This window comes from Hesperophylax consimilis, chromosome 6 (genome assembly GCF_061612785.1).
Source record: "Hesperophylax consimilis isolate HC1 chromosome 6, BYU_Hcon_1.0, whole genome shotgun sequence".
Taxonomy (NCBI): Eukaryota; Metazoa; Arthropoda; class Insecta; order Trichoptera; family Limnephilidae; genus Hesperophylax; species Hesperophylax consimilis.
The window spans coordinates 40,030,133-40,091,080 of NC_142841.1; the positions used below are offsets into that span (position 1 = coordinate 40,030,133).

Genomic DNA, 60,948 nt, shown 5'->3' on the forward strand with positions numbered 1-60,948 from the left:
ATTAGAGCAATCGTTAAATCCTTGACTATAAACACAAAGGTAGTGGTCACTGAAGCTGGGATCCCACCCTGATCTTTTCAATGATCTATTATATTTTATCAAAACTTTATCCATTCTGCTGTTGATTCTATATAGAATAGAACGAAAGTTGAACATGATTCAACACAGGGTTTAGATTTCTATCGCGAGGTCTATGGCATAGAAAGCCTGTTCTCAATGATCTGTTTCATAGATTCTGTGAAAAAGATCATAATATATAGAAGAGGTGTGAACGCCCCATAACTTATGGGACGTTTCCACAAAAGTGCAAACTGCTCCCAATCATCATCTACGCATGTCCTGAGGCTGAAGTTAGTGCGGAGTGGAATGAGATGGGAATGAGGAAGGCGGGGCAAGTCTATTCCTAAATTATAATTTTTCTTCTCAACATTGTATGTTTACTTTCTTATCTTTCTTCCGACTTATATTCTTCCATGAAAAACAATTTTTATATATTTTGTTATGGAAAAGACTTAAGGTAATTAAACAATCAATTTCAAAATCTCATGTCTCATAGGTGCAAGTTTCCATGGTGGTTGACAAAGGTTAGGTCAGGTTAGCTTAAAGCGGGCCGCCCCTGGCGGAGTTTGGGCAAACACAAGGGCGGGGGTGATTCACGGTCCCACGACTGGTAATATAGCGACTAAATCTATTTGTGTGGGATGGGCGGCATCGGGGAGGGGGGAAGGCGGCTGAGCAGGCGGGGGCGGCGATCACGGGGGTGGGCGGCATAATCAAAAGCGGTCGGAAGGCGGAAATTCACTTAATCGTATAAGTGTTGCGTATTTTGTAGGCCCTGTGCGCTAATTTTGTGTAACCAATATGTGATTCGTAAAATAACGTAGTGTTTTATTGTGATCTAATGGTAACAATTTGGGAGGTGTGGTGAGAATCATTTATTGGATAACCAACACCTCTGCCATAGGTCACCCCAAGAGGTTTGTGTAGCTGCGTGGCGGGCCGAATCGGGTGAAACTGGTTGAGAAACCTTTTGACCTCTCCAGCCGGACTCACCGTCGACCCATCGCCTTGCGCCGCAGTGGGAGAGATGGATTCATACGTCCGTCACTCCTGGATACATTTACCCCCTAGATTCCTATCCACGCCTCATACCCTGTCCCTTCTCAGAACTTCCTCTCCTTTCTTTCCATAAAAAGACCTCCCTCCACACAGCATCCCCAAAGATGACAAGGGCCCTGAGGTATTTTTTTTTCTCAGGGTCTCCTGTGTGGAACTAATGTAATTTAAATTTTTATATTGTTTTCTAGGTCCACTGTTCCCCATTTTACCAAATAGTCGTTTGGTTTCGGTAACACAGTTGGTAGATGCATTACCCCCAATTCCTTGCCCGAGTATTGGTGGAAAAATAATATTTTTTCGTTGTCTTTTACCGTTCAATATTCTTTGAATTAAACAAAATTAAAAATGTAGAATGGATGTCTTAAAAAAAAACAATTCACGCATTTTATGTCCCCTTCAAAGACAGCACAATAATTTCAGATAATTATAATAATTTTGTGAGTTTAGTTATGTTATGTTAAATAATATTTTATTTGAAGTTGGGTTAGTATATAATGATACGTAAGATATTCTCACGCATTTTAGTATCGTACGCAATCATTTATTTTGAGACAATCGAAGTGATTGTTTGACAAACGATTTATTTGAAATATTGACATATTTGACTATTACAAATAAAAAATATCATATTCTCAATAATGCTTCTATTATCTTTGATTTATCAGGGGATGTAATTAAGAAATCCGGCATATGTCATATTTATGAAATATATTTGCTGTGACCACTTCACAAACTCTAGTTAACTTTATAAGGACACACACTCGCTGACCTGATCCTCGTAACCTAAAATTAGCAATGGCCATTTATTAAAACTTGCGCTCACATATTCACAATCTCATTCTTGTATCACCTGTCTCGCTCTTCCAAACTCACATGCACTACATTATCTTTAAAAACTAAATTTCTTTTGTTCTTCAAATATCCAACCTAAGGCCACCGGCCTAGAAACAAAGATCATAACTCCGATGCCACGAGGTAGACTTTAATTTATTTATCAAAATTCAAGCTTAATTAATTGAAAGTGAAAAGCATTTTATTTATTACAAGATATTTTTTGTTGTTTTTTGAGCTGTTTGTTATTTGTTAAAATTAATTAGGTGCTTAGATATGCCCGCGTTATTTCTAATAATTGGGTTTTTTAACAACGTTAATGGAAAAAAGCAATTCGTTTGAAGGTCACAAGTAAACAAGATTTTATTTTTTAGTAGACACCAACAAGGAGATGGGTAAAGCTTTAAATCAAAACGCAAAAAAAATTCTGAGAAATTTTTATTTTTTATTTATTTGATAAACAAACAATAATTCTATCTGCCCGGAGTCAGGGGGACTATGATTGTTGTAAAAGAAAACAAATATGGGAGAAGATGTGGTACATTGAAATATAAACATTTTTTACATACGGTTTATAAAAAATGGTTGCAAAATAATATGTCTTACATTACAGTGGTTTATAATTGGATAAAAAATAATAACAATAAACAGAAATTATCAATAATAGTTAGTTAAATTGTTAATAGTAAACATCATATTTGGTACATTAAAAATGTTGATATATATAATATATTCATTTGCTGAACTATGTAGGCAAAGGTATTATTTGAGATTTTCACGGTCAAAAGTATTATAGTTATTTGTTTTTGGGGTATTATGCCATGTTGCGTATCAGATTACACATCTGCCTGGATGACGGACACTGCAATGCTACCCGAAACGTTGGCTAAAGAAGGAGATAGCGCAACACGGCATAATACCCCAAAAATAAATCACTATATGTAGGCAAAGAATTTGGTACATAATTTTACTGTGAATGGTGACAATTTTGTGGTGGAAATTTGCAACTAAGAAAACATGTTAATAAATAGATAAAATTGAGGTTTCTCATAACCTGCCTTACTAGGCTAGCCTGTCTTGTTATGTTGTGAGGCTGAAAGTAGTGGGAACGAGACGGATTGTCTAGGTCTCTAGGCCGGATTCGGAGGGACTGGTTTAGGAAAATCTTTTACATCTCCAGCAGGACTATCGCGACCTATGTTCTTGTAAGGCAGTGGGAGGGATGCATTCAAACGTCCTTCACTCCTGGACATATTGACACCCAGATTCCTAATACTTTCTTTCCATCCCAGGTATTCTCCTTCCTCTATTTCATTTCCTTTTTAAAAAACCTCCACACAGCATCCCCAAAGATGATATGGACTCTGAGGGAAATTTTCATCAGAGCCTCCTGTGTGGAGCTAACGAAAAACAATATCAGATCTGGTCACTAAACATAGCTAAAGAAATATTTAGTAACGATTCAATTCTCAATTTTGGTCTTTCACCAGGGCGATACTGAGAGAAACTATTACCTATCATAGATATGTGTAACAAAGAAAATAACTTTAATTACTTTGATAAATTTGTTCGTCCTTTTGGTTTGGCAGTGAGTGGACTTTAGCGGTGTTAGGGGGAGGGTGGTTCAGGCGGGTGGGTGTTTGCGGAAGTGGTAGGGGGAGGGAGAGAAGTAAAGTTTTGGCGGGAAACTGAATTCGGGATAGAACCTCGGTGAGGTAATCCGAACGGCTTCAAATCCAAATAGGTACAAAGTTAATATTCAGAAAGTGAAGTAGCAAAGATCCGCGTTTCATTCTCAGTATCAACCAAATAATTAACTTCCAAGGAACATTGTAATGGAGAGGTTAGATTTATGATTTTTAGAAATTTTATTTACATATATCTCTTTATACTGGCCATATTTTGGCCAGCGTGCGCTCGCGAGTATTTACAAATTGGCCAAAATGTAACCAAAAACGCTCCAGTGGATATGTAGACCATCTTTTTTTTTTAATTGCCGGCAATCCGGGCGTTTATTGTAATAACATGATCAAAATTACAAACATGAAAGTAACCCGCCTCACTAGAAGATTTCTGTTCTGAGGCGGCTACATATATTTGCTTACACATTCATATACATTTTTACAAATATATATATCAATATATACATGGAGCATTCCATATATAGTTACATAAAAACAGGAATTTCGTAGGAACTTTAAATTTACAAAATTGTAGCGTCTAAATATCATAATAATAACAATAAAAAAAATCGTTTAAACAACAGTATTAGGTATTGATAAACTAGGCATGCGTAAAACATCAGCAGTTTTAATAAGAAAGAGTAAATCACTATAAATGTAAATAACACATCTATGTAAATAAGGAATGAGAATTAGACTAAGAAGGGATGATTATATTGTTAGCTAAATCTATCTATTCGAAGGACTGAATATCACCAAAAGAGGCGTGATTTATAGAGGCGTATATCATTATAGGCGTGATCTATACCTATTTGAAAGAAAACGAATGTCGCCAAATTTCTGTCTAGATATGTCAATTAAATTGATAATCTGTGAATGAATTTTTTTCCACATTTGACATTTTCAAGACTTGTGATTGACATTACTTCGGACACACGGATACGCCAACAACACAATTCTATCCGTTTAAACGGTAACGGTAACTGTAAACGGGATGTTCAGGTTTCTTTTCAAATCAGTTACACTGAAAATGGCATTTAAAATATTTTTTTATTGAAATACCATATTCTATGATAGATTGCCTGAATTCTTCACAAAGTCAGGTCCAATTTTGAAAATGATAAATTGAAAGCAAATCCGGACTACAGAGTTACACCAAACACACTCAAAACCAAAGTAGTTGTGATGACAAGTAACAAGACGTGTACATTGTAAAATAAAACTCTTTAAAAATAAAAATCATTGTGCCTCTCTAAAACAAATTTTACCGAAAGAATGACGATTTTTTTTGGTTTTGGTGCAAGCTGATTGTTAATATTGCCGCTTGACGAACTAAAGCAATCGATCAAATTAAGTACACAAACACAATCTAAAATTATATTGTTCTGCCTAACAGTTTCAGTAGCGGACTTTCCCAAAACAATAAAAAACGCAGCCTTGAAAAACATCTTAAATGTTCCAGAAAAAAGAACACCCGAAACCAATTACATTTTTTCACTACTTCCCCAGTTTCCAGATTCGGAGCATTTTCCATCAGTTGTCTTTAGGACTTTCCATCCCCCCCCCCCCTCCTTCCCCGCCTTCCTAACACCTTAACCCCCCTCCCCCGGCCACCCAACCCCCCCCCACCCCGGGGCCATACCACCACCATATTCCGCACCCCCTGCCCCCAAACCACCCGTCAACCAAGTGCCACCGGATTGCGCGGAATGAGAAAAGGGCAATACTAACAAGGAACGTAGGTGCAAAGAAAAGATTTATTTATTTTTTAAACTTGAGTTACCTCACATCGTCGTGTGTGCTAATAATTTTAAAATTTGAAACTTATATCAGACGTCGACATTCGGCAAACATGTTTAAATTTCAATTGTAAACGTAAACATTATGTGATAACACAATAGTATCTATCGAAATCTTAAGACATAAAAATCACGTGTCACTATTTTCGTACACGCTAATCTCCGAAACCGCCCAACCGATCAAAAAAAAAATGTGAATGTGTATGGTTGGTTCCAGCTTGAAACATACCTATAATAGTTTTGGGCCTGATAGGTGGCGCTGTTATCGATATCTAAAAGAAACATTAAAATTTGTTTTTCAGCTTTTATCATCGAAAAATACATTCAACCACAAAATTTAACTTCTCTACACCCCCCTAATATTTTTTAATGTGATTTTATGGATTTTTTATAGGAAAAAAGGTTAGTAATTAACTTTTAAATTCTGTAAGCTTATCTATGCGTATTGGCAAAAGACGGATTGACAAAAAATATTGTTCACTAAATCGCACTACATTAATTTAAAACAGCAATATTGTTTAGTCTTAAGAATCAATATTTATTTACCTCATTTATAACATTTAATTATTATCCAGTATCAATTAAGAATTTTTATTTTATTTATTATACTTAAATACTGAATGTGAACTTACACATATTTTAAGGCAATTTAGTACCTATATACCGGTAATGGTCGCATTTTTACTTATTTTCTATCGTACTTAACAATAATCTGCTGAAATGATCGATATCAAATGAAACGTCAAAACAATATCTATTTATAATAACGCACTGTTAAAAAAAAATACCTACATTGTACACATGGTTCCATGATAACTCAACACAGTTACTATTCAACACACTTTTAAAAAGTGATATAAAGTCATTAAAAACGATGAAAAAAAAATCTAACCTAACCTACCTAAACCAGTTAATCAAGTTTTTGTTTCATCACTTTCCATGACTTTATATAACTTTTTAAAGATGTGATGAATTATCATTTTGATGATTTATCCGGTCACCGGTACACATATCAATAATTACATTCATGTAGCTTAATTTTTTTAACTACCATAATTATTTTATTTTCATTACTGTGTTTTTTATTAATTTTATTTTATTTATTTCATTTTACTTTACTTTTCCTATTTTTCTTTAATTTCATTGAAATTCTTTTAATTTAATATGATTTTAATACAGTTCATTTTATTTATATATAATTTAAGACGTAAAATTGTAAAATGGCGGCTTTAGCATGGGTAACCACATTTCCAAATAATGAAAAAATAATAATGTATCAATAAAAAAATAATAATAATTTACATTTTCTTACCCGTTTCTTTATTTATTTATTTTCTGATTCCGTCAAGAAATTATGTTTTTGTGGGTTGTTCCATTTTTGGGGTATTTAGTCGTTTAGCGCTTCCATCTCGAGTTGCCTTGGAGTGTCAATCATTGGGGCTTTTGTATAGTAACTGATGATGAGATGAGAAACTTTAGCTTAAGTCACACATCTGACACTCTTGACCGTGAAAATCATTGTGAATAGTGAACCATGTTACCTGGAGAATACCATAAATATTTACAAACCAAACAACGTCCACGTTCATCAATTAATTTCTTTTTTTGGATCACAAAACAAAATAAAACGACGCTAAAGTCCTTACATTCTCAGAAACCTTAATATAGAAAAAATCAGGACACATGAGAAAATACTCCGAAAAATAAATTGACGTAGGCCCCACCTAGTATTTATATATCAATGACTATAGACGAGATGATTCGACGTAATAAACATGATAAATTCTAACCTTCTCTCTCCCGCAGTAGCTTTCTTCTTCCCTTCCGGTTCCCACCCGCCTCACCTCCACTCCCCACCCACTCACCCCCTCCCAAACGCCCGACCCCCAAGTTTTGGGGTCCTCCTCGGAAAACACAAGCTCTCAACGTTTCGGCGTCATTACGACGAATGTATCTTCGACGAACAAGTAAATCGACTATTTTTACACGAATTCAGTGCTATTAATATGCTAACTCTTAAAACATTTTCGATTCTTGGTAATTTACGTTGGTACTCTTTTCGGCTAAAAGATTCTTAAACCATGTTCCTACCTTGCCTAACCTACACTTACTTACACCTTGCTTATTCAAACATACATGAACCTTACTTAAAACTTACTAATACCTTACGTACATTCTGCCATCCTCGAGGTTAAAACCTTACTTGCACATTTCTAAAATTAACTTATAAAAAACTCTCTTAATCCATACATAAATATTACTAAAACCTTACTTATATATAAAATAAACCTTTAAACTATCCTAAAACCTTACTTAAAAATTACTCAAACCTTACTGAAACTTTGTTTGATCCTTACATAAACCTTACTTAAACTTTTATTAAGACTTACTTACACCTTACTTAAACCTTACTGAAACCTTACTTAAACCTAACTAAAACTTGACCTGACTTTGCATAATTCTTGATTCAACCTTACTGATTACTTTAACAATTCGTGAGTTTATATTGATTTAAAAAAAAATTTAAAAGTCTTCCACTCTCCACACGAGTTCTTCCTATTTATTATTCTTTGTTATCACTACTCACACCTACAAAATTAACAAGACATTTTAAGGGCATGCGTAATAGGCATATTAACTATGTATAATTTAATTTAAAATCATGTAGTAAAATGTACCAGAAATGTACAAATAAATAAACATAAGATTAACCTTATGAACATATGTTTTATTGTTTTATCTTTCCATAAGGAAATTACAATATTTTCACAGAAGTCTACAACGTGCATAACATGCTTTCTTTCCAAAAATCAAAATGTGAAGATTACATAATTAATATCATTAATACAAAATGATCCATAAATTTTTGAAGAGTGTAGATTTCTACAGTAGGAAAATCGCATTTTACACCAAGTGCCTCAAAATAAAGCCGAAACTTTTATACAATACAAAATTAGTTCAAGTAAATGAAAATTCGTCTCAATACTTAAACTTCTCAATAAAGTAAGATTGCTAACAAATTAGAACCATTTGGTGAAAAATCACACAAACTTGATAAAATATTCTATTCAACAACATATCCTTTTTATAAAGTGCACCTGGATAAAGGCCATTACTCTAACACTTTTAGTATTTCCTGAAAGGATGGTAAAATGAACTACATCTAAAAAAGGGTAAAGTGTTACTTTTGGGTGTTGGTTTTAACAGCATTGAGTTTGTTAAACTTTTTTACATAGCGTGAGCTGTTTTACTAATATTTTCCGGGTTCCTTTAGTCTCATAGTAATGACAGTTGGCCTTGAATGGAAAAGGGGGGAAAAGCTTCAACACTTTGGCTTGGTGAAAGATTCACAAAAGGCCATTTTTTTTAATGATTGTTAATTTATTTATTCTTTCTTATGATTTATAATTAAGGTCCTTTAATGTACTTCTTAGTATGGAATACACACAAGACTTGTGGGAGTATACAATAAATGCTTTAGTTCGTCAAAGATTACGAGTACTTCATTATCATAAGTTAATTACAATCACGCGGAGTGTGGCAGGGGGGACTGGGGGGGAGCTGGGGGGCAGCTTCCTCTCCCCTAGACAAATTGGTGAGAAAAAAAGAATGTTTGTTAATGGCGCCAAAACAACAAATCTGTTATTTTTAAATAAGTGTAAGAAGTTTGGTGCCAGATACAGATGTAACGCGTCGACTCGGTCAGGACCAAACTTCAGCTCAGGCCAGAGAAGTCCCGGCCTAGAGCCACAACCTCGGCGTGGGGGGCCCCGGCTAGGATCCGACTTTATATATTTTTATTTAGAGTATCTACTAAGTATTTACCTAGTGCGTCATTAATAACTCGTATTTATAATTATATTATGTGGGAGATTTTCAGACTCCCCTCTACCTAAGCCAATCAACCGTTTAGTTATTAATGGACCGATGTAGAACATTTTGCAAGTTTTAATATTCTCAAAATGGTGCTATACAAGTTATCCAATTATTATTATTACTATACATCTTTTGACTCTTTTCCGTATTGCTCCTCGGAATCATGAGGTTCTTTCTGGTGTGACTTGTAATATATTTAGTGTCAACTTTATTATGATTTTTTTAGGAATTTGTGTTGTTCTGTTTTGTTGTATTTTTTTAAACTGAATCTTAGTTATTTAGTATTTGATATATTTAGTGTTATTAGATTTTTATAAAGCCACCATTTTATAACCATAAGCATTTTATAAGCCACCACCTTATAAGTTTCAGTCCAATCCTCTTCTTCAAACAAAGCTACCGTATCGTCTGCGAAAATTATAAATAGAAGAGGTCCCAGTGTGCTTCCTTGTGGTGTACCATAGTTAGTGTCTAGTGAGTTACTCATCGTTTTGCCATTTTTGAGTTGCTGACTTCAACCTGTTAAATAACTATTTAACTATTCGTAGGGCAAACCCGTAATCCCTACATTTTGTAATCTTTTTAAGAGTAATTTGCTAGAAATTGTATCAAAAGCTTTGGTTAAGTCTAAAAATAGGTCGATATTTTTTTCCACGATCATGATTTCCATAAATGTGTTATATAAGTTGCGCTATAGCATCGTTCGTTCCCCTCCCCGGTCGAAGGCCATATTGATTTTTGCTTAAATATTACAAATTATATTTAAAAATAACAGAAATCTCAGACAAACGTCAATACTTTCTACTCCTAAATGTAAAAAAACAATAGGACAATAACCATGAATATGTTGGAGTTAAATGTTTTAATTCATTACCAGAAAAAATTAGAAACATGAATGTAAATATAAACGAATTCAACAGCCACCTTAAAAAGTATTCCGAACACTTGAACAGAATCATATTAAATTTAAACCAAAGTAACAACATCCCCCATACACACAAGCCTTGCTTATTTATGGGGTACATCAAATACTTATATTACATCATATTATATTATGTAATTAAAAACTATATTATATTATGTAATGTGATTCGTGTATCTTTTTTATTAATAAATATTTTTAAAAAAATTTCAATATTGGAAACACTAAATGAATTAAATGAAAATATTAAATATATAATTTAAAAAAAATATTCCACTCCCTTCACCCACACCAAATACCTACTCCAATTGGGAATACGGTAGAGAAAAATTCACCTGCGCCGCTTTTCCGTGGGTTGGTGAATATAAACATTTACGTTCCACTCTCTTCACCTAAACCACATACCTATACTACCCCAAGGGGATATCATGAAAAAATTTCACCTGAGGCGTTTGTCCGTGTCTTTGTGAGAGTTTTAAATAATGTTTCCTTCGCTCACGTCACTCCAGTTGGGCGTGGCATAGTTCTACAGTACTCCGAAATCATTTCTGAACTGGGATTAATGTGCGGAACTCGCAATTCTTTAGGAAGTATTTTTTTTATATTTAGGTAATCTACACATATAAAATACATTTAATTTTAATTTGACGTTTCCTAACGTAAAAAAAATCGGCTACTTAAAACATCCCTTTTCATAATCCCCAGCAACGCTGGGTACGCGTCGGCTTGTACGTAAATATTTCTAGTTTATTCTGACTACTTCTTTGTACCGTCCTTTTAAGCACTATAAAAATTAAGCTGCCTCACCTAGCTTAGCGAGGCGACGCCCCTACAATGAATCTCTTGTAGAACATGCGTCCGTTATATCGAAGGCTTTGAATTATTCTAACGAGGGAAGCAACTGGAAATGAGCTAGCATCGGCTTTACTCGTAACCATTCGGGTACAACCGACATGCTGTACCTTAAAACTACATTAACTGGATATATAAGATCTACACACTCTACCAACATCTGGTGGGAAGTATGGAAACTATTCGAAACTACAACCAAATAACATCCGTACAGTTTATTGGCTGTGAGGCAGGCCCGGAATGCGTAAAAAATAAAATAATTTTTTTTTTTTTTTTGAAATTTTTTTTGATAAGTACATATATATACAGGTACATACATAATAACAAAAAATAAAAGAGAGTAACAAAAAAAATCCCACAAAGGCGAGGCCTGTGCGTGGGCATTATTATTTGTATGTGGATATTTAAAACAGAGGTTTAAATAAAAATAAAATATTGTACATGGTGATTGATTTTACCGTAATTTCAGTTACTTTTTACTAAAATTCCAAAAATATTTAAGTGCTCAATGAATATTAATTGGTACAACAAGTATTAATTGATACAACAAACACATAGCAGACTTTATTATATATCTACTCTTAAAGCTAATTAGTTGTAAGTATAATTAATGGCTTTGTTAATAACTTATAAGAAAAAAATATCTATTTTGGCTGTTTTGAGCCAAGTTTTGATATATTTTTTATATGAATGAAGATTTTGACGAGTGGTCTCTTTAAGGGTTGAACATACTGGATTATAGATTTTTGGAGCAATAAAACTAATGTGTCGCTGGGCCTGTCTAGTTTTACAGTGGGGTACAACATACTCACAGGCGCCACATCTTCGACTGGAACGATTAGAATTTTTAATAAAATTGTTTGGGTGCTTGTAGATAAATTTAAGACATTGAAAACTATAGGTTTGTCTAAGGTCCAAAATATCGGTTTCCCTAAGCAATTGTTTGGAGGGATAAGATTTACTTTTCTGGTACATAATCTTAATTATTGATTTTTGGGCAATTTCTAATGGTTTGAGATGGTTATTGCAACTTCCTCCCCAACCAATTATTCCATAGGAAATAGATGAATGAACTAGAGCATCATAAACTAATTTTATGGTTTTTATATTAACTATATTACACATTCTTTTAAAAATATAATTTTAATATCTCAGTTTGTTAACAGTTTTTTCTATATGGCTGGTCCATTTTAGTTGAGAATCTATGGTTACACCTAAGTACTTAATATTTTTTCCTGATTTCATCTCTTTACAGTTTGAGCATGCGGTAGGGTTACAATTTACATTATGAAATCTTAAATTAAGATTAGTTTTGGGAGCTGACTTCAGTGTGTTATAGAAAGGAATACAGAGAGTTTTTTTCATAATTTAAAGTAAGAAGGTTTCTATCTAGCCACTCTTTGACAATAGTAATACATTTGTTAGCCTTATTAGATGTGTCTTTCCATGTATTTCCTTGGACTGTTATTGCAGTATCGTCAGCAAATGAGAAAATATTACCAGGTATAACAATGTTACATAAATCATTTATATAGATTAAAAAGAGTAGCGGCCCTAATACAGTCCCTTGTGGAACACCGTGTTTTACTGTATCAAAATTGCTCAAACACATTCCAATTTTTGTACATTGTTGTCGATTCGAAATGTAATTTTGTAAAAGCATGAGACATTTATTTTTAATTCCAATGTTGGATATTTTATTTAAGAGAGTACTATGGTTGACTGTGTCAAAGGCTTTCTTCAAATCTAAAAAAATTGTTAGGGTTTTAATATTTGAGTCTAGGTTAGAATAAATTCTATTGGTTAAATTAAATATAGCATCGTCAGTGCCGAGTTTGGTTCTAAAGCCATATTGGTTAGCTGATAGGAGTGCATGAGATTCCAGAAAATCGATGATTCGTTTTTTTATACATTTTTCTAATATCTTGGACAATTGAGAAGTTAAGGTGATTGGTCTGTAGTTGTCTGTTTTACATCGAGGTCCTGATTTGTGTATTGGAATGATATTCGCAAGTTTAAATAAATCCGGGAAAATACTCTTACTGATACATGCGTTAAATATATGATGTAGTGGTTTGATTATATGTTGTTTTATGGATTTAATTGTAGCATTACTTAAGTTATCAGGACCATTTGCAGACCTAACGCTTATGTTATCAATATGGTTTGAGATTTCAACTTCTGTAATTTCCATGAATTCAGATAGTTCAGAGGTAGAATTTTTAGTCTCTAAATAGTCTGAGAATACATTCTGAGAGTGTAAGCTAAGAGAAGGGTTATTGTCTATTAGGGTAGATGCAATGTTTGTGAAAAAGTGATTGAAATTGTTTGCAATATCTTCAGGATTCTCTAAGATTATATTATGTTCGGTTACAATTTTTTGGGGAATTTTGTGATCCTTTTGTTTCCTGTTTGAGATCTCATTTATGATGTTCCATGTTTTTCGTGAGTCGTTTTGTGCTTTTTGGAGTTGTTCAGAATAGTACTGTTGTTTGCATTTTTTTATAAGAGTATTAAGGTAATTTCTATATATAATATAATGGTTCCTTTTGCTGTAATTTTGTGTTTCATTGTTGGTTATGCAATGGTTTTCGTAAGTTTTGTAAGATTTGAACAGTTTATTTCTATGATGTATTGATATTATTAGACCACGTGTGATCCATGGTTTTATGTGTCTATGTTTACTTTTAGGTGGTTTTCTTTGTTCATAACATTTTTCAATGTGGTTTTGAATAATTTCATAAAAGTTATTTAGAGACAGATTAGGGTCGTTATTAGAAATCACCGAATCCCATGTTTCGGTTGTTAGTGATATGTCTAGTGATAGGTAATTAATTTTTGTTTTTATTTCCTGCTGGTTATTGGGATCGATGTTTCTGGGAGAATTTATAACGCAATGACCGTAGAAGGTGGGATAGTGGTCTGTAATGTCAATTTTTAAGGTAGCAGATCTATTTGGGTATTTTTTTTTTTGCTTTCAGAAATATGTGATCAAGACATGAATCATTAGGATGATTGGGCCTAGTAGTACTGTTCAGGTAAGATAGGTAACCTTTGGTGTACAGTAAGTTTAAGTATTCGTTTGCAGATGGATTTAGTATTGCGTTTTGTATATTTATATTAATTTCTCCCATTAAAAATGAAAAATCAAATTGATTTGAGCTATGTTCGTCAATAAAAGTTTTAATTTCGTGTATGAACAAATTTGTGGATAATGAGGGAGAGCGGTATGCTGACAAAATAGAATACTTTTTTCCTTGAGAGGTAAAGGTTGCATGGACAGCATTTGAATATTTGAAATTTGGGCTGACAATGTTAATATTAGATATAGAGTGTACATTATAAAATATGGTAATGCCATCATGAGAGGTGTGTCTAGCTGGAATTGAAAAAGAAATATAGTTTGGTAGGCTGAAAGGGATACATTCGCGCATTTGCGTTTCGGTAAGAGATATAAAATCAATTTGGAAAGATAACGAGTTTAAAAGGATACAGAACTCATCAAAATGTTTCCTAATACTTCTGATGTTCATATTTAGTACATTGAAAGATGTGTCTTCGAAGATTGAGTTTAGGTCTTGATAATTTTCGCATTGATGGTTTTCCGGGATGCTATATACTTCTAAGGAGGCCATTTTTATTGAGTCCGGGAGGTATCCAAAGAAGTTGTAGAAGTGAGGCACGGTTACTGGAGTGGAATGTCGCTCGCATCTTTGACATATATTATTGGTGAATCCTTATTTTTACGGAGAAGGACGTTCCCGTTTTTCGTCCACGCATATTGGTATGCCATTGATTTTGTTGCTCTCGCTAGCCAGAGTAATTGCTTGTTTTGTGGCGTCAGCTTTTCATTTATGTAGATAGGGTTTATCGAGGTGGAGTGATTTATATCTTTGGCGGAGAAATATCCCGCTTTCTTTTTTTGGGAAAGGATCCTGTCTTTCAATTCTTTTGTAGCCATCTTTATTGTTATACATTTCTTTAGTGAGTTGGTGTAAATGTTTATTATGGAATTATTATTTAGTAAATCTTCACACCCTATTTTTTTAAAGATGCATTCTATAGGTGTTTTAGGATTTTCTTCTTTTTTAGTTTCGATTCCGTTGATTTCGAGTGATGTTTCAAGGCAATTTTGTAGAGATTGATTTACAACAGATTTTAAATTTTTGTTTTCTTTTTCCACTTCCTTAATTTTTTTGTGGAGTTTATTTCTCTCTACTTCATAGTCATCGATTTTTAGTGAAAGAAAGTCAATGGTCTTGGTGAGTTCGCACAGCTGGTTCTTGAGGTTTTTTACATCTTTTAATTCAGCAGAGAATTTTTTTTCTATAATTTCCGACATATCTTTTTTTAAGCTATCGATGTTTTTTTGGTTTTCAATGTTTTGATATGCTATTTGAGACATTATGTCTTTTTTCATTACGTCCATTTTTTTTTCTAGGAACTGTATAATTTTATCTTCGCTATCCAGAATGGTTGTCTTGCCTCTGGTGCTGCTCATTGTGGATTTTTAAAAATAAGTTTATTGTTTAATTAGATGCTCTATTTTTTTTTTTAATAGGGTTTCAAAAATATCACACGTTACAATGCAGATTAAAATTAAATTTAAAAGAACAAAAAAAATGCGGTTGAAAAAAAAAGCAGCAAAGTTTTTTTTTTTGGAAACTGTGGGGTTTGAACTGACTTCCCGTATTCCACGGAGAGTATTGGTGAAACGTTTATACCACCAGGCTACTGACCGCCTGTGACGTATTGATAAATAATTATAATATTAATTGTGAGGGCACAGGTCCGTTTGTATTTGTTGTAATAAAAGGTTTTGATTGAGTTTGCAAGCCGGTCACTGTCACTTCAAATTGTCACTTTAATCACTTAAAATTGTAATGACTAGGCCGTTTAGACTAAACTAAATTGGATGAATCACTTCACTGGTTTTACAGGTAAACACCAACCGTCGGTTGCTTGATTTTGGTGAGATTTTAACTATGAATTTGAGCGATTTTTGTGGAGCGATTATTTGACGTGCGCACTGTTTTAAATGTTGTTGATAGATGATGAAATTAATTAAGCATATTCGCGTCTTGTTCTTCGGTGAAAGATAAACGCGGTGACTCCATGGTGAAAAGACTTTGAAATGTATTAGTTACCAGATCTGAACAGAAAAGTACTTTTCACGACTTCACCGTATTTTCATGTGAATACCACATAAGAGTCCCAACTAGTTTCAATCGTCTGGAGTCATTGAGACTACAGCATCTCCAATTGGGATATGTTGTGAAGCTGAAGGTAGTGGAGGGGGGTGATATGTGGAAGAGGAATGTTATTTTTTTTTATTTTTTTTTTATTATCAATATAAAGTTTCTTTTACAGGTTTTTTTTTCGATGTCTGTCTCACTAGGATAAACCTGTGTCGAGACAGACGTATTTGATACATTAAAAATGTTTACATATTTTTTGATACATTAAATACATCATTTTTGATACAATCACTACATTAAATGACATTGTGAAAAAGATAGAAAATAAAATAATAAATAATAATAATAAATGATACATTTGTTAATCAGCATCTAGTTGGAGTACATACTTATGTAGGGATTTTTATAAAAAAATTTATCATGGATCTGTCTTGGCTGATGATCCAAGATTTGATGTCTGTTTTATATTTCAGAAAAAAATCGTTCAGTCTAATGGCTAGTGGGAGAGCATTATATAGCCTTGTTGCAAAATATCTAAAGTTTCTCTGGCCAAAAGTTGTTTTAGCGAAAGGGATTTGTAAGAAATTATGTCCTTTTGTTCTAGTATCACGAGCAGTTTGGATATTGTCAAAAGTAGTTTTGTGTTTGAAGAGGTATGTTAGTATGTTTTTGGCATAAAGTTGCCTAATGTCCATAACACAGATTTTCCTAAAGATTTCATCCGAACTGCTTGTGATTGGTAGTTTGAGGATAATCTTTATTATAAGTTTCTGAGCTTTAGATATTGGATCAATGGCGGCAGCGTTTGCTCCTCCCCATGCTATGATACCATACTCTATTAAAGATTGACAAAGTGCATAGTAGATTGTTTTGAGCTGGCTTAGGTTGAGAAAGTTGCGAGTTTGTCTAAAAAAATAAATGAATTTTCTAAGTTTGTTTGCTGTAGAGGTTATATGTTCTTTCCACTTTAAATTGCTATCAAAAATAATACCTAAGTATTTAATTTTAGTTACCTGTTCTAAATAAGGGCAATCACATATTATCGGATTTGTCAGGTTGCAAGCACAAATTTTAATTTGATTTTCTGGGTTTCTTAAGGAAGGATTAATACTAAATTCAATGTATTTAGTTTTGGTCACATTCATTGTTAGTGTATTATTGTTTAACCATCTTTTAACCACAGTTATGCCCCTGTTAGCTTTTATGTATACATCATTCCAATTGCTTGATTTGAAGAGGAGAATCGTATCATCAGCGAAACTTACAATTTTGGCATCTATTTGAAGATTACATAATTCATTTATGTATATTAAGAACGGGGTAGGACCTAAAACACTTCCTTGAGGCACGCCGTAGCTAATTGGTAATTGATTGCTATTGCAGTTGTTGATTTTCACACTTTGCTTTCGGTTTGACAGGTAATCGCTAATAATAGTAAGTTCATCACCATTTATACCAATATTAGATAGTTTTTGTAAAAGTTTAGAGTGAGAGATAGTATCGAATGCTTTGCACAGGTCTAAGAATATTGATATGCATTTTGATCCCTTGTCTAAGTTTTCATTTAGAAAATCTGTAACTGTTGCCAGGGCTTCGGAGGTGCCTTTATTTTTCCTGAATCCAAACTGGTTGAGTGATAGTATGTTATTTTGTTCAAGGTATTCAATTAGTTGATTATTAATAGTTTTTTCAAAGACTTTAGATAGTGAATTTAGTAATGTAATTGGACGATAGTTCAATTTATGTTAGTTGTGGGGTAGTACCTGGCTATTCATATCTAGTTATGAAACACAGCTAAAGGCTTCGCATTAATTGGAACGCCCTATTTTATGCCGGTTTTATTACAGTCAGTCATAGACATTCAAATTGATTAGACCAGCCGATCAGGCAAAGGGGAACAAACCAAGATCGCGGAGCACGGGAGACGGCGTGACTGTCTCCTTTTCCGTGACTTTTAACAGTATACAGGCAGGTCGCATCGTAATAAATACTATTTAGTCAAAATAAAATCCGCTTACGAATAAGTAGTCATTACATTACAGAGTCGTGGATGTCGTGCAAATTGCTGGCTGCCTAAAAATCTTAACCTCGAATCTTTAATCTGGTAAACAAAAGGTCGGGCTGGTTTTCAAAATCAAATATTTTGTTACACTATATAGTTAGAAACTTTTGCAAGTGTGTTATAATTTACCCACCTCGCTCAATTTTAGCTTCACTACGCCAGGCGGTTCGGTTAAAAATGATCACTCAGTCTCTGATCCTGCGCAGAAAACTTTCACAATTGACTGCGCTGCAAACCGTTGCCTTACTTTAGCGAACTTTTCTGATATTTCAATGGGCGCTCTTCGGCGGTCAACTTACGACTGATGTTGTATTTCTTTCAAAGCATTCTCGTAGCCTCTTGGTGCCAAAAATATGTTGTATTTTGTACACCTATTTGGTGTTGCCTACCATTTAAGGATTTTTTTTCTTTATCTTATCTCCGCCTTTCCATTGCTCGCAAAATTCATCAACCTTTATACCTAATCAGTTTTTTTTTTATTTACACACCACTTGAAAAACCGTCCCCAGCAAGACGAATAAGTGTACAGTAAGATTGTTTGACGGGAATGAAAGCGTAAAATATTAAGTGATCTTACAACTCCCCTTCGCCTCTATTCCCTCTCACTGTACTCGCTTCGTCCCTCTCCGCGCATTCACCCACCATAAATCTTTCTCCCTCTGGCGGAGAGGAGATTTTTCTTCCTTTTCTGCGGGATTAGAAGAGATTTTAATAAAAGTTAGACGTTTTGGGAAAATTGCGTAGCAGACAAGAGAAATAAACTGCGTCAATTCCTTGTTATATTTGTTCAGGTTTTAAAGAAAATAAATGTGAATTTACTTATTGTAATATTTCAACAACTGATTACGTATTAGTGAAACTTTATATGATTAACACTTTTTTTGTTATTTCATATTTTTTGAAAATCAGAACCATTTGTTATTAAACCGTAAGTTTTGCTTAGTTAAATCCTCTAAAGAGATAAACCGTTATAAGTGTTTTATTTTAAAATTTCAAAATAAGAAGCTTCAGGGAAAAAATATATCATGGCTTGTATTATATATTGTCTTCAAGTATTTATTTATGTTTGAAACAATAAAAATGTTGTTTTCTTTTGAGACCCGATAAATTAAAACATTGAAAATTATTTTAACTAACTAAAACAGTAAAAAAAAAAGTGTTTTTGTTAGAAGGTCATCAATGTTTTAAAAAAATAATAATGGACTGTAGTTCCTCTTTCGTGGACAGTCAATCAATTTTATCGTTTTGTCTGGGGCCTAGGAGTCAAAGTACACCTAATAAATCATACAATACAATAAATAATCATACAGTACAATAAATAATACACGAATCGAAAGAACACGGGTTCAAGTCCCGTTGGCGTCATGTATCTTTTATCAGGAGATTTTTCAATGTGGATGAGTGTTTCAGGCTAATAATTATTGCTTGTAAAATAATTGTTACACCTAATAACGCACTTATCTATAACGTCTAATATTGAACAATAATTCATCAATTGTATAGCAAAACTTGACTAAAATCATGTTGAAGGGAATTTCGACGCTGAAAATGACTTATTTTTGTTTACATTATATAAAAAAATACCAGTTCAATACAAATAGGTATAATATGTATGACTAATCGGAACAAACAAATAAACAGATATTTATTATGTGAAGAATATTGTTAAAAGTAGCTTAGTAACTACCTATAACAAACAACATAACATAATAACAACACACATTTCCCAAGCGATTGGCTCCGTTCCAACCAAAACCATTCTGCAATAATTTTCACCAATATAATAGGTATATTATATCTCGCATGTTATTTACTTGAAATTGTGGAAAGAGTTCCCTGTGATATTAATGTAGTTTATTTGGTTAAACTCTTACGCTAATAATTATTGGATTATTTATGGACTTGATTGATTCCGAAACAATTATTATATATTATATTTTTTAAATAAATCTCTTCAGCGTAGAATTAAGAAAGTGTAAGGAAAAAATAATGTTGCACAGAAAATTAACAGAAAGCTTAAAATCTAGGAAGATCGGTTGGAAATCGGTACGTATACTTAAATACAACATTAACGACTATTTTGTCAACTGCCCGGCTAGCTCAGTCGGTAGAGCATGAGACTCTTAATCTCAGGGTCGTGGGTTCGAGCCCCACGTTGGGCGAATTAATTTTGCAGTTTTTTTTTATTTTCTTTTATTATTATAATAATTTGTTGTACTTTTTAGTGAATTTATCAACAAAAACCTTTTTAACAATTTTTTCGAAGAAATTGAGAGACATTTTTAAGCACTCGTTTTTTTAGATCTGATTTCCTTTACGCATTATTATTAGGCATTTAATCAAGCATTCATGAATTATTTGATTTTATCATGTCGTCAGAATTTTTAAACTTTTTGTACGGTTTGATTCCGTGGTGGGGATGATTAATGTATATTATAATGTTCATCAAATTGTCAGTTATGTGTCAGCGGTACTGTAGTGGTAGTTAAGAGGAGATTTTCAAATTATTATCAGAATATTCGTAATGTTTGTCTTTCTTTAAAAAATAAAAATAAAATAAAAAAGGTCTTTCAAATAAAATATGTGAATAATTGGAAAAGGTACCATCTGTGTATTGAGGCGAAAGCAACGAAGTATTCCAGGCGTTTTTCTAAGTGGGTCAATAAGAAACACCAGCCAAATGTTATATAGCTACTACCTGCATAATGACGTCATGTAACATACTTATAAACATGGTGTCCGGAAACTAGTGGCACAAGCGGAAAACGTGGATATTCTTTTAAATTAAAAAAAATATATCAGTTTTCTTCAAATAGTAAGTATAATACATTACATATTATTTATTTGTTGTTTATAAAATTAGTTCTTGAAATACCTATACTGAAGGCTATCTATGTACATAATAAACGCAAAAAAATCACCAAATAATAAATTTTATTAATTATGAAAATGATAAATAATATATGTAAGCGAAGTACAACTCGCGGCCAACGGTCCGGATGCGGCCCACTTGGTAACATTTTTTTTTTTTTATTTAAGTAAGTTATCCGATATCTCAACATTAGTAAGAAAAGTGAGTTCAGATATTTCTCAGTTGATTTGGTCCTGTGATCACAAAATCAAACAAATGCTCTTTTGCCAAATTTAAAAGGAAGACATTTTTTGTGTTTTTATAATAGAATGAAATAGATTTCCAGCATTACGTATTGTGGCGTCACAAGTGTACAATGTGTTGGTCTCACAAGTGTCCAATGTTTTGGTCTCACAAGTGTACAATGTTTTGGTCTCACAAGTGTATAATGTTTTGGTCTCACAAGTGTACAATGTTTTGGTCTCACAAGTGTATAATGTTTTGGTCTCACAAGTGTACAATGTTTTGGTCTCAAGAGTATAATGTTTTGGTCTCACAAGTGCATAATGTTTTGGTCTCACAAGTGTACAATGTTTTGGTCTCACAAGAGTATAATGTTTTGGTCTCACAAGTGCATAATGTTTTGGTCTCACAAGTGTACAATGTTTTGGTCTCACAAGAGTATAATGTTTTGGTCTCACAAGTGCATAATGTTTTGGTCTCACAAGTGTACAATGTTTTGGTCTAACAAGTGCATAATGTTTTGGTCTCACAAGTGTACAATGTTTTGGTCTCACAAGAGTATAATGTTTTGGTCTCACAAGTGTACAATGTTTTGATCTGAATAGAATTTTCCAATCACGTTTAAAAATAGCTTCCAATATTCTAGAAGAAAATAAAGATAATGTTGGTAGATCTTAGTCGAAGTACGTTACAGTTAAATATAATTAAGTTGATAAGGTCGAATTTGCTCAGTGGTCAGGCAGCAAAGACAGAGGTACTGGGTTCAATTCCCAGATGCTTTCGACCGAATCTTTTCTAATTTTTCTGTTTCACATATTGTTTTGAGAGTTGTAAATGTTATTTTTATGTTATAATATGAGTAATGCGCATTAAAAAATATAATATAATATAGTACCTACTCATGCGAATGATTAAATAAAGACCTAATATAATGTTGTGTAATTTAATCTCCGCGCTTTATTGCGACCTTGGTATTATTATCCATATTGTATTATGATCGTGAATAACGCATAAGTAGCTCGGATTCCCGAAAGAGTTACACCGTTTCAATTTACCAAGGCGAGTGGAAAATAGCATTATTAGGATTGAGCTCAAACACAGCATAACGGGGGAAATATTCGTTATACGGAAACAGCCGAACAAATGCGAACTTTCCCGAACCTCGCTCGTATTGATTAGGTGCGGTAAGCCGGCCTCCCGAAACCAACGCTCCTGTGCGGTAAACCTACAAGCTAAAATCGCCCCGAAATGCGAATGATTTTAATATCGTAAGGATCATTATCGGTTGTGCCTGATCTTTGAGTTATAACTTCATTCCGCTTTTAATGGCAACACATCCACTACCCGGCTCCTGTATTCAAGAAGAATTTTAATCGGGGATGTTTTACACAAAGTTAAAATATATTCAGACGCAGAATTGAGACAGAAAATGACGGTTTAATGGTTTGGGTTTACCATTTTCTCGGGTTTTCGTGAATACGGAAAACCCGCGAAAGCGTCTGAACTCATCTGGCAGGGGAATTTGTGATTCTAATCAGCGTATTTGTTTTTTTAAAGACTATTTTGGCGTGGCGTGATTTGTGAGGTTGGCGTTTGATTCCCTTCCCATTACCCGCCATTTTTGCGCGCAAATGTTTATCGGGCGGGAAAATGAGGAAAATTGTAGCAGTCACCATTCCGCAGATTAGGTGTTGCCATTATAATGAATAATATGTCCATTTACATGGAAATTTGCGAAACAGATAATATGTACTTAACTGTTATCATGATTCACTTGTAGATCTTTTATGGGAGTCACTTGATTGGTTAAAACACAATTTCTTTCTAATAGTTTTCAGACATTTTTTTTAAACAGAAAATAAAATACAAATGAATGTGACCAAGACTCGAACTCGGAACCTCTTATTCTCTGAACTTCTCTATCCATGTCGATCGCATCTAATGTAATGACATTAAATCTATAATTTATATATTTATACATTAAATCTAATTTTAATCTGTTAAAAGTAATGACTTTTAACAGATTCACGACTGTGATCACAATTCCAAATATAGAAGGTGTTTTGGAAAAAATATCGTAATTAATTTTATTATAAAAACATAATTTTCGCTCCATTTTACTAAATGGTTTTGGGATCCACTAGGGCCCTGGGTGTCTCCAGGCGTCCCCAACTATCAGGAACCCCGGTCCAATGCAGGCCAAGTCTCTCCTCGTACAGAATCTGCTTCTGTTTTCACTATATTTGTGTTGACCAACGAACGACTAACCCCTGGAATGGTCGATAAAATTCTGTAATATATTCGTTTTGCTGGAATCTTAAACTGTCCCATCTACTTTTCCATAAAGATTAGCAATACAAAAATTTTGGTAGAAATAAAAAAAAATGTATACACATATTTTTAAATCGTGAATTTCAGATTTGTTATAGATTTACAGGGTTTGGTTTAATGTTAACTCGGGCTGTAAGTAAGTCGTTGTATAAACTACTGGAAATATGATTTCACTTCACATTGAATGTCAAAAAAGAGGTTAATTCTAAATCAGGTATTTATGGAAATGGTTTAAAATAAAGTAACTTAAATTCATTATTAGTTCAAATCTTTTTGAAGTGAAACTTCTTTACGCGCGTCATGCAATTTCGAGGACCGGAGTAAAACCGACTCATGACCGAAACGAAAATGCGGGTACCCCCACCACCGATTAAAGTTCATTTGATCTAGTCAAAGTTTTGAAGTAACATATAAATGCTTCTTAGCTCATCCCGACAACTGGCGTTGGTGGTGTAATGGTCAGCATAGTTGCCTTCCAAGCAGTTGATCCGAGTTCGATTCTCGGCCATCGCACATTATTTTTTTGTTTTTAACGCCTTTTTCATTCAATATCTTATTTTTTAGTAGGTCAGAACATTTTTTAAAAGAAAATAATATTGCAAAATAATAAAAACACTTATCTCACTGTGATAAAACATTACTCCGCTAGAGCGCGCTTTGCGTTATTGTGTTGGATTAAAATTATTATCTAATCCGTATATTATGATAATTGTATTACATTTATTTAATTAATTTATTTATTTTGATAATATGTAATAATTTACAGAAAAAAAAATTAAAACTATCTCCCTCTGATAAAATATCCGTTCGCTAGAGCGCACTACGCGATCTTGTGTGGGATTCTATTTCTGTACATTGTACATTATTTTTAAAAATATATTATATTTTGGGTGTGATGTAGGTAACATTATAAAACATAACAAGCTCTCATATTTTCAGAACCTACATAATATAATCAATTTATGCGGCTTTGCTTACAGTTGGTGCTCAGCGTGGTTGGCTTTCAATCAGTTAAGCGAGGTTCGATTCTCGGCTGTGGCATTTTTGAAGTGAAACCTTGTTGAGGTGGGGGAGCCGCTCACGAACGTTCTCTCTCTTCTCTTCTTTCCTCTCTCTCAGACACCAGCGAACTGCGCCACGCCAAGCATCAGCTGAAACTAGAAGTTTCACTTCTGTCTTGCGTAGGCTTGACACACCCACTTTTTTTTTTCTAAATAAGTCGTTGTATAAACGGTTGGAAAGAAAATAACATTCCATATCAAAACAAAATAATGTGTGACTTAATTACATTGGTAGCAAATTAGTATCAAGAAAATTGCTAGAAAGACAAGCCATTTTAAATCATTGTCATGTAGAGGTAGAGGGTTTTCCAATAAGAGATGTTATTTTGAATAGCCCGCTATTTCGGTAGATGTTACTTTTGAAGCTGTCATTTTTTGACATTTGACAAGTAGAAACTACGCCATTAATAAAAATGGAACGATGTGAATAAAATGCAAATCATCTTAAGTGATGAGGCCCATTTCCACCACGGTGGCTTCGTCAACAAGCAAAATTGTCGCATCTGGGGCTCGGAAAACCCAAGATTTATTGTTGAAAAGCCTCTCTACCCTCAACGTGTGGCTGTTTGGTGCGGTTTATGGTCCGGCGGAGTCATTGGACCTTACTTTTTCGAAAATGAGGCTGGAGCAACAGTTACGGTGAATGGATCGCTATCGAGAGATGATTAATGATTTTTTTATGGCCGGAATTGGATGGTATTGATCTGGACAGCGTTTACTTTCAATAAGACGGCACTACGTGCCACACAAGCAACGAAACCATTGATCTTTTACGATTGAATATCAAAATAACACCTCTTATTGGAAAATCCTGTATATTTACAGAGTTTGGTTTGATTGTGTCAACTCTGGTTACAAGTAAGTGGTTGTATAAACTGTTGGAAATATAATAATGTATTATATAAACTAAACTAAAAAATAATTCGTTATGTAAACGGTTGGAAAGACCAAACCCAACAAAAAAAAATATTTTGTGTATATATAAATATTTAAAAATAGAAAGATTAATGCATTACTACTTTTGTATATACGTTCACATTCATTAGGGCTGGTGTGCACTGAATATAGAAAAAAACTTATAAATTACTTATTCCATCAAAACAATATTCAGAAATCATAATATTACTGATGCAAATATGCGAAATTTGTCATTCATTGCTTTATTCAGATGTAACAATTTGTAGCTAGGTCCCTAAAAATTTCTTCATCTATTTCTACTTTTTTTCAGTTCAATATATTATATGCTTTTCATTGTAATATTATTTTATTAATGTCAAATTTAATTTAAAAATGTAATAAAAAAATAAAAAGTATACTAATCTGCCATTAAAAATGTTATGTACATTGTTGGAAAAATTACTTCATTCTTTCAGGGCAAAGATAATGTCATTCTTGTGATTTTACAACAAGTAATCTTGTTAATTTTAATGAAGAAAATCGGTAAAAATACGAGCTATGTACGTATTCATGTACCTATTAGTTAAATTTATGTGGTTTTGTTTTTGTTAATTCTGGCCATAAATAAGTCGTTGTAACGTTGAATCGGAAATATAATTAGATTCCATATAACGGGCGGGGATATTCTATTTCCGTTCTAATAGATCATCAGTAAATGCTCCACACAATACCAGCGGCAGGTCGATCCGCCACTTTGCTTAGTGTGGCTGATGGCTCGACTCTGTTTGCGTGAACATCATCCGTGAAATACATTGCATCAACTGGGAGGGTGACCATCTGACAATGCTTTCACGAAAATGATAATCATTTGTAAATATTTAGTACTTCTTGGGGTAGGTACTTTCTTGGTAGGTTTTTTCAACGTTTTGAAGTGTTCTAAATTTTTTTTTAAATGTTACATCTAGAATGCCGTTATGGTTTTCAGACAGTTTGGTAAACCTTTGCTACAAGACTTTTTTTAATGAAGTAGTTCATGAAGCCACATTATTAATAATGTGATGTATGGTAAAAAGGTTGAGTGCTTAATCGATTGATGGCTGTAGACATAAAGCTTACGCCAGGACCCAACCAGATGTCGCTAGTATAGCAGGTACTTGCGAGAAATATTTTCGGACAGTGCGAGCGTCTGGAGGCTCAGAGATCTACCTACCCTCGGGTAAAGAACAGTGTAGTTTAGCCATACAGGTTATTGTAACGTAAATAAACGCAATTATACTAAGAACCTTTTACTGTTTTAAAGAGTTCCCAAAACCCGAAGTCTGCATAAGTAAAGGCAGACATAACAACTGATACAACAATTAATAATCTTCAGTGAAGATCAATCGGACGATGGCGAAATATCAGAATAGTGCATAATATGATTGCCCGAATATTTTACAAACGTAACAATAATGTTAAACATTGTTCAATCCATTTTTTACTAGTCAGTAAGCGTGTCAGACATGGTGTTATTACCGAACTTGCTCGATGAAACGACTCCAATTCCGACACAATAGCGCCTGTAGAATTATATTTGCACGCAGAAGATACTGCAACGCATCGGCAATGTTTACAGAGCTAGGACTGAAAGGATTCTCCGACCTGATGATACATAGGGTCTCTGGAGCCAGGATGCGGCTGATGGCCTCCGACAATATGGTGGTGACCGGAGCCTACCAGCCCCAAGCGCCACTCCTGAGTGAGCGCTGGGCCCGAACTCACTCAATACCACGTCCGACATAATAATACTCACAGTTATTCATTTACTTTTATTTCTACTTGACTTTTACTTGATTTACTTTTATTTATTCAAAATTAATTATATTTTTTCTATCAATATGAATAACTATATGTTAGGAATGAGGGGATTACGAAGGGCGCCAGAGTTAGGGATGGAGCTCCCCACGCTATAGCTCCATGTGGCGGCATTGTTAGGAAGGCAGCTCAGCGTAGAGTTATGAGAATCCAATTATTCAGGAAGGGTCGGCAAAAGCCTTTACACGGGGAACTTATCAAAAATCCAGACTACACTTCTCTCGTCAAATGAAACTCCTATTGGGCTGATAAATGGTTGTATTCACAGGCAACAGGTACATTGTATGACACAAATGAGGACACAGTTAACATCCTAAATTATTTCCTGGCTTTTAGAATAGAACAATCTCTCTCGTATTTTGTTCTGGCTGGCAAGCTTGTTTAACAGACATTACAAGAAGGCACATAATGGGGAAATGGTTAAGTAACATGCTTACATGAGCCTTTCCGGGTGATGCAAGAGTTGAGAGACCCTGGTGGCGTTACTCACAGATAGGGTGGAGTAATATCCATGGTGGTGCTCTTCCATACGCACCATCGAGCGCGTATCGGTCTTCAATGATGTAGCCGGTACTTCTCGTTCGAGACTGGATTAATAGCAAAACAACCTCACATGATGTCCAGACCAAAGCTAGCGTCCGTGAGCGTCTTCGTAGCAAACTGCCCACACATGGTTTTGGGACCAAGGCTAGATTCCGAGTGATGGCCGCCAGCGGTGGCCGAGGCCGTTGAAGTTTAGCGCGCCTTGCGCCGTGCGATGTGCGCAGCCGCTAGTGTTGCCAACATTCTCCGTCTAATTTTAAGTTCGCGGGGCTTTTGAATGCGTTAGGGAGATCTAATTCGTGACATATATTAGACGTGTGGGATTGCACTGACCTCCCACATCCTGGATTAAAAGTATTATTACGGTGATTATTTGCTATTAAGTGCAAAAATTATATTTTAATGCTCTTTTATAATGATACAATGCATATGGAAGGATTAAATGCTCATCGCACCGTGACAATCCGACGGGTGGAGAAACATCTGCATTAGTGAAAATCAAATGCGTATGGGGAACCGCTCTCGTCACTAAAGCTCGGTGGCAAACTTGATCAAATGGCTGAATGATGATTAAATGGCTAAAAAATCAGCGCACGTCTGTTGAAAATGATAGTATAATTATTAATTATTTTGACCAGTTATTTCTTAAAAGTATCGGGTTCTCAAGTAAACGCTGAGGGTTCAGTCTAAAATATGTTCTAAAATATCAGATGATCTAAGCCAGAAATTCTTTCTTTCTTCTTAAAAACAAACTAGAGCTAAAAAAATAAATAATCTATGCATTCGTTATACTACACAATGAGATTAGTTCCTATCCCCAGATAAAAAAAACCTTTTGCTTTGTTTCACATAATTTTTTTATTAAATAAATAAAAATATTATAATAGTGTGTGGTCACATTTTCCCTGACGATGGATACCGTAAAGCTGTCCGAAACGTTGGCTTAATAGGGAGGTAGCGTAACACGGCATAATACCCCAAAAATAAATCACTTTAATATTTTTAGCCGTCAAAATCTCATATCATATACAAAAAAACAATATGTACAACAAAAAATATGGTTGAACGTATAATGTGACAAATTAAGTTTTTTAGAAAATTATTGGAAAAATACTCTTATTTGTTTCTGAAATAAACAAAATAAAACAAAACACGCTTTTTTGCGATGTTTTTTTTTGCATTAATCAAAAAAGGCGAATGGTTTTAAGCGGGAATTTCAACCTTATCGCCATTTATATAAGGAGAATTATTGTTAGTAGCCCGACTCCGAATGTTACACAACGTGGTGCATCGCCAATATTATATCCTGTCTTATTTTTATAATATTTTATCCAGTTTTTGTTACTTGTCATGGGAGATTTTTTATTTTACATAAATTTAATTGTTTTATTTTTACCTGTTGTATTATTAGAGGTAAAGTCACAAGGATGAAATCCATAATTTGTTTTATTTTTACTACATACTACACACAACATTTACAAAATGATGGTCACCCCAGCAATCTATAAACTGACCTACGACGCTGTAATAATTACTGAAATTTAGTATTGAGTCGAGCCAATCGATATAATGCTCTCGTTTTAGGATAAACCTTTGTGCCAATCTCTCCTCACCTCTTCTGCTCCTGATATTCCATCTCCTCTCAGTCACTCCTAGTCTATACCAAAATACTTCTGGAATACCTTGAAATTATTATTGGATATTCGGGGAAATTGATTTTCTTGGAATTGGCCGATGACGCCGAGGAATATTAATGTGAAGCGCATTGCTATTGAACTGCCAATAATTATATAAAGAACGGGTGTCTCAAAAAAAATTCATGTCCCTTGTGTTGAAAATACTTTATTTGGCAGTCGGAAATTTTTCATATTCCTATGTATATCTTTGTGTACCTACATAAAGCATTTTTTGTATTTTTCTTTGTTTGTGAACACCGCACAAAAGTCCCAACTGCTCCTAACCGTCTGGAGCCAGTGATACTATGGCATCACCAATTGGGGTATGTTGTGAGGCTAAAGAGGTGAGGAGGAGGAAGGTGAGGGAGTAACTGGCAATACAGATCTGGCCACCAAACACGGCTAAAGCCATTTCAAGAAACGTTTCAATTACGAATTGTGTCCTTACACAAAGGCGATACTGAAAGCATCCCCCACTCTGGAACGTGCCGCAAGTATTCTATATATTAGTTTTAATGAATTAATTGTGAAATAATACAAAACCTAAAAAAAATTACTTGCGCACGCGGGATTAGAATCAGTGACCTTCGGATTGCTAGTTTGGAGCCTTACCTTTTGACTACGGCGGCTGTTAAAGTTTAGTTTTCATTACCAAAAAAAATTACGGCTACCCATAAATATTTTTGTTTAATCTACATTAAAAACGTGTACATCTATATTTAAAAATGTGTTAGTCTATGTCGTATTAAGTGCTACGAAGGTAATTCGGATGGGATAATGTCACAACTTTGCCAGAGAACTTTGACGTCAGAGCCAAGCCGTAGATCTGTTCGCCTTTTTGAAGTTTGACGTTATGACTGGAATTCTTCACTGTTTTGCTATCCGGAAATATTTTTAAAATGTATTACCTCAATCTCATCTTAGCAAAACTTAAGATAAATACAGTGTGTACGGAAGTCTTCAATAATTGCTTGGTTCGTTCAAGATTACAAGAAGTTTATTATCGTCGGTAATCATATAGTCTTACTGGACACACGTCCGTTCTGTTTGAGTCTATAAGTTATTCTGCGAAAGCAAATGAAATACACTGAGCTCCCGGCCTGGCATTCGGCTACCCTTCGGGTGCCGCCGGAAGCATTCGGGCAATCGCTGCCATCTATGACTAGTTATTAAAACTACCTTAACTAGATATTAATAAGAACATTGCAATAAGTGTGTAAATTTAAATACCTCAAGTGAACTGAGTCAATTTACATTTATAAATATTAATGTGCTTAGATTTAGATTGTTTGACGTTTTTTTTAAATTTCTTCTGCAACGCAGGTGAATTCCTTTCACAATTCAAAAAAAACTACTTACTTTTAACCCTTCGAAAAGTAGTGTTATTGTCAATATCGGTCATTTTATCAAAATACTTTTTAGGGTCTAGTAGCAATATACACATGCGACTATCAAAAAAAAATTGAAACAAAAAATCAGAAAAAGATTCGGTTGCATCTAGAAATTCAACCTAGGAACTCAGCCTTGCCGGGGCTTTGCTCTACCACTGAGCTAATTCAACCCTATCTTCGGTCATATTTAACTGTCTCATACTTCGATTAATTCCGACATCATCTTCATTTTCTTAACGCATATCTTTATTGGCTGCTATCTTTATGTATGAATGTAAGATTCTTACCGAACAAAATGCAATCTAGATAGTGTCTTAGATAAATATATACATTTTCATTTTAATGTGCTGCATTTATTGACTTTTCTACAAGTCCAGGATAAATACCTTTTGATATTTTTTAAAGTAGCATTGTTTAATATACTTACAAAAAATTGATACTAGATAGTATATATACTTTTATTTTATTGAAAATAAATCATTTTGTGTACACCAGTATTTATATAAATATACTTTTATTCCCTTTAATCGTAAAAGTTGATTATTTTAGAGTTCAGTAAACGTTTTAACTGCGTTAGGCATGTTTTGGGCCACCCAAAACGTTAGATATCCAGTAGTTCTCTATAAATACGTTTAATCTCGAGATTTGTAAGAGAATGCGTTAATACTCAAATCAAGCATCTGGCAAATCAACCAAGCGTCTTTTCCTGCCTCATCGGAATAATATTATTGTATAGATATCTGATTTTATGATCATTGAGTGCAAATATCCTTTGCCGTTGTTGCATAGCTTTTATTTGAGTGCTTACGTACATTTTACCAGAGTATTTAAGAATAATTATTTTATGTTTCAAATTGGGAGACGGGTATGGGTACCGCCGCCCCGGGAACCATTTATTGGATAAGCAATACCCCTGCCATAGGTCACCACAAGTGGTTCACTTCATTTGGTGACTTAGCAGGGGTGCCCGAGTTTATGGATTAGGTTTGTCTAGGTCTTAGAGGCGGATGCGTATTTGAACCGCAGTGGGAGGGATAGATTTAGAACAGGTTTCATACTAATAATAAATTTTAAAATGACCTATTAAATACCATGGATAAGGAAGGACGTTTTTTTAAATGATTCTGGTGTCCATAAATTAATTTGTAACGATTTTACTTTTATATGTATGTTGGTATTATTTGTAAAAAAATTAATACCATAGTTAAGGAGCAGGTGTTTTAATAATAAAAAATATATGAATTTTTCCAAACCACATTTTAGAAACAAATCGTTCTTTCAATATAAATAAATAAATAAAAATCGTTAAATTTACAATCAATTAATTCATGAAAATTAACTACCGAATGGTAGCCATTGCTCATTTGGTCAGATAACTTTGAAATTAGAATTTTATAATACGTAGTAAATTAAATATTATCAACAACCAAAAAAAAATAAATACGCTTAAATATTTTTTTTATTTTTCTTCTCTTTATTTTTTTGATTTTTTAAAATTAATTTACATATTACTAAATAATTAACCATCGCTTATTGTAATATTTTTTCGGTAGATAGTTATCTATTTGTCTATTTATATATTTTTTGGTATTCTTTGTATCCTGATGAATAAACCATTTGTTTTTAAACTTTTTTTCACAAAATCAATTTTGTAATCAAGTTACTTATTTTATTTTATTTAAATGTGTTTACATATGTAAAAGAAGGACAAAAATTCACATGTAGTCCTTCCTTTTCACAGACAAAAAAAACCAACAACTTACAAAACATCACGAAAATTGTTATCCAAAAACAATGCCATTCGCGACTCTCATTCAAATGTCAAAAAAACTAAGGACGGGTTGTTTCGGAGAATTTGAACAATTCATCAAATTTCAACGTTCATTTTCAAGTTCTGTGAAAGACTTATTCAAGTTCTGTTTTTATATCATTGTAGGCTAGTTGCTTGAAAAAACTGAAATAAAAACAGACCTTGAAAAAATCTTTCACAGAACTTGAAAATGAACGTTGAAATTTGATGAATTGTTCAGATTCTCCGAAACAACCCGTCCTAAATGCCTATTTGTGAAGTCCTCAGATGTGACGGGAAATCATACACTTGGGTCTTAAAATGCTCGAGTCATCAAAATCATCAATTCTTGTTAAGTCAAATTTGAAAGAAAGATTTTATTACCAATTAACATTGGAACATTTTAATTAATGTTCGATTTAAAGGGCACTTAGCAAAACAAACCGTTTATTTCGTACCGCTCCATATATCAAAGAAAGTCGAATTCTTTACTTTTTTATTCGGTGCCCAATTAGTTGCAAACAAAAATAATGATTACGTGACCTGTTTCGCACTGTTTCAGTACGTATTTATCACGAAGCGTTTGGTAAATTACATCCAACAAAAGGGAAAAATCGATTTAATAATCTAATTATCTTTTGTGGATGTATGGAGCAACCCTTTTACCGAGTGGGGGTTGTTTTCCTTGCCGTTTTCCGCACGACTGGGTTTGATGGGGTGAAGTTTAAGTACTGCTCTACCGGTTTAATCTACTGTAGACAATGCGTATTATTCATAGAGATAGACATAGAGTAGAGACTTAGCGTTGGTAAGTCAATGTCTTTATATTACTTTACGTACATGGTGTTTATTTTACGAAAGTAGTCAAGAACTGTTGGATTTGTTAGGTTGTTGATATGTGGCAGGTTGTTTCCGGTGGGGTTGTTTCGGTGGAAAGTGCCATTTCGAGGGTTTTTTCACATCGCGGGAGTATTTTTTTATGTTTTAACGCACAAGAGTCCCAACAAACCCGAGCTGGTAGTATTATGGGATCCCCAATTATAAGAATAAAAAAAATAATATTGTGAGTCTGAAGCAAGAGGAAAAAGACTTGGAACCTGACCTTGCACAGATATTATCAGTAAACATTGCTAGAATCATTTCAATGCATTATTTTTTTAAAAATATTAATTCCTCTCAAAAGTCCCATCTGTTGGAAAACAGTGGGACTGTGACTCACCAATGTGGGTACGCTGTCATCTGGAGGAGATGGTTATGAAATATCTGGCTACTAAAACCATTCCAAGCGATTTCTCAATGGTGGTCTCTCACAAGGGATTGGAACTGTGTAGACAAATAGATATTAGATTATATCGAACTATGAAAATATTTTTACTCCGAGTCCGAATGCGGGTAACAATGAAATTTAGTAGTTGAAAGTTTTTTTTTTTGATTTTTGAGATAATAATGTATCATTTTTACTATGAATAAGTAATAATCGAAGCAATAAAACAAAACCAAACCACTTTTCAGCTTAAAAAAATTATTATTGCCTCTTAGTTAAAGCTTGCATGTGGTAAAAAAAAGATAAAAATTCCGTAGCCATTTATGATTTGTAGAAACATTTTGCCGAAATATAGAGTGACGATAAGGTCGCAAAAGCGTCGTAAAACGTAATTTTTTAGATAAATCGCATTTCCACCTTAATAATATTAATGAAAAATCCTCGCTGTGAAACTCAAACCGCCAACCCACACTCTTTTGTACGTTCTAGAAAGATTAATTTTTTTTTTTGCAGATATTATTATGTCTAAAAGTTGAAATTATAAAAAAAAAATGACTGAATATGTGTTTTCGTTATCAGGGTTTCTCAAACTATTTTCATCACCGCAACCCACTTTTTTTAACAACAAACAACGGTCCACGAAAAACAAATAATATTTATATTTTTTAAATTGAACCACCCCCTTTTTTTAGTTCCACCTTTGTATGCAGTCAAGATAGAAAAATATGAATAGATATGTTCCAATAGCTGAGAGCTCCATTGTAACCTATCTTTTTGACGAATGTACTTCGCTATGAGAAAAAAAGGGGTTCGAGAGAAACTCGGGTGAAGCCGGGTAGAAAAAAAATTATAACATGTATGTGGTTTATTTTAATCATGCTCAAAAGCTGTGATTCAACCACTCTTGAAACTTTTTATAACAGTGTGGGTAGGTACCGGCGCAAACCGTATTCGCGCCTTTTTGTTTGTTATTTATTTGTCGTTTTTCTGTTTCCCCGTGACCTGACCCTCCCCTTACCCACTTTTCCATCCCCCTTCTCCCTTTCGCCTCCGCCGCGCCCGTTCCAATTCACAACCCCCGCCGCCCCCCGCCGACCGTGGAAAGCAACCCGCACCCTGTTGTCTCCCCGTATCGCCCCCACCCTCCCTCGCTACTAGACACAGCTCGTGGTGGTCCACTCGACCCGAATGAAAATGGGAATGTGAAAAAATGGGAATAATTGGGGTGACCATTATAGTGTTGATGACACGCTTTGGAACGAGGTGCCTACCACTCATTACAATATATCACAGTGCAAGGATAAAAATGAGTATTGCTAATTTATTAAAAAATGTCTTCAAATTATTGGTTATCAGGTTTAAAATGGGTTTACGGACCCTGAACGAAGTAATTAAGAGGTTTCTTTTAAATATTTTAGTAAAATATGTTAACACGATATCGGAACACGTGTTCATAGAAACCTAATATTTTAGAGTTATGTCATTATATATTATCAAGGCAAATGCAGGTGCATGAACATGTGTTCCGAAATATAAGGAATTTACTAAAAGATTACAAGGAAACCGAAATTATCAATATTTGAAAAGATTCTTAATAAAATAAATATATATTAAATTATTCTCATATCAAACATAAGTCCTACGAGATATATAAATATAGTACCTGCCTGATTTTTTCAATTTGTATTTTGGTTATTCTGCTGGCATTAATATTCACAACAAATGATAGATTTCCAATGACGTCTTGTTTGGGAATATGAGGGGAGGCCCATAAATAGGCTGAAGAACTTAAAAGATCTGCTGGCTTCGGATAAGAGTCGTAAACAATCGTCAAAACTGTATAAATCTGTGTTCATAACTGGACACCCTAGCAGAAGATGTTAACCAGTTATAACTTAATCTGTTGTCACTCAAGTATAGAATCGAAAACAGCGGATGAGCGGATCAAAGGAACTGTTCCAGAACAGAATAAATAATACACGACAGATATCTGGGTCAGGACAAGATGACGAAGAAATGGAGAGATGAAATAAATAGTTCATATTTACGCAATCAACTTCTCCGGTTGTTCCTGTCGATGCGGTGCGTATCAAAAATGTATTGTTTATTTATTTCGATATTTCTGAGCGAAAGTGTGTAACATTATGATTTAAGATAAATATAATAAAATATATATGCTATAATGTATTATCATGTATTTTATAAATAAAAAAATATTATTTATAAAAAAAATATTTCTAAAAAATAAATAAATAGATATTATGAGCTACTAAGAAATGTTTTAAATATCCTCAGCTCGTGAATGCAATAGAAATAAAATAAGAATAGAATAAGAATCGAAAAATAATAGAATACGAATAGAATAAGAATAGAATAAGAATATAATGAGAATATGTTATGAAAATTACCCACCGAAAAATTACTGTGATGCCATCCAACGGTTGAGAGGACATGTTTTATCAAAAAAAATTATCTTCATTCAATCGTTTTTTTTTTTCATTTCTAATTTCTTTCATACAGTTTACATAATACAAAAGTATTAGTTATAAAAAAATGTTAATAATCAGTAATAGTATGGGTTAGTAGTATTGTTTTTTGAACACCTCACTAGGAGAACCTGTGCTGAGGGGTTCGCATGTATTAGGTAAAGTGTTATTATGCCGTCATGACTGCATCATCCTTGAGATTTTCAAGGACGATACTGTGGTTCCACCCATACAGGCATTATTGTGTTCATATTAGTTTAGTCGCAAATAAATTACACCATAATATTACATAGACACAATTTGATGAAAAGGAAAAGATACTAGATGAAGTGTACTTAGTAATTGCAGTTTAGATAAAAAGATAATAAAACCTAACAAAGTAGATGATAACTAATGCAAGTATTAAAAAAAATACCAATTAATTTTACAATTATAATCCATTTATTTGTAGAAATACTTTTAGATTGATTTATAAAAATTCGATAACGTAAATGCGCAGTACACAATAAAGATGTCACCGAACATTCTTTCAAAAACATGGTCACCCCAGCTTGACGGTATAAAAATGTAAGAGGAAGATCATCCACCTCTGTTGGTTGCAAGTGTTGGTGAGGAGGTGGGGTGGTGGTAGGGGATGGTGAGGCGCGAGCAAAGGGGGTGGGGCTGGGAGAAACTCGGGGTAGATGGTGATTTATGTATAAGAGTCGCCTAACGGGCTGGCTGCGACTATAGCGCCACGACAGACACCTAGCGGCGAACTTGGAAAGCTCTGCGGAATAATTTTCGTATGCTCAGAATTATTTCCACAAAATTTCTTCGCCGTTATGTCAACTGAAGTGGGGGGTTTTGTGGGGTTGTTGGGTGGTGGGTGCTCGTTTTCGATTAAAGCCGTTATAAAATAATAGGTTCATTTCGGGCGATTTTCATTGTTCTTCCAGTTAATGCTCTGCCCGTATTTTTAAATGATGAAAAACTGTTTCTTGAATTGGCAAGTTTTGATTAGTCAGATTGTTTATTAATTGAAAAAACTATTTATACAAAATTATTAAATAAAATATTAATAATGTTATTTTCTTTTTCGTGCATTCCTGTTTTATCATTATTTTATGTAACATTTGACGATATAATAATGTCAACAATTTATCTAAACTAATTAGGTAGGTGAAGCCATCTTAAAGCGAATTTGAATTATCAAGAGACCACTAAAAATACTAATATCGCTAACCATGTGTAATGATTCTTCTAATTATCTCTATTATACTAAAATAAAGTCGCTATCCGCGTCTGTCTGTTTGCGCGCTTAATTCTTCTAAACTACGCAACAGATTTTGATAAGATTTTCACCATCATTTAGAGAATGTCTTCCAGAAGGTTTATATGTATATATTTATAATACCTGCATATTATATTTATAAAAAATAGTTAACTAACCATAGGATTTGTAAAGCTGAAAGTATTAAAAAAAATAATAACTGTCCCAGGATAATTGCCTTTCAAAAGACGGCCAGAAATTTCGCTTTCGACTACACAGCGTTAATAAATTTTAAAAATTACATCTTTCAAAAAATTAAATAAAAGAAATACACATTTCAAATTATTGATCCATAAAATTATGTTTGTAGGTACCTAATGAAACAAATCCCAGTTTCAGAGGTCATTAAAACGGAGTTACGCAGAGACACATATTATTACAAACCTACGTATGTATCAAACTAGAATGAATTAAATCAATATTGAACAAACGTAAGGTTAAAAATCATACATCAATGTTAAAAATAGATTTCCATTTTTTTTCAAATCATAATAACTGGAACAAAAAATATTTTTTTTATTAATTAAAACAAAGAAAGTTCGGAATGGCCCTTTAAGAAATACAAGTTAATACATAGTAGGAATTTAAATAATATAATATTACATACATTATAAAAGCTGTTAACCATTGGGTGTGAAAGGGTTAAGTCGATAAGAAGTTAAATACACACCACGACAACTACGCACAAGTACTTGTACGCCTCTGACCTCTTTATCCAGCCAATGGCAGCGTAGCTCAGAGGCAACTAGGTACCTTCTTCTTTAATTTTTAAATTTAGAAGCAATATAATGAATATGCAATTATATTATTTTTAATTTAGGAGCAATAAAGTGAATATGGTATTTTATTATTTTTAAATTTAGAAGCAATATAATGGATTTGCAATATTATTATTTTTAAATTTAGAAGCAATATAATGAATATGCAATTTTATTATTTTTAAATTTCTACTAAACTGAACTAAACAAAAAAACACTATCATACTTATTTTAAAATTATTTAAAAAATATATATACTTCATGATATATGTTTATAATTAAATTCATTATGTTACTTTGTTGTAATATTAATTTCTTATATATGTAAATGTCATCCTCAGCACGGGAGATCCCAGTGAGGATATCATTATCTCCATATGTTACTAAGAAAAGAAGACAATAAATCATTATTATTATTATTATTATAACATAGTAAATATGGTATTTTATTATTATTAAATTTAGAAGCAATATAATGGATATGCCATTTTATTATTTTTAAATTTTGAAGCAATGTAATCAATTTGCAATTTTATTCGAATTTATTGAAAATTTTATATTTTGCTCACTGATTTTATTCAACGAAAGAATGCGATTCGTGGTAGACAATGACGTTATGATTTATATATATATATAAATAGACGCGCTTTAGAAATCTCAAAGTGGCAAGCAAAAAATACGTCGATTGGAGTACTTTAAATTTTCGTAGTTTTAGTACTAAATCATGTTCTATCTCTGAGTAAAATGCCCTCGTGTGTGATGAGAAAGCGTTTTAACAACAAGTCTCGACAACACTAGTAAAATATATAGAGTAACATTCCATGCAAATTACTTATTTACCTGGCCCGTATTTTCAACGAACAAATTCCTTTTTTAAAATGTCAAAACATTCGCTTTTTTTATTTAAAAAAACATTTGTTTGTGAAATTTAATCATTCTTTAATAAATTCGTTTCAGTTTGATTTATTCTCAAAAGGTTAATTAAAATTGTTTATTCCGACTTATTTTTGACTAATAGTCTAACTGCTAAAAGCTACAAATACGATGATGGCGGGTCAAACTATTGAAACCTAAATATTGATGCATTACAATTTTTTTAAATTGTTTTTTTTTGTAAACATCACGTCAAGGACGGTAAGGTTAGATAACGGAATATTCTATACATGGGTGCGGGGTAAGCGGAGATCGGTCGACCGGATCAAACTTTCAACCCTTGGTGGACCTCGGACTATTCCGTTACCTATGCTGTTCATAGTTTTCTACTCGCTAAATCTGCCTCAATACCATTTGATTTTATATCCTCTTGAAAACGTTTACTATTCGTTTACTTTGAGCTAGCTGTCACTTTCTTAGTCATCTTGAAGGGGAAATTTTTCCAAAACTGTTTATCAATACTAATATTTGTAACTAATTGAAATGGACATAGAAAAAAAATCAACAAGTTATGTGACGATTTAGCCACGGGGATGATGGGTGGTCGCCTTGACAACCAGCAACAGTATGCCCCCCCCCTCTCACCACCCACGACCCCCTACTCGCCATGGCCACCTTCTAACCCCTCCACCCCCTTCTCCCCTCCTGGGGAGATATAGTACAAGGTACACCCCTTACCGTAAGATAGGCGAGGATCGGATTTGATGTATTATGACGCTACAAAAATGTATGTACAAGGATGCCAGATTCTTAAGTTCTTTTTGGTTAAAAATTTGTATAAAAGTATATATAATAAAAGTGCGGAAAGGTGGATTGTGGTGCATATCACTTTTTTTTTTTTTTTACTTTTTTTATTTTCATTTCTTTACATATATTATACATAATAATAGACAGTAAATAATAACATAATATATATTACCAAAATTGTATACACAAGAAATGCACTGCCTGAGTGTGGGTAATATAAAACCATTACTATATTTCAAGTACCTAAGTATAATATATATAAGTAGAAAAAGTTTTTTTTTGTTTGTTTATAGTTATTATAAAAGTAAAGAGAAAACATTATGTACAATAGTTTATTTATTTATTATTTTATTGAGCTTCTTCATTTTTCATTAAAAGATCTTGAAAATATAACGGGTAACACGATATATTGAATAGACAAAGGGAAAAATTACAATTATTGTTTAGTGCAAACCCCCTTTATTAAAGTATTATGTCGCCTTAAGTCAATTATAACCGTAGATCACAGATATCCACTCGTAATCTTACAATTACAGGCATCAAGCCACCACAAAGAACCTAAACGCAGATTTTTGTGAAATTATACATTTTGGCACCTCCGTACGAATTTGAATAGTTTGCCTGCCAATTTTTTTCTCTGAAATATCGCAGTTGGCGCTCCGTCACTGTAAGGTTGCAAGTTGTTATAATGTATATCATATAATATAGTGTGTCCGGGGGTAAAGTGCACAAAATTCGAAAGGTGATTCTACATGATGGTAAAAGTAAAAAAGGTGAACTACTTTTTTCGAAATTGCGTTGTTCTTATACAAAAATATTTTTCCGTACAAATATTTAACTTTTGTGCCTGAAAACTGCGTTAAAACCTTGAAATTTTCAAAAAGGTTCTTCATCTTTTTTTACATACTACTATTATGTAGAATTATAGATCTAGTTATAGTTCATCATAGTTTTCCACTCCACCACAAGTTTCTCAAAAGCACCCCAGTTTTATTTATGTTCAAACAAAAACTATTCTTTAAGTAGTTACCTACTATGAATGTTTCGAATTGACTTAAATTATTTGGCCGCTGACCAGTGGCATCTCTTTTTCCCCGCTGCGTAGCGCAGCATCCGAAATCTACTCACAAGTGAAGACTTTATCCCCTTTACCACACCCCTCCCGATCCGAATATGCCAGAGTTTCATCGTTGCTGTGTCCCTCTCCCACCAATTGGTCCAGACGGTGGGAAACGAAGTTTTGTCTCACTCACACACCCCCCCTCCCGTTCCAACCCTCAGAAACACATTTTGACAGAAGTGAGTGTTGCGATGGGATTTGGGAAAGGGAGGGAGATTTGTATGGGCTATTCTAATTTCAAAATGCGTGATACCATTGTTGTATTAAAAAAATTATCAAAATTTCTAATTTCGGTTGCGCCTCTGTCAGTAACTCCGATTCAATGAACTCTAGAATTTTAACACTTTATTTAAGCTTCATTTTAAAAATTGGAGATTCCAAACAAGCTTTGATGTAGATATTATCTTTAGATGACAAAAAGCGAAAAAAAATAGTTCAACTTTTCACTTCTAAATAGTTCAATTTGACCTCCAGCGCTGTAACGCCGAACGACCGGAAACTACCAAATCCAGTCCCCACGCAGTGCTACTCGGGTAATAATAGTGGAACACGTTTCGACGAGATACGACTACGCAATAGCGCATCTATGAATATCCGGTGATTTTGCACGGGTCTGCGCTATTATTAAATCAATTTAGAACCAGTTCCAATGTTATGTACGATTTAAATCTTTATTAATTTTTTATATATCTACGTTATTTTTTCACACAAGAGTGGTATCATCCACTTTGACAATAATCACGTAAAAATGGACCAAAAACGTAAAATACCAACCAATATTTCTCCCACCGCATATGTTGACCAATGCTATATTACTAATCCTATTTACAATGTTACTGTTAAAAAAACTATTACATCCACTTTAATTCGACTCCGTACCTCATTCCGGTGCATAGATATTCCTCGGGCGTCCCCGACTTCTCCTACCATTCAAACCACTTTCTAAACACTGCTGGCACTAATAAGAACAAACTTAGAAATTTTCAGAGATATCGGTCGATTACATTTCGGGTTTTGCGAGCACAAAATGTATTTATAAAAAAAAATGGTTTGACTTAGGATTGAACCTTCCTCCCAAGGAACTGAGGCAAATCCTTATTGGATGTCACCGAGATATAATGTCATCCAATTTCATAGAAATGCGTGTGCGCACGTGTCTACAGAATGCATTGTTTTCGACAAATAGTCTTTATGCCAAGCTTAAGCTGGATCGGATGTGGGGAAGTGGGTTAATTTCCACGTCCAAGATTCCAAATAATTCATTAATTCGTGTATTTATTCATTCACTCAAATTCAAATGTATAAATCATTTACTTATTGGAAAATAACCATTGGTTCTATTACAAGAATAGGCCCTTTCATTCGTTTGAATGTATTGGTGTTGGTTATGACCACCGTGAATGAGATGGGATGGTAGACGAAATGGAGGAGGGGGTATTCAGTTATTATGAGTATTATTCGGTCTGCGAGTTATAATACATTATTGTATTACGACGTGTATAAATTTCACCGCGGCGTTACATGGCGCCCCCTATGAACGTGTGGTGAATTATACTACTGTTTGTAAACTGAAGGTAAATAATTTCGTTATAACACAAAGAACATTTTCTTTTTTTTCTTTTGATATACGGTCGTTAGAAGAATTTTCCAAAATCAGAAAACGGTCAAAAATTGAATGGTTTTCTATATTTTTTAAAGCGAATACCTTCTGAACATATTAATTATTCAACTTACAAATAACATTTCTTAATTTCTTATACTATGTAGTTTGTTATGGGTTTTATATCGTGGGCAATATTATACATGTATGTATAATATTATGTATACATACTTCAATGCTGAGTAGCCTGCCATCTACCGTCGGCGGTGAAAGCTTCTCGAATACACTTTTAAAAGTTGTTACGGCTCTCTGTACAGATGTCGCAAATAGGTAGGATCACTAATTATTATTTTAATAAGTTTGGTAATAAAATATCAACTGCTAAGATTTTAAACACATTTAATTTTATATTCTTTCTTTCCCTTTCTTCTCTTTAAAATATGTATGTCAGTTTATCTAAATTTTGCCTCTCCTAAATTGGTATTTTCTACTAGTTGGACAAACAAACATTTTTCATCTGTATGTAACAACCTTACCAATTAAAATAAAAATAAAATTTTATTTATCTAACCCTCCACTCGATGATATTACTAGAATATCAAAACGTCTAAATATATTATATTATTAAAATAATATTTCCTTTTCAGCGAAATTCTGCATGTGTGCCATCTATTGTATCGCTGCGAACTTTTGAGCTTTGGCGTAAAGTCAACAGTTGTTATATTAATTGTTTCCCTTTTGGAGAACTGCTGGAGGAATGAATTGTTTTATTGTGTGACAAAATTAAAGAAAGCTTTATATTGTTGTAATTTAAAAATCTAATTATTATCAATAATGACAAAAATAATCGTTGTCAGAAGTGGGATTCGAACCCACGCCCACAGAAGTGGACTGCGACCTGAACGCAGCGCCTTAGACCGCTCGGCCATCCTGACTATACGATTGGCTATCAAAATAAGACATATAAATCTAACCTCTCACAAACATTTTTAACTGAGCGTGCCGAAGTCCTGTTTTGACTCAACCACTTTGAATTTCGTCTGTCTTGCAATTTGTTCCGTGTTCGCTCAATCCTGTCAAGATGGCAGGCGAGTTTGATAATACCTTTTTATTTCGCCAAATCGCACTTTTTGCCTTTGTTAATTTTTGTGTAGTGGTGAGTGATTTATTTATGAAAGTGTTGTACTGGATGGATCAAAGAGGAATGCAATATTATAATGCGTTACCGGAAACTAAAAATCTGCACCAATTGATAGATTCAAGCTGAATTATAGGAGCCATAATATTAATTGAATAAAATGTAAGAATGTTTGTAGACAAGTTATAATATATATTAGTCATTTTCAAACTGGGATGTACAAATAAAGATTACATTTTTAAATTGTTTTTGATAGGCAGCGGAAGAATGAACAAAAAATAGATTAACTTCACTATGCAGTCTACGCACCCAGTATCTTTGGGCCTGAGGACATAACTTTAGAATTTTTGTAAAATACCGAATAGTAAAGAAGATAATATAAATATATATAAGCCCTCAATATGTTGATATTTGCGGTCGGCTGAAAAGCGTATGACATCACGGCACATGCTCGGCGGTACTGCAGTAGTCATTCGATTATGTATATTGTGACGTCACGAGATACCATTTCATACGTTTTACCAAAGTTCATATTGAAAGCTCATAACTTTGTCATTTTTTTCGACACCGAAAAACTATTACTACCTATACTTTTACATGAAAAAATATTAGGAGACCTCATTAACATTTTCATGAACAATTTTTGGTGATAAAATGTTTCTAGTTGTAAACATTTAACGTGATGTTTCACAGAATTTGAACAAATCATAATACATATTTCAAATTTAATTTTCTAGTCCTGTAAAGGTTCTGTTGTTTAATCATTATTGACCAATTTTTTTCACAAAATGAAATAATAACAGAACTTGAATAGAACTTTCACAGAACTAGAAAATAAACTTTGAAACAACAAAGAAAAACAGAACACTTATTCGAAGAATTTCTACTGCCTCATTTTTAAGATCTGTACATTAAATCATTAGTTTAAATCATAAAAGAAAAAGAAAAGTACCAATTTTTAACTGAAAACCGTACTCGACTTAAATACATATCTCCATGTCCAAAATTAAACACTTCCTTTGCACAAAATTACTATAGATACAAAGGAAGAACCTTTTTCAATCAACTCCCTGAGGAAATTAGAATCTTAAACGACAAAAACCGTGCTTTGAGCAATTTGTAAAAATATTTTAAAGATAAATTATCAATATATGAATAATAAATATTCTACTTAAAAAGCAACTTCTTCTCCAAATATAGTATACATACAAATATATATATACATGCTAATACAAATAATAATAATAATAATAATAATAATAAAATATTAATAATCCTTCTCAGTACAGACCCATTACATGTTTACCGACAATATACAAAATTTTAACCTCTTGTTTAACAGATTTAATATATACTCATTTAGATGAAAAAAATATTTTATCTGAACAACAAAAAGGTTGTCGCAGAAAACATATGGGATGTAAAGAACAATTAGTTATCGATTCTGTAATTCTAAAACAGATTCAAACTCGAAAACGTAATTTACATACTTGCTATATAGACTACCAAAAGGCTTTCGATAGTGTCCCGCACTCGTGGCTGATCAAAGTATTAAAAATATATAAAATTAACCCCATTATTATTAGCTTTTTGGAAAATATTATGTCCTTTTGGAATACCAATTTACTTATCAATTTAAAAGGTAAGAAAATAGTAATACCGGGCATTTCAATTAAAAGAGGGATTTTTCAAGGAGACTCATTGAGTCCTCTTTGGTTTTGCTTAGCATTGAATCCTCTATCTAAAATGTTAATTAAAAGCAAGTTTGGAATAAAAGTTAAGGGTAATACAAGGGAGAGTAGTACAATTTCGCATTTATTATTTATGGATGATATAAAATTATTTTCGAATTCTGAACAAAATTTAGAGACAATGATCGAGGTAGTTAAAAACTTTTCAGATGATATCAAAATGACATTTGGTTTAGATAAATGTAGAACGATCCATATAGAGAAAGGCAAAATTGTAGATGGGGACGAGAGTATATTTAGAAATTTCCAAATTACTAGTATGAAAAGGGATGAGGTTTATAAGTATTTAGGATACCCACAATCAAATAGATTAGACCATAGTAGTATTAAAAATGATATTAAGATTAAATTTCAAACTAGGATAAGGAAAATTTTAAAATGCAATCTATCTGCTAAAAATTTAGTAAAAGCAATAAATACTTGGGCAATACCTCTATTAACGTACTCATTTGGCATAATTAAATGGTCTAATACAGATTTAGATAACTTAGAAAGATTAATTAGAACTACGCTAACAAAGTTTAATTGCCATCATCCAAATTCAGCTATAGAACGAGTTAATTTACCTAGAAATTTAGGAGGTAGAGGTATAGTCAAAATAACTTCTTTGAAACATAATCAGGTAGAAATGCTAAGAACTTTTTTCCATAGGAAAGCTCATAGCTCAGAAATGCACAAAATAATTTGCAAGGCAGATAGAAATATTACACCTTTAAATTTATACGATGAGAATGCCAACATTTTTATAAATCCCAACCAGGAATTATTAGATTCCTGGTCAAATAAAATTTTACACGCAAAACACTTCAATTATCTCAACCAAACGTATGTTGACAAAATTAAGTCAAACAAATGGTTGAGTATTGGAGAGTTGAGCGCAGAAATAGAAGGATTTATGCTTGCAATTCAGGATAGAGTCATTAATACTAAAAATTATAGAAAGCATATAATCAAAGATACAAATCAAATTGATGATTTGTGTAGAAAATGTTTGGCTTTTCCGGAAACTATAGAACATATTATATCGGGATGTTCTATATTAGCACCGTCCGAGTATACATTTAGGCACAATCAAGTTTTAAAAATAATTCACCAAAATTTGGTAATTAAACATAACTTGATTGACTGCCGTAATGTAGTACCATATTATGATTACGAACCAAATTCATTTTTAGAAAACGAATTTTATAAAATATATTATGATAAAACTATACTAACAGACCGAGCGATTAGTCATAATAGACCCGATATAGTTTTACATGACAAAATTAAAAAAATAACTTATATCATTGATGTTGCTATTCCAAATTCCTGTAATATTCAAAAATCTGTTAGTGAAAAAATAAGAAAATACACAGATTTAGGAAATGAAATAAAAAGAATTTGGCATTCTCAGACTATAAAAATATTACCATTCGTTATTTCGGCTACTGGCATTATACCTAGCTCTCTAATTAAAAATTTAGGCGTATTACGTATGTACTTTTTCCTTTACATATAAAAAAAATTGATGAATTGTTCAAATTCTGTGAAACAACCCGTCACCATCGTCGCTTGACTATATCAAGATTTTTTGTGAGGTAGGTAAGTAAACTCAATTGAATAGGAAAGTCTTTTGTTGATATTTTAAAAACTTTTATTTAGGGATTATGAAAATATTACATTGCATTTTTTAATTTTATTTATTCCACTTCAAAACAACACGGATTTTATTGCCACCCGGAATTATAAATAATGAACTCTTCATTTCTTTCCCAGACCTCCCTTCATGGTCCTCAGAAGAACATTGGGGAATTCTCCACAGAAGCTGCGGAAGTCATCAGTGTCCAAAGTCCACACCAACAGACCGGCCAGATTCTGTGAGGCGGCATACTTACTCTGCAAGTGAAAAAGGGGCCAATGAAGTAAACCTTGCAACAAAACACTTGTGACATAATGAGATATTATTCATTCTAAAGAGAGAGATCAGAAGGAAGGAAGCGTAGTCTTTGTTCAGGCAAGGATAAGTTAGTGGAAACAAAATAAACTAAGTCACTCAATGCTCTAAAAGGATGTCTGAAACTTTGGATAGCATGAGACCAACAATTTTCTGACCAATGTCAGCAGTTTTTCTAAATATAATATACAAGGCCAGATGTTTGGAGGACTTGGCTCTTCAGAACTATCCAAGAGAACTAATCACGATGTTTTGCAAAGATGTAAAGTTTTGTCCATAAAACAAAAAAAATGCTGCCCATTAAACCAAGTTGGCATATACCTCTGCGGAGATTAAAGAAGATTTTTTTTCAATTAAATTATTGGTCGAAACTATGGCTTACCTTTACAAGGACGGTGTTTACATCTTCGTATGCAATCCACTGGTCCCCCTTGGTAGCATAACTACTGGCATACACTCCGTCATTTGACACAAAGTGCCAATCAGTGTCTTCAATCAACATGTCGCAAATCTCGTAGTATGAGAAGAATCCTGGAATTAAATCATTGGTATATTTACGAATTTTGGTGAATCATTAGTGTAAGTATAATAGATATTTTTGTTACAGGCATATTCAGTGTTTTGGTTTTTCCTCTAGAGGGGTTTTCTTAGTAAAATTTATTTATGACTGGAAAGCTATGAGATTTTTTGAAATCAGGGTTTTGATGGAATAACTCTTTGAATAGAGCCTTAAAAGGTGTGATGGTTATTTAAGCAGTAGGTATTCACGATGTGTTTAAAAAAAATTAAGTTAGATATAATGAATGCTAAGCATGTAATATTAACGGTTGGTATATACATAACAATCTTTACATTTCATATTATCGTTGGGTAAACTATCACCTGATTTTATCTCAATGCGTTTAACCCTTAACAACATTAAAAAATCGAGTCAAGTTGTGAAATTGATAGTTGGGCTTGTTGTCCCTTAGAGAAAAATATTAATTTTACTTTACCGTCAATACCAGTGAAAGGTCCCCGTTTTCCTGGTCCACTGGCGTCCATTCCAGGTACGTTTTTCTTAGGGTCAGAGTTTGGAGACTTCAGAGTGTAAGATCTTCCAGAAGTCTGGATTCCCAAAACCAGCTTGGAAGCTGGGCATCCAAGGCTCAACCATTTTTGCACACTGCCAATCTAAAAAATAAACAAGTTTACATCGTGCATCGTACGGTATGTCCGACAATGTTTTTTGCTGAATCGGTGCTTAAAGCCATCCTTTTAGAGGCATTATAATATTTTATTGATTCCAAGAAAAGATTGTATAAGCACTTACGTTTATGAACGATAACATTTACTGCACAAAACAAAGATACATTGAGTTTGTACAAAACAGATTATCTTTATTACCAAACACGCCTTATTTGATACATTTTTAATTCAAGTCTTTATGCATTAATGCTATCGAGTATATATGATGATTGATAACAATTAAAATTAGTAAAGAAACGAGTATTATTCCTACCACAGAGCCAGAATTGAAGTCTCCTGAAATTTTATTCAATGGTGCCATGTATGTCGTGACATTTTCCTGTTGGTAATCGTAGGACATCAGGAGGACATAGTCCACTGCATCAGCGATGTTTTTGACATCGTAAGCAGTATCAGTCAGGGCTTCTGCAGCTCCTACAGCCACCGACAGTAACTTACCCCTTGGTGCAAGACGAGCCTTGATTTCTTTCAGAAGAGTCACGAAGTTAACCCTATCGACTGCAATGCCACCTCTCTGAAAACAGTATTTTGGATAATCGTCATTACGAATCCTCTTTCGTGTTAGATATATTATTTGGCTACGTTTTAATGAAAGATCAACAAAACGTCGTTGATTCGACGCATTTGAGGCTCATTGGAGATTAGTTTAAATATTGTAGTTATCATTTGAGAAACATGTATTAATGCAGAACCATAGACATATGAATATTAGTAGACCTGCCCTAAGTGATTAAAAGCGTACTATCCCCACTCCCCATACCGGTTCCATTGGAACCGGCTGTGCTGGCGTATGGCCTCAAGTGAAATTTGAAAACGTGACGTCATCATTCTTGTGCGAACTATGGTCGAGGCATCATCGGTTCATTTTACGAAATAACACGGCAAAATGTTGACTTGTACTATGAAAACTTGTAAAAATAGATGTGAAAAAGAGAATAAACCCAATTGTCGTATTACATTCCATATATAAGCATTATTTTACTTTATTTTAAGCATATTCACATCGTATAATATAGATCAGTTTTAGAAACATATTATACTATCACATCGAGAAACGTCTGGACGCGAAACACAAAGCTGGTTGGTTGCTGGGAAGTAAATTATGAACATTTATAAAAGTGTCTTAACTAAATACTTAAACGAAATATTCGACTCTGAAAATACAACCGAATTTTTTTGCCGAATTTGGACTTCGCAAATTTGTTCATAACGTGGCGAGTAATTTGCGCTCCCATGTAAAAATGTCTATTCATTCAAAAGCAGATTTTACTTTTAAGAAGTAAATGGTGATATTATAATGCGAGATGCCTATTTACTGTCAGATTGATTTATTGACGAATCACAGTCAGCCTTACGCCCTTCGTTCTTCAACAGTTGATTTTACCCCTCGCCATTATCTTCTCGTCTATTAATTCCTATGTCTGTGTGCAGAACAATATAATATTACATAGACCATTTTAGAATACTGATGGGAAATGAAATTTCTGAATGATTAACGTATTGTTAGGTATATATTATTAAGGAAGATAATACTGGGTTAGAAAAAAAAACTTGCTAAGGCGATGCACTACGACGTGTAATATTTTAAATTGAGCCGCTATCTATAATAACCCTCACGTAGATGGCGATAAGGTTTGAATCCGCCTGTTTTGATTTATGCAAGAAAAAAACATGGCCAAAAAGTGCCTTTTATTTTATTTTGTGGATGTTCAGGCATAAATATTTAATTTTTTTCCGATCCATTTTATAAATAACTTAATTTTCCACATTATACAAAGAAATTATAACCGAAAATGGGTTCGTTAGTAGGAGATTTTGAACTTTATAGCAGTTTTCATAGGCCTTTACATTATTTTTTTCTGGGCTTACAAAAAGATTTATCTAAAAAATACTCGATTATTTTATAGGCCAAGATGTATTAAACTCGCAGTATTTAATTAAAGCATCTGAAACATTTCTAGGCGACCAAATTTTCAAACCAAAAACACATGACTTTGCATTGCTACGTATGGCATCGCCTTGAAATGTGTATTTATTTACCTGGGCTGGATATTCCCAATCCATATCCACTCCGTCGAAACCATAGTACACCAAATACCTCAGAAGATGGTCAGTGAACCTTTCTCGGCCTACAGCTGTTTCGGCCATCTATATTGAAAACAAAAAAAAATTAAAAGTTTGCAGGATTATGAATATTTTTAATTAAATTATATTTTGAATAGAACAAGGACAGCATACCTACCTGACGCCTGTGCTCAAAGGATTACAATCCGTTTGTTATGAGAGGGGAATCTAACAAATAGACCGCACGTTTCTGCATAGAGTGAAGGGTTTTTAAGGTATTTTGGAGCTCCACACCAGAGGTGGCTGCCAAATTCAACAGAAAGGCGCACTTGCTATTTGTACAGGGTCAGCAGTTATGTACTACACTTATAGTATCTGCCCTGTACAGTACGCCCAGCTTTTGAAAGCCTGAGCTGGTCACTCAGAGCCAGATGTTTCACAAAATTTGAACAATTCATTAAGTTTTAATATTAATTTTCACGTTCTGTGAAAGTCTATTGAAGTTCTGTTTTTTTTCATTTCTGTGGAACAACTGACCCTTAATAATATTAGAATTTGAGTTGAACATTCACAGAACTTAGGAAATCATCTTTGAAATTTGACGAATTTTCAGATTCTGTGAAACAACTGGTCCTTAGATTTACACCAAGCATATCAATGGAAGTCATTTTGGGAAGATTATTTCCACTGAAGGAGACTAGATGATTGTCATTTCTATTCCCTTTTGACGTAATTAGACATGATTGGGACTTTGAAACATTAAATTCGACTTGTTGTTCTTACCCCAAAAGGAATCTCTCTAATGAGGTTAAACACGAAAACGTCTGTTGTATAAACAATTTGTTGGACTTATCGTAATTAAATATTTTAGTAAGGGAAACCAAAAAGCAGAACTAAAGCACGCATCGTCTTGAAAGTTCTTTAGGGGGGTTCAGCGACTTTGTGAGAAAGCGATGCAAAGGATTGTATTGTACAACTCACCACTGAATACTTCTCAGACCCTTCGTTCCACCCTCCCACAGAAAGCAGGACCTTGATGCACGGATTGTCCTCCTTCATCATCCTGAAGTAGTAGAACTGCTGCATGCCACCGTTCTCTGGAAGGTCATTAACGGGGTCTAGCGACATGGTGAGACCTTCGATGCTGAGACCTGCGAAGGAGTACACGTAGTGGGTGCACAGGGTGGGGTCAATGTTGCTGACGTTGTAGGCCCCGAACGAAGGGCGGTAGACTGCCCAGCTCTGATAATAACAGAACATCACCTTTCCTGATAGGACAAAAGGAATAAAAGTTGATTGGACATTTTTATTTTAAATTTTCAAATTTTAACCTTTCTTGCCAAATTCATTTTCATCTAATACGAGTACATTTTAGTTTCATGGTAGACACAAATAAGATTTGTCAATTTTTAAAGTTTAAAATTATTGGTTATTCTGTTTATGTGACACCGTACAAGAGTTTTATCTGCTTCCAACTATCTGCAGCCAGTGAGACTATATCGTCCCCAATTAAGGTATGTTGTGAGACTGAAGGTAGTGGGGAAGAGAAGGAGATAGGGAATAGAATGGTGGGAAAATACCTGGCTATGTAGATCTGGTCACCAAGCACGGCTAAAGCCATTTCAAAGAACGTTTCAATTCTGAATGGTGGTCTTACACCAGGGTGGTACTGTGAGTATCTTTCATTCCAGAACGTGCCGCAAATATACTATGTATCATTTTAAATAAGTTTGTTAATTAATTTGTGAAATAACACAAATTAATGAAATAAAGTTTACTTGCACACGCCGGGATTTAAATCTGCGACCGCCGGCTTACTAGTCGAGAGCCTACCCCTCGACCACAGAGAACGTCAATCTGCGTATTTATAACTAATTACTAATTATGTTTTATCATCCCACTTCGGCGTTCACAAAATATTTCCAACCATACGAAGAATATGAATTCTGTTTTATATCAATTCACAATCAAGTTGGACTTCGGAAAATCATAAATCTGTGTTAGTTCTAGTACCTAGATCTCTCTATTTGATTATACATATATTGAGTAATCTACCATACAAATGAAAGATCACTCATTCATTTTTGAATCCACCTTAATTTTTTTCTTGAAATGTATTATATCGTGTTGCGCTACCTCCTTCTTTAGCCAACGTTTGCCCTGATGATGGACACTGTAATGCTGTCCGAAACGTAGGCTAATGAAGGAAGTAGCACAACACGACATAATACCCCAAAAATAAATCACTATAGACGATACATGCTAAGCGTAGTACTTATCTGAATAAAACCTTTTCACGTTAGTTAAATTATATTATATTTTAATAATTATTACTATTATTTATTAAAATATACTAAAATGGCTTTTAACGTACTGCGTACAAGAATAATGATGTTGAGCTATTCGAGAACAATTATTGGAAGCTGATGAAGGATGGAAGGATTTACGTACTTTAATTTATCACGACTTGTCCCATTCCCTATCTTATCAAATATTGCTGATTTATTAAAATCCTGTAAAAAACGGGATTGCAGCACGTTTCCTATTAAACTTTTAGTGCATTCCTAATATAATACGTGTTTATACCCATGCATTTACATATACTGCATATACAATGACGAAATGCGAAAATATTATAATTTTTATGAACACGTGTTCCGACATCGCGATAACATATTCTTGTTTTACTGAAAGTTTGTTAGGAAACCTACCAATTAATTTGTTAAAGAAAAGGATTACGAATAATTTGATGAGATTAAAAATTAGCAGTATTTTAATATTTTCACAGTGTTTTTGTAACAAGTTTTGAAAAATAATTCACAACGAAGGTTGCCAAAATGCAGATTAAAGCGAATAATAGAAATTATGAATTATTTACCATCTTTAGGACAATCCACTGAAAATACACTATCAACCAACCCCAGAGAAAGGATTGCGCCTAAAACCAACAAATTAAGAGTTTTCCCCATTTTCCAAGAGAAAATGGTAACAGCTTGCTAAATTTAACTTGAAATAGACTGTTAAATATCTCACTTGACTTTATAAAGGTTAATATAATGATATCTCACTTACGATCTTATCGATTCCGATAATTTTAATCCAATTCTGATAAAGATTAAAGAAAAGATAATGTCGGTTTTCTTTGGTTGTACATAAACTTATCAAAGAAATTAATTCATATGCCGATCATTGTAGAATTATTCTTGATGATTAAAAAATGTTCGGCTAATCCATCTTATCAAATTTTGGTCTCGATTGCTTTTTATCATGCTTACATATCATGGGTTAATTTTACTAAAAAAACAGGAAATCCTACGATTATGTCGATAATCCATTCAGTAGGTTTTTGTTAACAACTGATTTACGACCTATTTGGAAAGAGATGTCAGAATAGGGACTAATTATTACCATCCACATTGGACGGGGTTGTATTAGACCTGCTGCTTCAAGTTTTCATACTAATAACTCCTGAATTACGACCCAGTAACTATTTGGACATAGATTTAACAATACTTATTATGATTATTTGCTGTCCCTGTCTCTGGAATGTTACATGGGGTTATATTAGATGCCCAACTTCAAGTGTTCATAATAATGACTACTGACTCACAACCCAAAAGCTATTTGGAAATAGATTTCACAATACTAATTATGAGTATGCGCTGTCCCTATCTCTGGAATGTTACATGGGGTTATATTAGATGACACAACTTCAATTGTTCATACTAATAACTACAGATTTAGGACTCATATCTATTTGTAAATTGATTTCAGAACAGTAATTATGATAACCTGCTGTCCTAAACCCTAGTATTTTGCATGGGGTCCTATTAGACATCATTACTTCAAGTTTTCATATCAACAACATATTATTTATATTTATTTTTTGTAATAACTTAGAGAGTAGAACCTCAAATTGTAATATTTAATTATTGATGACAATATTAGCGATTCCTAAACGAAAATCTGAAACTATTCTGACGCCATACTAAGGCTAATATGATTATGAGTAATGATTTCCACTATACCAACCTTGTACGCCCGTATAATATACCGTGATTGTGAATAAGACGGACAATGTTTTAGATTTTAGAGCATCGAACTTGGCCAACTTGTGAAACAAATCGCACCTGAGGTGATTCATCACTAGACGGCGCCCTTATAAGCGTTCTTGAGATAGTTTTATCACTAAATGACGCTATAAAAATTTGACCATTATTATTATGGGATATCATATCAAAAGCCAGGAATACTCCTTTATTTTTTTTTTTAATGTTGATTACATTTTATGCTTTTGACTGTCCAACTAGGAAGGATTCCAGTTTGAGGACAGTCAATTTAAATTTGTGTTTTCTTTTATTTTTATTTTCTTTAAATTTATGTTTCGTATTCTTCTTATAATGCTGAATGCAAACGTTCTAATAAATGTATGGTTGCTTGAAATAACTATAATAAACGGAGATAATATGTAATACAATATTTTTTTAAGAATCTCTTTAAATTATTCGTAATCCTGTGTGTCGGAACACGTGTTCATAAAAATCCTAATATTTTCGCTTCTGATCATTATACACTATCGTCTATCGTCATAACATGTATAAATGCAGGTGTATGAACATGTGTTCCGATATGTTCGGAATTTACTAAAAGTTTATCAGGAAGCGGCCTGCAGTCTAGTTTTTAACCGGGTTACCAATAATTTGAAGATATTCTTAATAAATTAGCTCAATACTTTTTTTCTACGTATATAGGATATGTAGGATGTATGGGATATCTACATCTTTTCTTTTGATGGTTTCCCAACAGATGCTGCACAAAAAGGCACGAAGAGCTCTGAACGTATTCGCAGAGTCACGTCACATTCATCTCCGGAAACAATCTGTGATGAAAAAAACCATGGCTCAGGTTTCTCACGAGAATTTCTTGTCGAATGACAAAAACAACATCGACCTGCTAAAAACAAAAATGTAAAACCATTACATCCGAGTACAGCAGGCAGAGGAAGATGCTGACAGGCTCATCATCACTACATCTGTCAATTGCGACCTCTTCTTACGATGCAGTGTCAGTGGCTGGTGAGGACATGGACTCGTTGATAATGCTCACGGGATCTCACACCAACGTGAGAGTTTTTTCAAGAAATGTGGAAGAAACAATGCCACAGATGTAATCTATTCCAGAATTTTCTCGTCAAAATTCACATCAAAACCGGAGACTTTCCTTTTCATCCATGCCTTCAGTAGGTGTGACTCGATATCTAGCTTCTTTGGCCAAGGGAAGATGAAAAAGTTGTCCATGGTCAAAAAATCCCGGACCTCGAAAAGGAAGTTGCCAGTTTTTTCAACACTACCTCTTAACCTGAAGAGCAGCAGGGGAGCGGATAAAAGTTGCTCTGTACGGTGGCAATCCTAACACTTAAAACCTTGATGAGCTGCGGTATCACATTGACGAGGACTGCAGTGCAAACAATCTTCAATCTTAGCAAGTTACCTCCTACACAAGACGAAGCTCGAATTCACTCCTAGCGCACCTACCATCGGGTAAATCGTCCTACAAGTGCACGAATGGTTAGGGGCAAAGCTGAACCCTCTTGCCTGGAGGTGGATATCCACATAGCCTCAGCCCCAGGATGATGGCCAGAGACGCAGCTCCACGAAGATGATTTCATACGGTTGCAAAAGGGGTTGTGGGAAGGCATGCAGTTGCAGGAAGGCAGGGCTGAAGTGTAAAGTGCTTAAGTTATAGTCTGTAACCATTTCAGTGGGGCTTTATGCGACAATATACCAGAGATCGCACTCGAGGTATATTCCCACTTCCCAGAAAGCGACGATATTGAAATACAAAATTCTGGAGGATGAATTGCGGACAGATCTCACAGAAGACCTCGACGATCCTTCTGCAGATGTTTCCAGTGGAGAAACCGACGATGCTCAACCGGGCCCTTCCAATATGGAAAAATGTACTTAAAAATTAAAAGACCTTTTTTCAGTTTTTCATTATTATTACTATTAACTTAACTCTAACTTTTAGTTAATTTTTAACTGAGGTTTTTAAATTGAAAATAAAATAATCATGAATTATTCTCATTTTCTTAAGATCACCACATAATTATCAAAATGAGAAAAACAATATTATTTGACAAACAACATTCTTTTCAGAATTTTTGATATGGATGGAGAGGAAGGGAAGGGTTTTATGGTCATGAAACGTTCAGAGAAGGCTTCGATAATGTAACGCAAAGGATAGGGCAAGAAATGAGAATTCAAAAATTGTAGGGGGTGGTTCATCCGTGGGTCCTCTAAAAACCTCTTCATCGTCCATTGGAATATGGGAGGGCATTTCCCAATGAAAATAGGCCTACAAGGTCGAATTCCATTTAAAAAAGAAAAACAAAATATTGCAAAGAATTTCCGTGTCCGAAAAAATTGATAAATTTTAAAAAGCTGTATTTTTTAAACTATTGAGTCTAGAGAGACGGTTCTAGACTAGGTTCTAAATTGTAGCAAATTCAGTTTACTTTAAAAACGTTACTTCTTCTGTCAGTCACTTCCGCGTATTCCATCATCATTGCCACTTTTTAGTTAGAATTTGATTTTTTCTTAGTAATGTCTTAGAAGATATCGCAATTTGAAACACCACTCCCAACAAAATAGTCGTCCACACGCACAAATACAGGCGCATCTACGAAGATGGACAATCTGCCACTATGCGAAATCATGAAATTGATAACCAGTTGACAAATTGACAAACGCGAACCATAAAACATGCTATTGGCTTTGCGAGTTACAAGTTATCAAAGTGTAGCTCGAAATATCAGAAGATGAATATGATAAAGAGAATGCATGTAATTTGTGACCCACCAAAATTTACTTAGTTTTTTCAAAATACAGAAGCCGTGGAAATAAGTTCAGGAGGGCCGATAAATTTTAACCGATTTCATTAAGTCGTTGTATTACGATTTCATTAAGTCGTTATATTACGTATTTATCTCGAATATTACCCATCCATATCATCACTGTATCAGTCTGAAATAGTCCAAGTATGATGCTGTCGAGGAGTAGAAGTAGCAGTACAAACTGCGACCTCACATCGTCATCGAATGACTCTTTTTGTAATCTGATGATCTGGCCTCCATTTTTTTTATATCATTTAATTGTTAAAATCGTCAAAACTCAAGAATGATGGAACCCTCTCTAAACACTAGTTATTCTCAATTAGGGAGGTATTAATTAACAGTTTGGAAAAGCAATTATGAAGGGAAAGAAAATTTAGAGGTGTTTTGGATTTTTGAGAATGTTGCGTTTGGCGCTTGAGGTCGGAAACATGATTTATTCATTGGGCCAACATGATAAACAACTTACAAAGAAATCAAAACGACCGGACCTGACGCAAGTTCTGATGAATATGGTTACTGGACTCAAGATAAACATCAAAGAAATCAAAAGCATTAAACATTTGTTTTGTTTTGTTTGCAGTAAGAGCCACCCATGACAAGTTTTGTAAAACTGGAAAGGCTCTTATAGGAAAGTCGTGTTAATTGGATGGAAGATCTTTATAATAAGCTTGCAGGACGAGGATCGAGACGGATCTGAACTTAGGTGACTGAACGGTTTAGAGGCCAACCAAGCATCCTTGGGCGTAAGGAACTGGGAGGAGATAACAGGTGACCGGTAGGAGTGGAGTTATTTCGTGGATACCTACCTACCACTTGTGGATGATGATGTATTTTATACACGGTGTCCGGAAACAGTAGTACAAGCTGATAAAATGGGGAAACTGGTGAATCTACGTACACATCATATGGAGAACCCAAAATATCTTCCTTTTTTCCGATATAAGCTTTGGGATTTTCTATTTTTGTAAAAAAAATTCTGGAGCCGGGTCTAAAACACAATTTTAATAAATTCCTAACAAACAGTTTTTTTTTTAAATTTGACCTTACTTGACTTCGGACTTCATTTACTTGAAAACGAAAACTAAAATCAAACAAAGTTATGCTACAAAATCGACTCCAAATATAATGTAGAATCACCAGTTTCCCGCTTGTACCATTAGTTTCCGGACACCGTTTTGTATTGTACTGAATTTATGGATATTTGGGTGATTTTGCGCTTACTCCTTCTTTAAGAAAAATATCAGACAGTTATTCAGTAATGCAGTCAAGGGCGTCAACAGCTTCCAAGCTTTGCGGGTCAGCGGCTGGCAGCTTAGAAGTTGTACTAGTCTTACAGAGAGGCGACAAGGAAATAATCAGAATAATCTAGAAATATTTACATAAAAGCTGACCCCGGCGTTGTACCCGGCGATGCTCGGGGTTATGCACAGGGCCGTCGTAAGACGGGAAGGGGTCCAAGGTCATTTTAAGTTTGGGGGCCAATTTTGAAAGCCTATGAAAATATTTTATTGCATTTTGAAAGGTAAAACTAAAAATTAATTATGCAATTCTTTTGAATGTGTAGTTTATCTACATAGATATAAAATAAAATACTTGGAAGAATTGCGAATACCACACATTTCATTAGAGTGGAACATGAATTGTTGTATTCACGAACACACGGAAAAAGCGCCGCCGGCGAAAATTATTATAGGTTGAAGAGCAACCCAAAAATCCTTTCGATTTCTGTTTTTGCATAGTCAGCATCCAAACTAAATTAAAATTAAAATGCTTTAGTATTTTCTCGAACGTAAATATTTTAGTATTCTTTAAAACGAAATTTTTTAAAACATGATTTACTGGCTAATGCTAAGCTGAATTGTCAAATTTTCCGTGATGATGGAAACTGCTTTTTTACACCTTGCCCGTGGAGCTAAATACGAACACTCATCAACATTTGTCGCTTCCTCCATCTTTAGCTAAAGATTTAGACAGCTATGCAGTGTTTATCATCTGCCGTATGTCCTGATGATGGAAACTCCAAGAAGTTTTTACACGGTATCCGCGAAGCTAAATGCAGACGATCAACAACATATTTCGGTTCCTCATTCTTTAGCTAAAGTTTCAGACAGCTATGTATTGTCTATCATCTGGCATGTCCGCATGTTCTGATGATGGAAACTGCAAGTCGTTTTTACATTGCCCGTTAAATTTAAAACCCTACAACTCAATATTTCGTATGCATCTTCAAGATTTACAAAATGTTGTTTTGCTTGCTAAATATTTTCTGTTTTTCCTTTTCCTTGATTTTTCACAAGTCTGTCCTGATATTATTAATAACAAGCGCAGGGGTGTGAAAAATCACGGGATATTAAAATTACAATTTTGAATTCGAAGATAAAAATAATACTTCTTCGCTATATATCTCTTGTCGGAATTATTGTTGACCCAATCAGTTCCAATTTTAAAAATTACTATTGAATTCAATCCAATTTTGAGTTCATTAAACCAGATTTAACGCAGGAGTTTCTAACGCACATCACAGACGACCCGAATTGGTATGTCGCGAAATGCGAAAATGATCGTGTTTTTGAGGTTTGGAAGAAAGTGATGCCAATCTAAAAAAATCTTACATGAATATTATTATAAGTAACGTTTTTAACCCAAGCAGTGTAAGGCCGCTTCCGTTTAAGGGAATCTTTGTAAAACTGAAACAGTCTTACTTATGAAGATTCCCTAT

General features: G+C 33.8%; 1 protein-coding gene and 2 non-coding genes across 3 annotated transcripts; 1 reads left to right on the top strand and 2 right to left on the bottom strand.

Moving 5' to 3' along the window:
* The first annotated feature begins 20,430 nt into the window (after positions 1 to 20,430).
* TRNAK-CUU (transfer RNA lysine (anticodon CUU)) lies at positions 20,431 to 20,503 on the top strand. The gene has a single exon. It is a non-coding gene; the product is annotated as a tRNA-Lys (tRNA).
* Positions 20,504 to 44,048: 23,545 nt separating this feature from the next.
* On the bottom strand, positions 44,049 to 44,132 carry TRNAL-CAG (transfer RNA leucine (anticodon CAG)). The gene has a single exon. It is a non-coding gene; the product is annotated as a tRNA-Leu (tRNA).
* A 3,697-nt stretch (positions 44,133 to 47,829) lies between these two features.
* On the bottom strand, positions 47,830 to 54,330 carry LOC149423357 (chitinase-3-like protein 1). Its single transcript, XM_089632965.1, has 7 exons — positions 54,213 to 54,330; positions 52,316 to 52,602; positions 51,311 to 51,418; positions 49,524 to 49,784; positions 49,018 to 49,195; positions 48,405 to 48,553; positions 47,830 to 47,964 (listed from the first exon to the last, which is right to left on the bottom strand). Exons 1-7 carry the CDS (start codon positions 54,301 to 54,303, stop codon positions 47,830 to 47,832), a joined length of 1,209 nt encoding a protein of 402 aa, XP_089489091.1. The 5' UTR covers positions 54,304 to 54,330.
* Positions 54,331 to 60,948: the final 6,618 nt, after the last annotated feature.

Bases quoted from the DNA above. Each gene is read 5' to 3' on its own strand.
- LOC149423357 (XM_089632965.1), bottom strand. From the start codon at position 54,303: ATGGGGAAAACTCTTAATTTGTTGGTTTTAGGCGCAATCCTTTCTCTG. The intron at 51,419-52,315 runs GTGAGTTGTACA...TTTTCAATATAG, and splicing joins GGTCTGAGAAGTATTCAGTG to ATGGCCGAAACAGCTGTAGG. The intron at 47,965-48,404 runs GTAAGCCATAGT...TTTCACTTGCAG, and splicing joins TAAACACCGTCCTTGTAAAG to AGTAAGTATGCCGCCTCACA.